The 71,889-nt window shown below is 45.8% G+C and overlaps 1 protein-coding gene across 1 annotated transcript; it reads right to left on the bottom strand.

The window, feature by feature from the left end:
- Window positions 1-12,541: 12,541 nt before the first annotated feature.
- On the bottom strand, window positions 12,542-18,757 carry LOC149439011 (CARD- and ANK-domain containing inflammasome adapter protein-like). Its single transcript, XM_089659592.1, has one exon. The coding sequence runs from the start codon at window positions 18,591-18,593 to the stop codon at window positions 16,281-16,283; it is 2,313 nt and encodes a 770-aa protein (XP_089515718.1). The 5' UTR covers window positions 18,594-18,757; the 3' UTR covers window positions 12,542-16,280.
- Window positions 18,758-71,889: the final 53,132 nt, after the last annotated feature.

The following is a 71,889-nucleotide window of genomic DNA, read 5'->3' as shown; positions in this document are numbered from 1 at the left end:
CTTTTTAGAAGTCCTGCATCCTATGCAAAGGGGATGTGATTAGTCCACAATGTCCTTCACCTCTTCATGCCTGCTCCCCCCCCAGAGTCACGGGAACACTTTCTATGATAACCAACTTGCAGGTGGAATTCCACCAGACTATATAGAGAACCCTCACTGGCAGGGGTAGGACTGCCACTTCCTCACTGTCTATGGCAGTGTTTCCCAACCAATGTGCCGTGGCACCCTGAGGTGCTATTTGGGTTTCTCAAGGTTGCCATGAGTACAAGTTTTCCCTGGATGAGAGTTGGATGGGTGTATTCTTCTTGAACTTTGGTGTGCTTTGTGTATTTCTTCCAGATCCGTGCAGTATTATTATTATACAGTATTTATAAAGCGCCAACAGTTCGCTCAGCGCTGTACATTACATTGGGAGACAATACAAGCGACAGTACAATAACAATACAATGTGATACACAAGGGGTTCGAGGGCCCTGCTCCTTAGAGCTTACAATCTAGGAGGGAGGGGATAGTGGTACAGGAGGAAAAGCTGTAGGGGATGGAGTGGTAGGAAGAGTGGAGGAGGTCGGGAATTAGCAGGGGGTGGGGTAGGCTTCCCTGAAGAGATGGGTTTTCAGGGTGCGCCTAAAGGAGAGGAGAGTAGGTGATAGTCTGATGGATTGGGGTAGGGAGTTCCAGAGGATGGGTGATGCCATGGAGAAGTCCTGGAGGTGGGCATGGGAGGAAGAGACCAGGGAACTAGAGAGAAGGAGGTCTTGTGAGGAGCGGAGTCTGCGTGTTGGGCGGTACTTGGATATTAGGTCAGTGATGTAGTTTGGGGCAGAATTATGGACAGCTTTGTACGTCAATGTTAGGAATTTAAATTTGATCTGTTGAGCAATCGGAAGCCAGTGAAGGGATTGGCAGAGGGGGGTGGAGGACACTAAGTGGAGGCCAGTGGAGGGATTGGCAGAGAGGGGTGGAGGACACTAAGTGGAGGGCAGTGGAGGGATTGGCAGAGGGGGGTGGAGGACACTAAGTGGAGGCCAGTGGAGGGATTGGCAGAGGGGGGTGGCGGAGATGGAGCAGTTGGAAAGGTGAACGAGTCTGGCAGCCGTATTCAGGATGGACTGAAGCGGGGATAGCCAGCGGCGAGGCAGGCCAGTGAGGAGGGAGTTGCAGTAGTCGAGTCGTGATATGATGAGGGAGTGGATGAGCTGTTTAGTGGTTTCTGGGGTTAGGAACGTGCGGATTTTGGCGATGTTGCAGAGGTGGAGTCTGCATGAGTTTGTTAAAGATTGGACTTGGGGCTGGAAGGATAGGTTGGAGTCCAGAATCCAGTAATCCAGTGTGAGACGTCCTGTAATAAAGACTGGTCACTGCTGCTCTCTCTCCTTGTGCAGGGGGACTGGTCTTGTCTCCGCCCCCTCCTCTAGTTTTCTGCAGACAGTTTGTAGTGGGTGGAGCTTGGTGGGCCCCTCCCACAGCTCTTTTATCCTTGTGCAGGGTGACTGGTCTTGTATCTGCTCCCTCTCATAGGTTTCTGTAGTGGGTGGAGCCTGCTGGGTCCCTCCCACATCTCTGCTCTCTGCACTGGCTATGTACAGCACAGTGATGATGTCACTGCTACATTTATAAGGTAATATCTGGGCTTGTAAAGGCATTTGGTGCACACAAAGTGGATTTAAATATTTTGTGGCTATTGAGGGATTATTTAAATAAATGTTTTTGTGCACATGGTTCAGCTTAACCCCTCGCCCTCCAAAGGATTTACCCCCCCCCCCTTCCTGACCAGGCCATCTTTTGCGCGCTGCGTTGCTTTAACTGACAATTGAGCGGTCATGCAACGCTGCACCCAAATTAAATTTATGTACTTTTTTTTTTACCACAGATTGAGCTTGGTGGTATTTGATTGCCTGTGCATTTTTTATTTTTTTTGCGCTATAATCAAAAAAATACTGACGATTTTAAGAAAAAAAACAATATTTTTGACTTTTTGCTATTAAACGCGTCCAGTAAAAAAATTTAAAAAAATCAAATTTCGTCATAAATTTAGGACAATATGTATTCTGCTGTGTCTTTGCTAAAAAAAAAATAAATCCCAATACGTGTAAATTAATTGATTTACGTGAAAATTATAGCATTTACAAATGGTGGTATATATACTGGAAATATTTTTTTTACATTTTTTTTTACTAGTAATGGCGGCGATCAGCGAATTATAGCGGGACTGCAGTGGGCATTCTGACACTGGAGGGAACTGACTAACTGTCACTGACAACCTCAGTGACACCAATACAGTGGTCAGTTCTAATACAATGCACAGACACTGTACTAATGGCACTGGGCAGGAAGGGGTTAGCATCAGGAGCGATCAAAGGGTTAACTGTGTGCTGTGTATTTTACTGTGTACTATGTCTGTGTGATTCACTATAAGCACACTGCTTTGTATTGGTCTGCTATGCAGAGTCATACAAAGCAGTGTGCAGGAGCTGACAGGGGAGAGATCTGTATTGTTTACTTACAGTTCTCTCCTTCTGTTGGTAATGCTTGGCAATCGCTGGATGCCAGCGAGCAATCACCAACCGGGACCCAGTGATTGACAGCTGAGGCCGCGAACGGTGGCGCAGGTAGGGCACGCTCACGGCTCACACGTGCCCCTTACCTGGAACTGCAAAATCACATATATATACGTGATTTTGCTCTCCTGTGCCACCCTGTAGCAGTATTCCTGCTATAGGGTTGACAGGAAGCCATTAAAAAATGTATGGGCAGCACAGTGGCTAAATGGTTAGCACTTCCACCTGGCAGTACTGGGGTTGTTGGTTCAAATCCCAACCACAGCACCACCTGCCTGGAGTTTGCATGTTCTCCCTGTGCCTGTGTGGGTTTCCTCCTCTCCAAAGACATGCTCGTAGGGTAATTGGCTCCTGCCTATTGTCCCTAGTATGTGTATGTATGAATGTGTTAGGGACCTTAGATTGTACGCCCCTTGAGGGTTAGGGACCTTAGATTGTACGCCCCTTGAGGGTTAGGGACCGATGTGAATGTACAATATATATGTAAAGTGCTGCGTAAATTGATTGCGCTGTATAAGTACCTGAAATAAATAAAATGTGTGCAAAAAAATGGCTCTGGCAATGAAAGAGTTAAGCCTGAACTGCTGCTGCACACAATGCTCAGGCTACACATGAGACGGGATTGCGCACTCTTGTTTTGTGTTGCCACGCAACCTTTATTTACTTCTAAAAAAAGGAGAAAAAAACATTTTTGGAACTTCTTTGCTGACATTTTCAATTTTGTTTTCATAACTTTGGATTTCTTTTTGTTTTATTTTATTAACTCCACTTCTTTCCTGCATTCAATGATGACATTTCATTACCTAATGTTGAACTGTTGCTGTAAAAATATATTTTATTACAGCAAGAAAAATAAAGAACGTGAGGCTGCGTTGGGTCGTTTTTTTTTTTAAAAATCCTTTTTTACTTCTTAATGGAACATATTTATAGATTGTTCTGATGGTCCAAGAAAGTTTATAACCAGATCACATAAAGGACGGGTGGGATTAAAGGCCCAGCTGCTGAACATATGGGGCGTCCATTGGCAGCACTTTTACTGCCTCGCTCCTGGCACACTGACTGAGCTGTCACCAGGATTCCTCGGTCTCTCTTCGTGATTGATAGCCAGTGGGACCAGCTCCTGATTGCGTTAACCTCTTCCTGCCGCCATAACGCCATATATATGGCCGATTGGAGAGGAGCGCCCGATGTCCAAACAAAGTCTCACTTGATGACTCCTATAGTCTGTTGAAGATAAAGTAGAGACAACGCGTTTCAGGGGAATGGCCTCCCCCTTCTTCAGGGCTGTATTTCTTGGAGAATGGTTAGACTCTTGGAGGGTTAAATATATTATTTATTGTATATGTTAAAAAAATCTGAAGAATATATTTAAAAAATATATACTTTTAAAAATATATTTTTTTAAAATATATTCTTTACATTTTTTTAATATATAAAAAAGCCATTTTAACATATATTTTTACATTTATTTGTAAATGCATTCAAAAAATGTAGATTTGTATTTTTAAAGACATACAGTGTATCTGAAATGTATTTTTAAAAATATTTTTCATATAATTTGTAATAAAACAAATTTCAACATGAGATATATATAGATAGATAGATAGAAAGAGAGAGAGAGATTATGGCCAAAATTGTAGTTTTTCATATATATGTCAATATATTTGGGAAGCATATTTTAACCCCTCGCCTACAGGGCACTTATACCCCCTTCCTGCCCAGGCCAATTTCCAGCTTTCAGTGCTGTTGCACTTTGAATGACAATTGCGCGGTCATGCAACACTGTACCCATATGAACTTTTTATCATTTTTTTGTGACAAATAGAGCTTTATTTTGGTGGTATTTAATCACCTCTGGGATTTTATTTTTTCTTAAACCAAAAACCACTGAAAATTTAGAAAAAGTTTTTTCTTAGTTTTTGTTATAAAATTTTGTAAATAAGTGATTTTTCTCCTTCACCGATGTGCGCTAATGAGGCTGCAGTGGTGGGCTCTGATAGGTGGCACTGATGGACATTGACAGGCATCACTGATGGGCACTGAAAGGCAGCACTGATATATGGTACTGTTTGGCGGCACTGACTGGCACTGATAGGCGGCACTGACTGGCACTGATAGGCGGCACTGACTGGCACTGATAGGCGGCACTGACTGGCACTGATAGGTGGCACTGACTGGCACTGATGGGTGACACTGAAAGGCAGCTCAGATGGGCACTGATATGTGGCATTGATGTGCGCTGGTAGGCACTGATATGTGGCATTGATGGGCACTGGTAGGCACTGATATGTGGCATTGATGTGGCACTGATGGGCACTGACACAAGGCACTGATGGACACTGACAGGTGGCACTGCTGGGGCTACACTGATCATCAGGGCACACTGATCATCAGTGCTCTGATGATCAGTGTACATGTCCCCTCCGAGGAATGCCGATTACCGTCTCTCCTCTCCTCTCCTCTGTCAGCATGACAGCTCGAGAGGAGAGAAATGCCGATAACCGCCATTTCCCTGTTTACATGTGATCAGCTGTGATTGGACACAGCTGATCACATGATCGAGCTGACATCTTCGGCTCTTTCTGTGGTTCGGTGATCCTCTGTGTCCGATGGACACAGCACACCGCCGATTGCCGCGCCACGTGCTCCGGGAGCCGCGCACGCGCAGTTAGAATGGGAGGACGTCATATGATGCCCTCCTAGAACGAGAGAACCACCTTGCGTCCGTCGTATTACTATATGGCGGGCGGGAGGTGGTTAAATATATTTCAGATATATTTTTCTTCCATGTGGGTTTGATGGACATTATCGTTGCAGATTTCATGTTGCTTAAAGGAGAAGCTGTGTCACTCCTTTTAAATTGTGGCCACGCCCGACCACGCCTCTCCTATAGTTTAATACAGGAATGCCCAGCTGCAGATGTGAGCGTATCCTCAGTACTCCTCTCAAGATCCCTCAGTTCTGATGCAAGCAGTGGGCTGACTCTGAGGCCGGGTTCACATATATGCGATGCGGTAGATCGCATGCGACTCGCACAGGAACCGCACCGCATTCCTGTGCGAATCACATGCGATTTGTGTGCGATGCGATTGGAGCCGTACATTTTGTATGGCTCTAATCGCACCGCACCAAACAGGCGCAAGACCCTTTTCTGGGTCCGCACTAGAATCGGATTGCATGGGTATTCACACCTATACGATCCGATTCTACACATTGCACCGCCTTTTTACGGACCGCTTTCGGGGTGTTGTTAATGTAACATACACACCCGCACCAGTTCGCATGAAAGGGGTGCGATCATGACACGGTATGGAATGCGCACAGAAATCACTGCAAATTCCACACCGCATCAGTGTGAACCCAGCCTTAGGAGAAGTTATGCAATGGCCTTGATGGGTGGATGTCAGTCTGGAGGTGTTGGCATTCCTAGGCAGGCTGTATTTTCATGAGGACCACCCTATGTAATGTCCACCTGTGATGCTGAGCCTCCATAATTAAAATAACAGAACTCCAATAAGTGAAAGAGGCCAGGGAGAGTCAGTCCAGGGAGGAAAGGTCTAGATGATGCTGGATGTCCTCCAGTTAGGAAATGAGGCAGAGCTCTGTCTGACTTGCTGCAGCTTCTAATGCACATTGTGAGAAGCTCACAGTGTGCGGTGAAATCAGAGGAAGCCATTTCAGTCCAGGAGAGGAGCCGGTACACCTGTGCAAGACTAAAGGGGAGGAGCCAGTACACCTGTGCAAGACTGTAGGGGAGGAGCCGGTACACCTGTGCAAGACTGGAGGGGAGGAGCCGGTACACCTGTGCAAGACTGGAGGGGAGGAGCCGGTACACCTGTGCAAGACTGGAGGGGAGGAGCCGGTACACCTGTGCAAGACTAAAGGGGAGGAGCCGGTACACCTGTGCAAGACTGTAGGGGAGGAGCCGGTACACCTGTGCAAGACTGTAGGGGAGGAGCCGGTACACCTGTGCAAGACTAAAGGGGAGGAGCCAGTACACCTGTGCAAGACTGTAGGGGAGGAGCCGGTACACCTGTGCAAGAATGGAGGGGAGGAGCCGGTACACCTGTGCAAGACTGGAGGGGAGGAGCCGGTACACCTGTGCAAGACTAAAGGGGAGGAGCCGGTACACCTGTGCAAGACTGTAGGGGAGGAGCCGGTACACCTGTGCAAGACTGTAGGGGAAGAGCCGGTACCCCTGTGCAAGACTGTAGGGGAGGAGCCGGTACAACTGTGTAAGACTGGGGGTTGGATTTAGGATTTCTATCCAATACAGACAAAAGATAAAGGGCGCTCAGAAGGCTGTGGGCTGCTTATTTGCTGCTTTGCAATCGCTTGCTTAGTGTGATGCCCAGGTAAAGAAATGCCCGTGTGATCTCTGCTCCGGGGTCTTCTCGCCCTGAGCTCCTTGTATCCATTTTCTGGAAATCCCGATTCCCCGTCCAGCAGATCTGCTCAGACAGGCCAAGCTCTGTGTGTGTGTCTGGTCGGCAGCCAACATCTGGACAGCTCTGTTTTCTGTTGAAATCTATACTTTCCTTTGTGTGCTTCCGGCTGGAAAACTCGAGCCCCGAAAAGAAAAAGTGACATCAGCGCCAGGCCGCGTTCTGGAATTGTTGTTGGACGAGGACACAGCAGCTTTGTCTGGGACCGGTTAATGGTTTCTTTCTCAGGGAAAGTTCAAGCGGCCTGTTCCTCGGCCAATGTGGACATTGGCTCGCCGGGAGAGAGCGGGATCTTTATTGTACCGCGAGGACGGGCGCAAAGTGCAACAAACTCGTGTAACCCCAGGAGGCCATCAGACCAACACATCCAATCCCATGATGTCAGAGTTTTCTTTTTGATTTTTTTCCCAGAGCTTTAGAGTTACATAGTAGGGGTAAGCTTTGCTGCTGATCCATCACTTCTACTCCCAAAGACCAGCAGACATGCTGGTACATGTAGTCCTATAGCTGTAACTTGCAAGGTTCTGCTGGTACCTGTTCTCCCACAAGACTGGTCTTCAAGACTGGTTATCCACCTGCTGTTCAATGAGTTAGCTACACACCTAACCCAACTAAGTCATCTCCCTTTCTATTTAAGTTGGTCTCATTCTTCCACGCATTGCCTGAACAACAGCTAATGTTCTTAGCACCAGGTCCACCAGTGTTTCCTAATGTTCCTGGCCTTCTGAGAAGATTCCGAGTGACTCCAAAATTGTTACTGCCCCTAACTTTCCTAGAGGATTCCTATTGCTCAGGACTTTCTGAGAAGATTTAAATTAGCCCATGTTTCCTAGAATACCTCACTTTTCAGAAAGATTCCTGGTGACCCTGAGTTTACAAGAAGATTCTGGGTGACCTTCAATGTTTCCTAGTGTCCCTGACTCTCCAAGAAAATCTCTAGTGTCCCCGACTTTCCAAAGAGATTCCTAGTGACCTCCAGTGCTTCCAAGTGTCCCAAAATCCTTAAGACAATCACTAGTATCCCCAATTTTCAGACGATTTCAAATGACTCCCAGAGATCTTGTTGCCCTTGACTTTCCAAGAAGCCTCCTAGTATCCGTGACTTTCGAAAAAGATTCTGAATGTGACCTCTAGTGCTTCCCAGTGTCTTTGTTTTCCCAACAAGATTTGTAGTTTCTGTGACTTTCCAAGAAGATTCAAATTACCTCCAGTGCTTTGTAGTATCCCTGACTTGCTGAGAATATGATTAAACCAGTGTTTCCTATTGACTTTCCAAAAAGATTCTCAATGACTCTCCAGTGTTCCCTAGTGACCCTGAGTTTTCGAGAAGATTTTGGGTGACCCTCAATGTTTCCTAGTGTCCCCGACTTTCCCAAGAGATTCCTAGTGACCTCCAGTGCTTCCTAGTGTCCCAAAATCTTTAAGACGATCCCTAGTGTCCCCAATTTTCAGACGATTTCAAGTGACTCCCAGAGATCATGGTGCCTGTGACTTTCCAGGAAGCCTCCTAGTATCCATGACTTTCCAAAAAGATTCTGAATGTGACCTCTGGTGCTTCCCAGTGTCTTTGTTTTCCCAACAAGATTTCTAGGGTCTTTGACTTTCCAAGAAGATTCAAATTACCTCCAGGGCTTTGTAGTGTTCCTGAATTGCTGAGATTATGATTAAACCAGTGTTTCCTACTGAATTTCCCCAAAAATTCTCAATGACTCCCCAGGGTTCCCTAGTGACCCTGAGTTTTCGAGAAGATTTTGGGAGACCCTCAATGTTTCCTAGTGTCCCTGACTCTCCAAGAAAATCTCTAGTGTCCCCGACTTTCCAAAGAGATTCCTAGTGACCTCCAGTGCTTCCTAGTGTCCCAAAGTCTTTAAGACGATCCCTATTGTCCCCAATTTTCAGACTATTTCAAGTGACTCCCAGAGATCATGGTGCCTGTGACTTTCCAAGAAGCCTCCTAGTATCCATGACTTTCCAAAAAGATTCTGAATGTGACCTCTGGTGCTTCCCAGTGTCTTTGTTTTCCCAACAAGATTGGTAGTGTCTGTGACTTTCCAAGAAGATTCAGATTACCTCCAGTGCTTTGTAGTGTCCCTGACTTCCTGAGATTAAACCAGTTTCCTACTGACTTTCCAAAAAGATTCTCAATGACTCCACAGTGTTTCCTAGTGTCCCTGAATTTCCGAGAAGATTTTGAATGACTCCAAATGTTTTCTAGTGTCTAGCGTTCTAAGTTTCCAAGTGACCCTATGATTCCTAGTATCCCTGACTCTCCGAGAACATTCTGAGTGACCTACAGTGCTTCCTAGTGTCTCTGACTTTCTGAGAAGATGACCCCCCCCTACCCACTGTTTCCTAGTGTCTGTGACTATCCATGAAGAGTTTGAGTGACCCACAATTGCTAATGCCTCTGACTTTCTTAGAGGATTCCTATTGTTTGTGACTTTCTGAGGAAATTTAAATTAGCCCCGTTTCCTAGAGTACTTCACTTTCCAAAAGATTCCTAGTGTCCCTGATTTTCTGAGAAGATTCTGGGTGACCCCATGATTCCTAGAGTCTCTGACTTTCCAAGAAGATTTCTAGTGATCATGACTTTACAAAAGATTTTGAGTGACATCCAGTGCTTCCTAGTGTCTATCACTGTCCAAGAAGATTCTTGGTGTCCACAGCTTCCCAAGAAAATTCAATAAACCTCCTGAGCTTTGTAGTGTACCCGACTTTCCAAGATGATTCCTAGTGTCCCTGACTTTCAGACATGACTTTGATTAAGCCTGTGTTTCCTAGTGTCCCTGATTTTACAAGAAGCTTCAGAGTGACCCTCAGTGCTTCCTATTGTCCCAAACTCTCTAAGAAGATTTCAAGTGACCCTACAATTGCTACTGCCCCCGACTTTCTGAGAGAATTTATAGTGTATGTTGTTTTCCTGGGAAGATGCCGATTAACCCAGTATTTCCTGGTGTCACTGACTTTCCAAAAATATTCCTAGTCACCCCCAGTGTTTTCTAGTATCCCCGACCTACTGAGAAGATTCTAGGTGACTCCCAGCATTTCCTAGTGTCACTGACTTTCCAAAAATATTCTTAGTCACCCCCAGTGTTTTCTAGTATCCCCGACCTACTGAGAAGATTCTAGGTGACTCCCAGCATTTCCTAGTGTCACTGACTTTCCGAAAACATTCCTAGTGACCCCCAGTGTTTTCTAGTGTCACTGACTTTCCAAAAACATTCCTAGTGACCCCCAGTGTTTTCTAGCATCCTTGACTTTATGAGAAGATTCTAGGTGACTCCCAGCATTTCCTAGTGTCACTGACTTTCCAAAAACATTCCTAGTGACCCCCAGTGTTTTCTAGTGTCACTGACTTTCCAAAAACATTCCTAGTGACCCCCAGTGTTTTCTAGCATCCTTGACTTTATGAGAAGATTCTGGGTGACCCCCAGTATTTTCTAGTGCCCCTGCCTTTCCAAAATTCTGAATGACCCTACAATTCCTAGGGTCCCCCATTTTCTTAGTAGATTCCAAAGGACCCCCAATGTCTGCTCCTGCTGGCTCCTCCAGGCTGTCATACTGATCAATGCAGCCTCTCCTCCTGAGCTCCAAAGGTTGCAGGTCCTCTGATGTCATCAAGGTGCAGGTCCTCTGATGTCATCAAGGTGCAGGTCCTCTGATATCATCAAGGTGCAGGTCCTCTGATGTCATCAAGGTGCAGGTCCTCTGATGTCATCAAGGTGCAGGTCCTCTGATGTCATCAAGGTGCAGGTCCTCTGATGTCATCAAGGTGCAGGTCCTCTGATGTCATCAAGGTGCAGGTCCTCTGATGTCATCAGGGTGCAGGTCCTCTGATGTCATCAGGGTGCAGGTCCTCTGATATCATCAAGGCCAATAAACTTCCTTACCCTTTAAGAACATAAGGATGACAAGTAACAGTCCACGTCCAAGGAGGGTGGAGGACCAGGTACATAAAAGTGCTTTTTGTGGCCCCCCCTAAACCTAAACAAGCATTTACTTCCTGCAGTGTGGGGGGGGGGGGGGCAGACCCCTTGCAAGAGAGCATTATTTATTTCCCTGGAGATAGGCTTTAGGTAATGAAACAATAAAGTTTTTATCCCCTTCATGACCAGGGCATTTTTTGCTATTCACCACTGTGCTACTTTAGCTGGCAATTGCACGGTCATGCAACACTATACCCTAATTAAATTGATGTAATTTTTTTTACACAAATAGAGCTTTATTTCGGTGTTATTTGATCACCACTGGGTTTTTAATTTTTTTACCATATAAACAAAAAAAAAAAATACAGAAAATGTTGAAAAAGCAAAACGTAGACAGTCCAAAGTATTTAGTAAGAGGCATGGCAAGTTTTTGGAAGTTGTAATTTTTTGTAAAAAATTTTCGGGACATTGAAGAAAATAAATAAAATTTGTGTTTTGTTCACAATTTTATTTTTACATACTGTCACCAGAGCAGTACAGCGTCATCATATGTCTGGTGTGGCGGTGGTCAGGGATACTAACTAATGACAGTATGTAGACAAAAGAAAAATACTAATTTTTTTAATACATTTCTAAAACTTTTTTTTTTTTTTACTATTTTTTTCAAAATGTCCTCGTGGGGACACTGTACTACTCCAGGGGCAATTTGGGATTTTATTTTGTTATACTGTTATTGCTTATACAGTGATGGTCACTGTTAAAAGCAATAGTTTTACCTGTCATGAATGGCTTTCATTCATGAGACGGCTTGCTTACTATTGTGATGCTGTGATTGGCTACAGCTAATCACATGGTACAGGGCGCCAGGTACCATGTGATAGCTGTGGGCCAATCAGTGCATCACAACAGTAAGCAAGCTGTCATGAATGGAAAGCAAGCTGTCATGAATGGTTTGAGAGCTGATTTGGTTGAATAAAATTTCAGTTTTCACCTTTTTTTTATCCTCTCTTATATCTCAATGCTGCTAATCTCCTGCAGCCTCATTGCAACCACTTCCTGTCTACATGCACTGCAGAGCTGCATGATATTCCTCAGGGTGGGTTTCCTGATGGTAACAACAGTGGAATTTGTCTGTGTAATGTTTTAAATTGGCCACTTATCGTCTCCACCAGAAACCCTTGTCACAGTCGGGTGCAGGGGCGGACTGACCATTTGGAAACTCGGGCACTGCCCGAGGGCCCAGGGTCAGTAGGGGGCCCCATGAGATGCCCCTGGTACCTTTATCATAGGCTTTATCGAGTTTGGGCAAGGACACAGGGGCCTTATGATCCCCTATTGCCCGGGGGCCCCATGAGTTGTCAGTCCGCCCCTGGTCGGGTGACAACACATAATTGGGAGACTGGGACAGTGACCCGTGTTGTCACCCCCTTATAGGAAGTGCCTAAACAAGGACCTTTATGGCAGGATTGCAATGTATTATTGTAATGATATTTTACCTTTGAAATGACATGAACGTGTTAAAGCTTATATGAGATTTCAGCGATTAGGTACTTTAAATTAAGATGTGATGCATCACTCTGCTACCTATGAGCTTACATACCACCAAGCAGTCTTTTTGTATGCATTTTCTTTAATTATTCATGAATTGTAAACCGTGCTAAACTGCACAAAGAAACATTAGAAAAGTATTGATTGAAGCAGTGTAGTACCTTCTCATAACCCGTAGGTGTCACTGTGCTCTTTGTCCTATGCAAAGTATGTACTTATTCTATAGACTTTATTAACATCAACAGTGACATCTGCTGGTTGTACAAAAGCACTGCACCACACATGAAACTTGGCACTGCAATAATCAAAGCAAAACAATGACAATAATCGCCATACAGTTGGTTGCACAGGTAAATAAAAATGGGACTTTTGCCAGACACTTAAATGCAGTTGTAATATATATGTATTTGGAATTCTGTTCTTGTGATCCAGGTAACCCTGCCACAAGGCGTAGCCAGTTTTTTGTTAACTGGACATCCACTTTAACCCTATTAAAGCTGCAATTGTTTGAAACACGTACTTGTATCCTTTGTCTTTAAAAGCAAACCTTTTTTTCTGAGTTGTGGATAGAGTGGGGAAGGGTTAGAACTTCTGCTGGGCCTTTACTGCTCTCTGGGGCTCCATTAGAGAGATTTGCCCTCACTTCCTGCCCTCCTGACAACATCTCACCAGGGAGTAAGCCTAGGTTCACACCTGTGTGGGTGGTGCGGCTGCGGATCCGCACGAAAATCCGTGCAACCGCACCACCCGCACAGAGGAATGGGGACCCGCAGGCAGGTGCCATTAGTTCTAATGGCATGTCGCCTGCACTGGAAAACGCAGCTGTACTTGGAACCGAAGTTCCCGTGCGGGGTGTGTTTTCAGAAGAAGTGCAGGGACTTCTTCCCTACGGGGCACAGGAGTCCATTCAAATGAATGGGCTCTCGTGCCTGCGCAAAACGCGGCCCGCACGGCCGCATATATGTGAACCGGGGGTACGTGAGGAGCAATCTTCAACAGCAACACAGACACAATTTTTGCAAAGACAAGAATAATCTCTGTAGATAAAATCGTACATTCATCAAATAGGAAACGCACAAGGTACCGTGTGTTGCAGCACCCCAATGCATGTCCAGTGCACAGCTGCATAGGAAACGCACAAGGTACCGTGTGTTGCAGCACCCCAATGCATGTCCAGTGCACAGCTGCATAGGAAACGCACAAGGTACCGCGTGTTGCAGCACCCCAATGCATGTCCAGTGCACAGCTGCATAGGAAACGCACAAGGTACCGCGCGTTGCAGCACCCCAATGCATGTCCAGTGCACAGCTGCATAGGAAACGCACAAGGTACAGCATGTTGCAGCACCCCAATGCATGTCCAGTGCACAGCTGCATAGGAAACGCACAAGGTACCGCGCGTTGCAGCACCCCAATGCATGTCCAGTGCACAGCTGCATAGGAAACGCACAAGGTACCGCGCGTTGCAGCACCCCAATGCATGTCCAGTGCACAGCTGCATAGGAAACGCACAAGGTACCGCGCGTTGCAGCACCCCAATGCATGTCCAGTGCACAGCTGCATAGGAAACGCACAAGGTACCGCACGTTGCAGCACCCCAATGCATGTACAGTACACAGCTGCATCACAGTGCACCACCACCAAAAATGCAGCAGAACCTAGTTTTTGTGCATTACAGCCCATGAATTTTGAATAGGTGACCCCTCAAGAAGTGAAATTGCATGCGCTGCAGTGCACTGCGTCCTGGTGTCCATGACCATTATACCTTTCCAGGGACTGCAGTATTCGCTCTCGCTGAACTATGGCTACTACTGCTATCCAGCACTGGGGTGTCAGATTCTGTGTTCCCCACCGTGCGCTATGCTTTCCCTTGTTGTCACTGTGTCTGACACCAGCAATGGGCATAGTTCAGCCAGGGGAAAAGCATTTGAGTTGCAAATATTACTCACCTTTTATATACAGGGACACTATAGTTAGCCTCTCTTTCTTTTTGCCTATTAAGGGAAAATTAACAGGTCCTCTTTATTGCCCACCGCCTCTGCTACTAATACCGGCCTTACCCACGTTGGAGGGCTGAGGATCTACTTGTGCACCCACCTGATAGTATTTGGGTCGGGCAATCGACTACTTAGGTGCAAGTCAGTGGAGGTGAAGGTCACATGCCTCACTGTACCTGAAGGTACCGGGTATTTCCAGGGGCTCTGGCTGGGAAATAAAGATCCAGAGGAGCAAAGCCAGGAGCAGGTATTAGTAACAATGGAGGTGGGATATGAAGAGATCCTGTTACTTCATTCTGAATAGGCAAACTGATGGCTATACATTAAAGGAACCTTTCTGAACCAGGGTTTTGAGGAAACTTGAGGTTCCTCCAGAGGTTGAGAAGAGAGCAGTGGCAGGTTGATCTCTTGCTTACACTGACCATCAATGTAAGGGGTTACTCCTACCCTGACCACTAATAAAAGGGGTCACTTGTTCATCAACAACCAGTGTAAGGGCCCATGTCTACACTGACCACCAATGTATAGTTCACCATTATACTGACCACCAATGTAAGGGACATTCTTCTCACTGATCACCAATGTAAGGGACATTCTTCCCACTGACCACCAATGTAAGGGGCATTCTTCCCACTGACCACCAATGTAAGGAGCATTCTTCCCACTGATTACCAATGTAAGGGGCATTCTTCCCACTGACCACCAATGTAAGGGACATTCTTCCCACTGATCATCAATGTAAGGGGCATTCTTCCCACTGATCATCAATGTAAGGGGCATTCTTCCCACTGACCTCCAATATAAGGAGCATTCTTCCCACTGACCCCCAATGTAAGGGACATTCTTCCCACTGATCACCAATGTAAGGGGCATTCTTCCCACTGACCACCAATGTAAGGAGCATTCTTCCCACTGATCACCAATGTAAGCAGTTATTTCTACTCTGACAATACTGTAAGGGTTTACTTCTCGACTGGCCACTTATATTAGGGGTTACATCTACCTTGACCATCAATCTGGAGTTTTTTCTACCCTGACCACCAATGTAAGTTGTTTGTTCTGCACTGACAACCAATGTAAGGAGCATTCTTCCCACTGACTACCAGTGTAAGGAGCATTCTTCCCACTGACCCCCAATGTAAGGGACATTCTTCCCACTGACCCCCAATGTAAGGGACATTCTTCCCACTGACCCCCAATGTAAGGGACATTCTTCCCACTGACCCCCAATGTAAGGGACATTCTTCCCACTGATCACCAATGTAAGGAGCATTCTTCCCACTGATCACCAATGTAAGGGACATTCTTCCCAATGACCACTAATGTAAGGAGCATTCTTCCCACTGATCACCATCACATGTATGTATAACCTATGTTTTTCTAAAATGCTCTATAACGGGAGGGGGACCACTAAGGAAAAGGGCAATAAAAGTCCAGACTGCTATTGTGTGCCATGGGTGGCCTTAAGCCAGGGGTGTAAAACTAGCGGCCCTCCAGCTGTTGCGAAACTACACGTCCCATCATGCCATACCTTTGGGAGTCATGCTTGTAACTGTCAATCTTGCAATTCCTCATGGGACTTGTAGTTTGGAAACAGCTGGAGGGTTGCCAGTTTGCCACCCGTGCCTTAAGCTGACCATACACAATGCAATCAGAGTATACAGTTTCCTTTAGGTCCACCAATAACTATGTAGGACCTGCTGATTGCATGTAGATTGAATGGGTTGATAAAACAGGCCCTGTTAGTAGATCTAAAGGAGATTGGACAATCAGAGTGTATCATGTATGGCCAGCCTTAGGCTCCAACCTATTTAGTAATCAGCATTTTCTTTTTCAGGAAAATCACTATTTCCTGGTGGCTGTCAGTGGTTCCAACTTCTGCTACCTGAAGGGGGGTCTTCTTTAAGCTGTTGGTGGCCTGTAGATTAGCTTTCTGGCCCTGTGTCCAGTTTACCAGGGTCTGCACACATCTCAGGTGCCCAGATCGGCAGGCGCAGTGCAGCGGCGTGTCCCTGTTACCGTCCAGGGGATCTATGACCGCCCCATTGGTTAGCAGCAGGTTGACTAGGTCACTGTGGCCATGTTCAGCAGCAAGGTGCAAGGGTGTTTTCCTCCAGATATTTTTATCTTCTAAACTTTTGTTTTTTGCAGCTTTCAGGAGTGACTTTACAATATCTGTGTTGCCGGAGATGACGGCATAGTGGATAGGCGTGCACCCGTCCATGTCCTTGGCACCATACCTGGCCTTGTTGGTCAACATGGCTTCCACGGCACCAAAATTCCCTGCAGCTGCAGCAACATGGAGTGGGGTCTTCTTGTCTTTGTCTGGGACATTAGGGTCAGCCTTGTTTGTAAGAAGAAGCTCCGTGAGATTGTTGCCTTCTCCCTCTGCAGCATAGTGCAGCGGCGTCCGCGAGTGTTTGTCTTTGGCGTTAACATTGGCTTTGTTTTGCACAAGACTCTCGGCAACATCCAGGTTGTTCCTCTGGCTGGCAATGTGCAAAGGGGTGACTGACTCCTTAGTGGCAGCATTGACGTTCGCTCCTGCTTCGATCAAAATATCGCTCATTTCACGCTTGTTATGAAATGCCGCCACGTGCAAAGGTGTCTGTTCACCGGGACCTGGCAAATCGACCTTCATGCCTTTCTGCAGCAAAAGTTTTGTGGTGGAGACATCTCCTCCTTGGACGGCTAGATGTAATGCAGTGTTCAGGTTTGGTGTCCTTTCGTCCAGTTTTGCCCCTTTCTGTATGAGCGCCCGAACTGACTCCGCTTTCCCAAGTTCCGCTGCCAGGAGAAGCGGCGTGTACTGGATGTCATTTTTGGCATTGATGTCGGTGCCTTTGTCAGCCAAAGCATTTATGATGCCGTAAAGGTTTAGTTTGACGGCTTTAAACATGGCGGAGACCAGGGTGTCAGGGGACAGTCCTTTGGAATATTCCAAGAGGAGGCCAAAAATGTGCTCATTGTTCGTTTTGAACGCTGCGTCAATTATACTGGCGTCGATATTGGCCCCAGCTTCTAGGAGGACTTTCAGTGTTGCCTCGTGACCCCCAGCGACTGCATGGAACAGCGCGGTCTGTTTCTTTTCATCCGTGGCATCAACAGGGGCCCCATTCTTTAAGAGTCTTTGTACCAGTCTGCTATTGTCCTTAGCAGCTGCCATGTGCAAAAAGTTGGTCCTGTTTTTGTAACGCTTCCCCTCTTCTTGGAGAAAAAGCCTGACAACATTCTGATGATTATTCTGCACAGCTAGATGCAAGGGGGTGAGTGAATCGGCATCCTGGGAATAAATATTTGCCCCAGCTTGGAGAAGGACCTTCACCGCTTCCTCATGACCATTCTCAGCTGCTCTGTGAAGTGGTGCCCTGCGTTTGCTGTCCTTTGCGTCCACTTTTGCCCCTTTGAAAATTAGGTATTCGATCACGGGAACGTGGCCGTTAGACGCTGCCACGTGCAATAAAGTTTCTCCAGATGAATTCACAGCATTGATATCAGAATCCTTCAACAGGGACTCTAACAAGGAGAGATCTCCTTTGCTAACTGCATCAAAAACCCCTTCAGAACTTACAACCTTTGGTTTAGGGGCTTCGGAATGTGGCCTCTTCTTTTCCTTCACTTTATCAGCTGGTCTTGGTTTAGCAGCCGGGGTACTTGCTTTTTGTGGCATGCTCTCTTTGCGAGCAACCTTCTCTGGAGGTTCCTTAACCAGGATCTCCTTATAGTCTTTGTCTTTTTCCAACAAATACCCCACCAGCTGTCTCCTGCCATCTCGAATTGATTCGTTCAAATGGTTGACATAACTTTTAACGCTGTTGTATAGGTTGGGCTCAATTTGTTTAAGGCATGGGAAGAAGAAAAGGCGACAAGCCCGCTCACCTTTAGACATGAGGATGTCCAACAGCCTGGAGTTCTTCTCAGTCCTGGTCCGGTAGTAGGACATAATCATTTTTTTATCTGGAGTGAAGACATCATGGTCCACCAGCCAGGAGATGAGGCTGTCAGGATCTCGAATTCCCTCAATAAGTTCATCTTTCATGGTCTTAACCACATCAACAGCGTACGGGTTGGTGAAGGATCCATTGAAAGGGAACGGTGGCAGGTGGACAGCAGTCGTCATCCTTTTAAGTTAGATGTTCCTTGAATCCTCTGCTCTGAAATGTTGAGGAACCTGACGACCTGTACACAATACCGTCCAGAGAAGCGAGTAAAAGATCATGATGGCTCTAAGCTCCTGAAGGATTTCAGAAATAGTATCTCACACACATAACTGCTCCGCAGTCCATTGTTGGGCAGGTTGTGTTTGTTTGTGCCGGGTAGGAAGTAAGTAATGCAGTTTGTCTAGATTAGCAAACTAAATCAACAGCTTGGTTACTGTTGCTGTGATTGCAAAAACTCTATTGAAAGGCTGAGACGGGGACACTTCTGGGTGAGAGGGGAGGACACCGGGACATTGAGACACAAACAGGACAGTATGAATAAGCAGACAAAAGCCAAATGCCTCAGTTGTAGCAAAAAAACAGCATAAAGAAAATGAAATATATGGCAAAATAAAAAGGACAATATAGTAAAAAGTAGGACCCAGCCTAGTAATGGGGAACTGCTAGTCCCAAGACAGGGAGACAGGAGGCTGGTGAAGGCTCTACTGGATTTTTTAAAGTCAATCTTTTTTTTTTTTCTTCCATTTTTGTATTATTATCAACAGTTGTGGTTTTAAGTATATATAATTTTTAATTTTTTTTCAATAAAAACTGGGACTTTACAAAATGTCCTTTGTATCAACAATTTTTTTAAATATAATACAGTTTTCTTTATTTACAACTCCATAAAAATGTACAGAAATGTAATGGAATATTCAGAAAAGAATATTATTATTATTATTATACAGGATTTCTGGCGCCAACAGTTTTCTCAGCGCTTTACAATATAACGGGAGACAATACATGAGACAGTACAGTAACAATACAATACACGAGGGGTTCGAGGGCCCTGCTCCTTGGAGCTTACAATCTAGAAGTTTTCTGGTATCACACACATACAGGGCCGTGGATAAGGGGGTACCAACAGTCCTCCTGTATGGGGCCCAGGCAGATGGGTGAATTGGATGTGGGCAGGGAGGGTGATCGGCATGGCAGGGGAGAGGGCAGTTATTGGAACTGATTCCCTGTATGGCTCTCTCTGCAGCAGCTGAAAGTTGGCTTCTCTCCTCTCGTTTCAGCTGCTGCAAAGAGAGCTATACAGGGGATCAGTTCCAATAATCCCCCCACCGCACCCATCACCCTCCCTGTGCACCATACATTTCCTCCTGTTGCCCAAGCCCCCCTGTGTGCCCCCACAGTGCTGCCGGCTTCCCTCCTTTTGTTGCCACGGCACTAGGACAATAGGATCCTTCAGGATGGAGAGCAGGGGAAGGTTCCAGTAAATATGTCACATTTATCAGCCCTTTCTTTACCCGAATGAACACAATGAGTGATTGGTACCAATCACTCACTGTGTTCATTCATAACTGAAGTATAGTAAACTGTGTTTTTTGACGGGGGCCCTGTCAGGGTGGCTGTATAGGGCCCCGTGGTTTCTAACAGCAGGTTCTGAGGTCACATGGAGAAAGGTGTTCTGGTCAGATGAGGCTGAAATGGAATGATCCGGCCTCAACACTAAACAATATGTCTGGTGGAAATCCAACCCAGCTCCCCATCCAGATCCCACCATTCCTACAGTACAGCATGGAGGGGGGAATATCCTGCTATGGGGGGTTTCTCTGCAGCAGAGACTGGAGCACTTGTCAGGATAGAAGGTAGAATGGATGGGGCAAAATCCCGTCACATTCTGGAGGAACATCTGCTGCCCTCTGCCAGAAAGATGTCAATGGGAAGAAGGTTCACCTTCCAACATGACAATGAGCCAAAGCACAGCGCAACAATGACCCCCCCAGTGGTTGGAGGAGAAGAAGGGGAATGTCCTTGCATGGCCTAGTCAGAGCCCAGACTTCAACCCCATTGAAAATCTGTGGAATGACTGGAAGACTGCAGTCCACAAATGTCCCCATCCAATGTAACCGAACTTCAGCCGTTCTGCAAAGAAGAGCGGGCAAATATTGCAAAGATCTAGATGTGTTAGACATGTGCAGTTCGTTTTGTTCCTAATCGAAAGTCAGACAAATGTTCAGTTATTCGGAGATTTGGACGTATCCGAATTCCAAATTACAATAGTAACCAATTTAAACTAATCTGATAAACAGAAACTAAATTCAAATGAATTCGAATTTGAAAACACATTCGAAACAAATTCAAATTCGAAAACAAATTCGAAAACCAATTTGAAATTGAAAACAAGAAAAGAATAAAACAGAACAGAAAATTAAAGAATAGAAAAAAATAGACTAGAAAGGAATAGAGGAAAAAAGAACAGAAAATAAAAGAATAGAAAATAATAGAATCTATTAGAATAGAATAGAAAATCAAAGCATAGAATAAAAAATAATAGAGTAAAACAAAGAAAAATAGAATAGAATCAATTAGAATAGAATAGAAAATCAAAGCATAGAATAAAAAATAAAGAGTAAAACAGAGCAAATTAGAACAGAAAATAAAAAAATAGAATAGAATCAATTAGAATAGAATAGAAAATCAAAGAATAGAATAGTAAAGATTAGAATAGAGAATCAAAGAATAGAATAGTAAAGATTAGAAAAGAAAATCAAAGAATAGAATAAGATAGTATAGAAAAGCAATAGAATAAAATAGAAAGAATATAACTGCCTTCTGAAATTCAAATTTTGAATAGAATGAATTTGAATTCAAACAGAATACATTAGAATATAAAATAATAGAAAAGAATAGAAACAGATTAGAAAAGACTGATTTACAATTAATTTACAAATAATTGTGAGCTGCTGTATGGTGACGTGATTAACAAAGGCACTGTGAAAGTTTTGCTGAAATAGAAATTTCCAATATGGTCATGCAACTCTTCATATGGCCCCATATACCATCAAAAACACATATGGGTTGTGGATTACGGATTGGAACGTTAGAATTGTTTTCAAATCCATTCGAAATTTCAAATTCGGTTGAATTTGAATAAACAAAGCGAATTCCAAAAAATTAATTAAACAAATTTAACTAATCGAACAAAACGAAATACCGAATCAAACTGAAACAAAACAAATTTTTTCATGTTGCACATGTCTAAGATGTAGTAGATTAGTAGAGACCAGGGGCGGACTGACCATTTGGAAACTCTGGCACTGCCCGAGGGCCCGGGGTCAGTAGGGGGCCCCATGAGATGCCCCTGGTACCTTTTTCATAGGCTTTTTTGAGTGTGGGCAAAGACACAGGGGCCCCATGATCCCCTATTGCCCGGGGGCCCCATGAGTTGTCAGTCCGCCCCTGGTAGAGACAAATCCCAACAGACTAAAGGCTGGAATTAAAGAAAAAGGGGGTTAAAAAAAATACTGACACGGGGGGGTGGGGGGGGATCCTTTTTTCAGCTCAGTGATTCTGTTTTTGTTTTTTTATGACATGTTGGTGTTATTATTATTATTCAGTATTTATATAGCGCCAACAGTTTACGCAGCGCTGTACAACATGAGGGCAGACAGTACAATTACAATACAACTGAATACAGGAGGGATCATAGGGCCCCGGCTCCACAGAGCTTACAATCTAAGAGGTATCTTTCACTTGGATGTTATAAGTTGCACTGAGTAAATACATCTGGATAAAACAAGAACCGTGTCTGTCTTCATTTCAGGCTGCGAAACAACAAAATGCAATTATTTTAACCGCTTCCAGACCGCCCTATAGCAGAAATACTGCTACAGGGCGGCACGGGTGCGCAAAATCACACACACACACACATATATATATATATACATGATTGTGCATTTCCAGCTAGGGGGTGCGTGTAAGTCGTGCGCACGCCCTACCCGCTCCACCATTGCGGGCCGCAGCTGTCTATCACCGTGCCCCGTCCAGTAATTATTCACCGCCGCCCGGTGATTTCCAACAATCACCGAAGGGAAGGAGGACTGTTTTGTTTACTAACAGTCCTCCTCCCTGTCAGCTCGGGCATACTGCACAGCCATCCAGAGCAGTGTGCTTACAGTAAACCCCCCTAGTAAAACACTCCCAGCACACAGTTAACCCTTTGATTGCCCCTCATGTTAACCCCTTCCTACCCAGTGCCATTAGTACAGTGTCAGTGCTTTTTTTTTTAGCACTGATCACTGTATTGGTGTCACTGGGGATGTCAGTGACACCAAGTCAGTTCCCCCCAGTGTCAGAATTTTTTTGTCTTGCGCTCGCCATTTATTCTTTGATTATACAAAGCAGTGTGCTTACAGTGAAGCACACACGGCCTCCATAGTAAAACAGCACACAGTTAACCCTTTGGTCGCCCCAGATGTTAACCCCTTCCTGCCCAGTGCCATTAGTACAGTGTCAGTGCTTTTTTTTTTTAAGCACTGATCACTGTATTGGTGTCACTGGGGATGTCAGTGACACCAAATCAGTCCCCCCCCCAGTGTCAGAATGCCCACCGCAGTCCCCCTATAAATCGCTGATCGCCGCAATTACTAGTAAAAATGAAAAAAAAAATTCCAGTATCTATACCGCCATTTGTAAATGCTATAACTTTCACGTAAACCAATTTATTTACACTTATAGGGATTTTTTTTTAGCAAAGACACGGAGCAGAATACATTTTGGCCTAAATTTATGAAGAAATTTGATTTTTTAAATTTTTTTTTACTGGACATGGTTACATAGCAAAAAGTAAAAAATATAGTTTTTTTCTCAGAATTATCGGTCTTTTTTTGTTTATAGCGCAAAAAATAACGCACAGGCGATCAAATACCACCAAAAGAAAGCTCAATTTGTGGGGAAAAAGAACGTAAACATAATTTGGGTGCAGTGTTGCATGACCGCGCAATTGTCAGTTAAAGCAACGCAGTGCCGTATCGCAAAAAATAGCCTGGTCAGGAAGGGGCGGTAAATCGTCTGGAGGGGGAGGGGTTAAGGAGAGGCGATTATTTTCTATACCTGCTGTATGTAATCATTGGATGGATAATCAATGACCGCAGTTTGCAAACAATTTGCTACAACTGTGTAACTTGATACAATACCTGCTGTTATTACATGGGAATAAATATATTGTATGCACTCCATACTGAATGGGATCTACGCAAATTTACAATCTGATCTCCACCAGAAACGTGATTTTTGTCTTGCAACATTTAAATGTGTAACAATAATGGTGATCGCTGATCTACAACACTTTTTTTTACATTTTTTTATTATTTATTTATTTTATTTTTAAATATTTTTTTTTTTTGCCCTGCCCTAATAAATATTTATTAATTTGTAGGTATCAACCATTTTGCCTAATTAAGTGAAAAACAAAAACAAAAAAAGTTTCACTTTAAATGTATTTATATTGATTCTCCCCACACAGTGTGGTGTATGTTTGCTTACAGCGCCACCTAGCGGAAAAGACTGAATATTGCATCCTATAAAAGAGTTGGGTTGATTTTGTTCCATCATGGGCCTGGTCTGGGGATCTATAAGGGCTCGTTCAGACTAGCAGTTGGGGAGGCATTAAAAACACACGATTTAACAGCATTTTTAGCACCCCCCTTCAAGGCAGCAGATGTGAGCAGGACAGTGGATAAGGGGGTACCACCAGTCCTCCTGTACGGGGCCCAGGCCAGCAGGGGGGCCCAGGCAGCTGGGGAAATTGGATGTGCGTAGGGAGGGTGATTGGCGCGGTGGGTTAACAATTACTGGAACCGATCCCCTGTATGGTTCTCTCTGCAGCAGCTGAAGACTGGCTTCTTCCCCTCCTCTCCCTCCCGCTTGTGTTCAGAGACGGGATCGATTCCAGTAATTTCTCCTCCGTTGCACCCATCATCCTCCCTGTGCACCATACGGTACCCCATGTTTCCCAGGCCCCCCTGTGTGTGCCCCCCCCCCCAGTGCTCCTGGGTTCCCTCCTCTCCCTCCCACCGGTAACTGCAAGCACACAATGGGATCCTTCAGGATGATGTATAATAAAATATATATATATATTTTTTTTTTTTTTAATTGAAATATATTTTGAAATATATTGAATATGACCAAAATTGTAGTATTTCAAATATATTTTCTTCCATATGGGTATATACACTATATTGCCAAAAGTATTGGCCCCGCCCTCCAAATCATGTGATTCAGGTGTTCCAATCCCCTCCATGGACACAGGTGTATACAATCATCCCCTAGACATGCAGACTGCTTCTACAAACATTGGTGAAAGAATGGGTCGCTCTCAGGAGCTCAGTGACTCCAAGCGTGGTCCCGTGATAGGTGGCCACCTGGGCAATAAGTCCATCCGTGACATTTCCTGGCTAAATATTCCACGCTCAACTGTTAGTGGGATTATAACAAAGTGGAAGCAACTGGGAACAACAGCCACTCAGCCACCAAGTGATAGGCCACGTCACATGACAGGGCGGGGTCAGCGCATGCTGAAGCTCACAGTGCGCAGAAGTCGCCAACTGTCTGCAGAGTCAATAGCTAAAGACCTCCAAACTTGGTGTGGCCTTCAGATGAGCCCAACAACAGTGCGTAGAGAGCTTCATGGAATGGGTTTCCATGGCCGAGCAGCTGCATCCAAGCCTTACATTACCAAGTGCAATGCAAAGCGTCGGATGCTGTGGTGTAAAGCACGCCGCCACTGGACTCTAGAGCAGTGGAGGCGTGTTCTCTGGAGTGACCAATCATGCTTCTCTGTCTGGCAATCCGATGGACGTGTCTGGGTTTGGCAGTTGCCAGGAGAACGGTACTTGCCTGACTGCATTGTGCCAAGTGTAAAGTTTGGTGGAGGGGGGATTATGGTGTGGGGTTGTTTTTCAGGGGTTGGGCTTGGCCCCCTAGTTCCAGTGAAGGGAAGTGTTAAGCATACCAAGATATTTTGGACAATTTCATGCTCCCAACTTTGTGGGAAGAGTTTGGGGATGGCCCCTTCCTGTTCCAACATGACTGCGCACCAGTGCACAAAGCAAGGTCCATAAAGACATGGAGGAGCCAGTTTGGGGTGGAGGAACTTGACTGTCCTGCACAGAGTCCTGACCTCAACCCCATAGAACACCTTTGGGATGAATTAGAGCGGAGACTGCGAGCCAGGCCCCCTCCCCCGACATCAGTGCCTGACCTGACAAATGTGCTTCTGGAAGAATGGTCCAAACCTTGTGGACGGCCTTCCCAGAAGAGTTGATTCATTGATATTGAAAATTTGACTGATCATGCCACAAACTGTCTGTTATCTAACCTCCCTGGCGGTATTCCCGAGTGTAGCTCGGGGTAAAGTTTCAGCACCACAAGCGGTAACCCCGAGCTACACTCGGGAATACACTGCAGCGTTGCTCCGGGATCCCTCAATCACTTACCTTGTTCTGCGCTCCCGCGATGTCCCTCCTGCAGTGTCCCCGGCAATGTCCTCCGGCCGCTGCCGGCATCTGTCTTCCGGGTTCCGTTCCCTGCGATGTCGGGACGTACGGGGGACGGAACTGGCGGGAAATTAAAAAATGTGAAAAAGTGACATTCACTAAATACACTAAAATCACATAGTATAACATTCCTGTATCAAACCATTTCACATACATTTTGTCCCGAGTGCTTTGTCCGGCGCCCTGCCTGCAATTTTACTGTTTTTTCTGCCTGGAAACTGAGAAACGTCCATGGCGTCCAAAAAGCGTCCCTTTAGGTCAGACGCGGTTTTAGACCGGCTAGAGAACAGCGATAGTAAATCAGAACCATTTGCAGAATTGAGTGATAATGATTCGTGGGGGAAATTCTTCATCAGACACTGAAAACGATTCTGCGACTTTGCTCAGCGATGTGCGAACTTGGCGCTATATTTCACATTTCAGTGTTTTTGGTTTGATTACATTTTTGAATTAAATGTATTATTATTATATTATTTATTTTTTTGATTATTAAATTATAATTTATGATTTCGTGTTTCAAGTTTTATCCTACCCGGGATGTTTACTAGACTCTTGTTCGGACAGATTTCAGTGAGTTATTCCTAAAAATTACAGGCCTACAATAAACAAACTACATATTTCCATGCAAAAAAATGTACCGCTTTGAGCACAGAAGTACTGACATAATCAGACCGCTAGGGAGGCTACAGATAGTGTTGATATGAAGCCATTTCTATCACGTAGTTGTTTGGCTCCTTTTTAAATCATAATGATAACAGAAATTATCAAATGGTCCGCATCAGAAGTCTCCGCCCCCGGATCAGAAGTCTCCGCCCCCTGGAATGTTCGGCCTTGGTACAGACACACAACGTGACACACACACGGGGTAAAATGGCAATTACAGGTTAATTCCCCACATCTGTGGCTTTTTAAATTGCGATTATTGTCAGTGTATAAATAATCAGTGAGTTTGTTAGCTCTCCAATGGATGCACTGAGCAGGCTAAATACTGAGCCATGGGGAGCGGAAGAGAACTGTCAAAAGACCTGCGTAAAAAGGTAATGGAACTTTATAAAGATGGAAAAGGATATAAAAAGTCATCCAAAGCCTTGAATATGGCAGTCAGTACTGTTCAATCACTCATTAAGAAGTGGAAAATTTTGAGATTTCTTGATACCAAGCCAAGGTCAGGTAGACTAAGAAAGATTGCAGCCACAACTGGCAGAATTGTTCAGGATGCAAAGAAAAATCCACAGGTAACCTGAGGAGAAATACAGGCTGCTCTGGAAAAAGGCGGTGTGGTTGTTTCAAGGAGCACAATATGATACTTGAACAAAAATGAGCTGCATGGTGGAGTTGCCAGAAAGAAGCATTTCCTGTGCCAATTCCACAAAAAAGCCTGGTTAGAATATGCCTGACAACACCCTGACACCCCTCACCGGGCTTTTTCATGGCATTGAGACGATAGGGTTGATTTACTAAAACTGGAGACTGCAGAATCTGGTGCAGCCGTGCATGGTGTACAATCAGCTTCTAACTTCAGCTTGTTCCATTAAAGCGGAGTTCCCCTAAAAAGTGGAAGCTCCGCTTGTTTGCCTCCTCCCCCACTCCACTGCCATATTTGGTACCTTTTGGGGGAGATACCTGGTTTTGACAAGGTACCCGCTCCAACTTTCAGCTCAGTTTGCAGCGGGGAAGTGAGCTGGAAGTTCAGCCCCCCTCTTTCCTCCCGCAGTCTCCTCGGAACCTTCACAAGTCCCAGAAGACTGCTGGACCAATCAGGATGCGCAGCGCAATTCCCGCATGCGCAGTGGGCACCCGGCTATGAAGCCGCAAGCTGTCACAGCCTGGTGCCCACAGTCGAGATTCCGGTGCCGGAGAGAGAAGAAGGAGAGAAGGGACAGCGCGGGAGACCCCGGGAGAGGTAAGTCAGCAGATACAGTTTTTGTAGCTGCTGACTTAATAAACACAAAAACGGCTGGAACTCCACTTTAAAGTGTTCCTAAACCCCCAGCAGTACAATCAGTCTATAGATGCAGTAAAGCATGCTTGTTATACTCACTGTGGAACCTAAGGGGTTAATCCTCTGCATTGTGTAAAAAGGCTGTTTTATCCTGTCTTCTCTGATCCTCCCCTTCTTCTACTGTCACCTATCCATCTGCTGATAGAACACAGCCTTGGGAACAAGCTGCACATGCTCAGTTTGGTGTGTATTGCTAGAGATTTCTTTTTCTCTTGGGAGGGTGCATGTGATCAGCACAGGGCCAATCAGCATTGTCCAGACAGGGGTCCAGGGTTCTGCATCGTCCTAAAGCAGAATGAAAACTTCTCCTACAAGCTTTATCCAGTGCTCTGCTGAATACTGATAGAAGTCACAAAACTGCTCTATACTGCTGAAGAGAAAATTTATTTTATATTTACTTAAAAAATGTTCTGTGTACTGTGGGAGAGCAGATATAATGAATGCGGGGTCCGGGGAGACCATATATAGTGAATGCGGGGTCCGGGGAGACCATATATAGTGAATGCAGGGTCCGGGGAGAGCGGATACAGTGAATGCAGAGTCTGGGGAGAGCGGATATAGTGAATGCAGGGTCCGGGGAGAGCGGATATAGTGAATGCAGGATCCTGGGAGAGCGGATATAGTGAATGTAGGGTCCGGGGAGAGCGGATATAGTGAATGCAGAGTCTGGGGAGAGCGGATATAGTGAATGCGGGGTCCGGGGAAACAAGATATAGTGAATGCAGGGTCCGGGGAGACTGGATATAGTGCATTCAGGGTCCGGGGAGAGCGAATATGGTGAATGCAGGGTCCAGGGAGGTCAGATATAGTGAATGCAGGGTCTGGGGAGACCCTATATAGTGAATGCAGGGTCCGGGGAGACCGAATATAGTGAATTCAGGGTCTGGGGAGAGCGAATATGGTGAATGCAGGGTCCGGGGAGAGCAGATATAGTGAATTAAGGGTCTGGGGAGACTGGTTATAGTGAATGCAGGGTCCGGGGAGACCAGATATGGTGAATGCAGGTTCTGGGGAGACCGTATATAGTGAATGCAGGGTCCAGGGAGACCAGATATGGTGAATGCAGGGTCTGGGGAGACCGTATATAGTGAATGCAGGGTCTAGGGAGACCAGATATAGTGAATGCGGGGTCCGGAGAGACCAGATATAGTGAATGCAGGGTCCGGGGAGAGTGGATATAGTGAATGCAGGGTCTGGGGAGACCAGATATAGTGAATGCGGGGTCCGGGGAGACCAGATATAGTGAATGCAGGGTCTGGGGAGACCGTATATAGTGAATGCAGGGTCTAGGGAGACCAGATATAGTGAATGCGGGGTCCGGAGAGACCAGATATAGTGAATGCAGGGTCCAGGGAGAGTGGATATAGTGAATGCAGGGTCCGGGGAGAGCGGATATAGTGAATGCAGGGTCTGGGGAGACCAGATATAGTGAATTCGGGGTCCAAGGAGACCGGATATAGTGAATTCAGGGTCCGGGGAGATCAGATATAGTGAATGCAGGGTTCGGGGAGAGCGAATATGGTGAATGGGGGGTCCGGGGAGACCAGATATAGTGAATGCAGGGTCCGGGGAGAGCGAATATGGTGATTTGGGGGTCCGGGGAGACCAGATATAGTGAATGCAGGGTCCGGGGAGATCAGATATAGTGAATGCAGGGTCCAGGGAGACCAGATATAATGAATGCAGGGTCCGGGGAGAGCGGATATAGGGGATGCAGGGTCCGGGGAGAGCAGATATAGTGAATGCGGGGTCCGGGGAGACCAGATATAGTGAATGCGGGGTCCGGGGAGATCGGATATAGTGAATGCAGGGTCCGGGGAGACCAGATATAGTGAATGCAGGGTCCGGGGAGATCAGATATAGTGAATGCAGGGTCCAGGGAGACCAGATATAGTGAATGCAGGGTCCGGGGAGAGCGGATATAGGGGATGCAGGGTCCGGGGAGAGCAGATATAGTGAATGCAGGGTCCGGGGAGACCGGATATAGTGAATGCGGGGTCCGGGGAGACCAGATATAGTGAATGCAGGGTGCGGGGAGACCAGATATAGTGAATGCAGGGTCCAGGGTTTAGAAACACTTTAAGCTCTGACCCATAAAACCCGGAAGCTGATTGGTTCCTATGCAGAGCTGCACCAGATTTTGCACTCTCCAGTTTTAGTAAATCAATCCTAGTCACCCAACCTGCTTGAGAAGTAGAATTACTCAGCCCATGTAGTGTTCAGTAGGAGCCATGAGGTGGCACTGTGACCCCACACACAGCTCTCATAGAGTGTCTTGGCTGTACAGTGGGGAACATGTAACCTGGGTGTAGCTGCAGAGAGAAAAGCTGATTTGTTTATTATTACAACCCAGGGAAAAGCATTAAAATTCCCCTCTGTTTCCGCCTTGTTATAAACTTCATGCAAAGTTTCTTCACTAAAACTGTCACCTAAAGGGAAACCCTACTTCAAGGAAAAGGTGCAAGCCCATTAGTTATTTTTTCATTTTCATATATAGAAGTGAATGTAGAAAACTTAAAATGGAACTCCGCTCTCTCCATCAACATTGACTATTTTGAATCCATATGCTCCTAGAATTAGTAAATAGATAGCAATATTCAGGACTTTTCCTTACATGTAACTTAGGGCTCATGTACACGGGGCGTTTGGAAAACTCTTCTGAATGATGGAAAACGTAAGTTAAAAAAAATGTATGTTTAGCTGCGTTTGCATACCGCGTTTAGAAGCGTTTTGTAAAGATAACCTTTAGGAGACCTTCAAAAATGCCCAGAATGCACTGAAAAACAGTAAATAATTAACTATTTCAGACATTTTTAGAGGAATAGAGAGAGCAGAAGCAGAGAGAGCAGTATGTGGTGAGATGACCTATCTTTTCTGATTGTATTCACTATAGATCCCATCAAGAGCATAATGCGGTGCGTTCTGCCATTTATTCCTTAACACAAAACCTGGAACTGACTGCGCTGGTGTACCGGGTCCATATGAATACATGGAAAACGCTTTGCATGCATTTCTGATGATGAAAAAAGGCTCCGGACAGCATCTGGACATGGAACAGTTAAAAAACACTTCGAAATGCAAACGCTTATAAACGCGGTTAGCCGCGTTTACATGCGTTTACAAGCACTTGGTGTTTGAAACGCCGGTAAAATCTACTCCTGAACGCAAGTTTGGTGCGTTCAAAAAAACGACTCTAAACTCAACTGCCTGTAAAGGACGATGTGTACACAGACACATAGGAAAACATTAGGGGCTGCTGAAAAAAATGCAGAAAATCTCCTGAACGTCAGTTTATCAGCTGCAGTGTACAGGGAGCCTTTAGAGCAGTGGTTCTCAACCTGTGGGAAGCGACCCCTTTGGGGGTCGAACGACCCTTTCACAGGGGTCCCCTAAGACCATCAGAAAACACATATTTCCGATGTGTAAAGAGCAGCTACTGTGTAGAAAGCAGCTACTGTGTTGAAAGCAGCTACTCTGTTAAAAACAGCTACTGTGTTGAAAGCAGCTACTGTGTTGAAAGCAGCAGTATTGGAGGTAAAACGACACTCATGAATTATAATTACTGGTTAAATAATTTTATGGTTGGGGGTCACCACAACATGAGGAACTGTATTAAAGGGTCACGGCATCAGGAAGGTTGAGAACCACTGCATTAGAGGATAATTATAACAAATACAGTTATCCTTTAAAGCCCAACTTACTATTTGGGCCTCTATACAGTCTCTAATGATGTGAAACACCCACAATGTCTATAGTGGCCACAGACCATGTGATCTAGGTTGAAAAAAAGGGAAAAAACCTGCACTACACCCCAGACAATAAAATATGTGAATAAATGTGTGGAAAAAAAAATTATATATATATATATATATATTCTGAAACAATAGTGAACCAATTAGTGAACTGCTGCTACTCTTTCCCTGAACACCAAAAAATACAAAACAGTCTGTTCTCCAATCCCAGAGTACGCCATTGTTGGAGAAACGCGCGTCGGGTGGAGCTTTCTGTGACGTCACCTCATTCCGGCTGATGGTCTGACACCGCGGGAATTTTAAATGTTTACACCGCCTTTATGCACCTTATCTATGTAAGTACAATACTTTAATACATTTTTTTGCTGGTTTATCGGGTCGCACTATGAAGTTTTCTTCTTCTGTTTTAAATCTTTCCTTGCCTGATGTGGAGAGCCGTCTGATGTGATGGATTCGTTCAAGTGAACCTGCAGTTGTCCATTCATCTCCTATTCATCTCCTTGATACGGCTAACTAGGGTGTCAGTGTGGGATCTGAACACCATCTGCTCCTTCGATCTCTTGATTGGAGATCAAAGTGTCTGGTAAGAGGCTGATTTTTTTTTCTTTTGTGTCAAGCATTTGTGGACACCTATGCACTTTCGGTTGGAGGATTTCTCTAGCACACAGCACTGTGTTACTGGATTTTGGGACCTTTAATTATTTAATATATGAACGTGAACTTATATAATTTCAATTAATTTATGCACATTTTTTATGCAGCAGAATTTATTTGATTTATTATTGTTCATTACTTTTTTAGTGTACAGCGCACTCATTTTTTATATATTTTATATTATTATTATATTATTATACAGTATTTATATAGCGCCAAAGGGTTTGCTCAGCACTGTACAGTAGCAAGGGGGACAGAACATGAGACAAGACAGTAACTATACAATACACGAGGGGTTGGAGGGCCCTGCTCTTTGGAGCTTACAATCTAGGAGGGAGGGGAAGGTGGTACAGGAGGATTAAGGTTGCCTGGGAATTGAGTCATATACTGGTGTTTGGTAGCAGCCATTGTTTATTATGGGCAAAAATGGACATTTTTCTTTTTTTTTTGCTTTTTTTACTTATAACAGGACACAGTACAGGAGATGACCAGAGACTGCGGACATACAACGGCAGCGGGAATACTGGGCCGGCTCCATATGACGCACAGACATTTCCCCCCCAAGTGTGTCTTATGGAGCAAAATATACAGTAAATGCAGGACACCATGTTGGGTCAGATCTGTGTACAATGTAAAGAGAGAGGAGGGAGGAGAGATAAGGAGGGGGGAGAGAGGAGGGGGGAGAGAGAGGGGGGAGGGGGAGAGAAAAAGAGAGAGGGGGGGAGAGAGGAGGGTGGAGAGAGAGAGGAGGGGAGAGAGAGGGCGGGAGGGGGGAGAGAGAGGAGGTGGAATGAGAGGAGGGGGAGAGAGGAGGGGGAGAGAGGAGGGGGAGGGGAGAGAGAGAGGAGGGGGAGATAGAGAGAGAGGAGGGGGAGATAGGGAGAGAGGAGGGGGAGATAGAGAGAGAGGAGGGGGAGAGAGAGGAGGGGGGGAGAGAGGAGGAGGGGGAGAGAGAGAGGAGGGGGAGAGAGAGGAGGGGGGGAGAGAGAGAGGGGAGGGGGAGATAGGGAGAGAGGAGGGGGAGATAGAGAGAGAGGAGGAGGAGATAGGGAGAGAGGAGGGGGAGATAGAGAGAGAGGAGGGGGAGATAGGGAGAGAGGAGGGGGAGATAGAGAGAGAGGAGGGGGAGAGAGAGGAGGGGGAGAGAGAGGAGGGGGGGAGAGAGGAGGAGGGGGGGGAGAGAGGAGGAGGGGGAGAGAGAGGAGGGGGGGAGAGAGAGAGGAGGGGGAGAGAGAGAGAGGGGAGGGGGGAGAGAGAGGAGGGGGAGATAGAGGAGGGGGAGAGAGAGGAAAGGGGGAGAGAGCGGAGGGGGAGAGAGAGGAGGGGGGGGAGAGAGGAGGGGGGAGAGAGAGAGGGAGGAGATCGATCCTCTATTGCACTTATCTAGGGTCCGTGGCTGTGATACCTGACATGCAGCGATGGAGTCTCCTCTCTTGCTCCCCCTCTTCATGGTCAGCTCTAGGCTCCGCCCTCCTGCACTGATCAGAATAGATGGCCGGTTGGCTGCAGAGAGGTCAGGTGAGTGGTGCGGGTTCATAAGCCGAGCCCACCTTCCCCTGTTCTAGAATTGCTGATCCCGCCCTCCTGCCTCCCGCCCGAGCTCTCCCGACCTGCCAAACCCTAGTCCCTTGCCTTGCGGCAGATACGCCCCTGCCCGGCGGGCCGGATAAATGTCCTTGGGGGGCCGCATGTGGCCCACGGGCCCTAGTTTGAGGACCCCTGACTTATAAGAATATTGTGATTCAGTAATACAAGTATATGGCCTATGAGCACATGTGGGGTCAGAATTACAGCAATAGGTTCACTGTAAAGGGTTTTAAAAAAAAAGTGAGACATAATATAAACCAAAACCAGAGGTAACATTTATAAGAAAAAAAAAGAATCCTTCAAACAAAATGAAAAACGATGCAAAACTCACCTTTAGCCCGGGTTCACACTGATGCGGTGCGTAATTCTCAGCGTTTCTTTGCGAATTCCGCACCGCATCAGAATCGCTCCCCGTTCATGTGAACCGCTGCGGCTGTGTATGTTAACAACGCCCCAAAAGCGGTCCGCAAAACCTGGTGCGATTTACAGGATCGGAGGGCATAGGTGTGAATGTGATCCGATTCTAGTTCGGACCAAAAAAAGGTCCTGCATCTTTTTGGTGCTGATACGATGCAATTTGAGGCATACACAATGTATGGCTCAAATCACACTGCACGGAATTCGCATGTGATTTGTACAGGAATGCGGTGCGGTTCCTGTGTAAATCACGTGTGATATGCTGCACTGCACATGTATGAACCCGGGCTCAGTCTGGATCTGCCCCTTCAGTACTTTTTCCATGGCTGGATGTCCTCAGTGCTCTGGTTGATTGCCAGTCAATGTTATTAACATTAGTTCCTGGACAATGAATAGAAAAGCAGCACAGTCATGAGTGCAACTATTTGTCACTCTGCTCTCTCCTCCTATCAACATGCCCTGTGTGCTGCTTTTTCCTCCTCTGGTCTGAGCTCTGCTGTACAGGGACTGCACGAGGCTGATACCAGGTCAAATTCAGGTATTTCTTGTACTTAAATATACTATATTTATTCATGATTACAGAGTTGCAAGAATTTTATATCTCCCTGAAGTGATTTTGCAGGACTTGGGGGCACCATATTAAAACTGCACCCCAGGCAGGTTGCTGGTGCTTGCTCTGAAGTGTAACATTTTTATTGCCTTTACTGACAAACATGAATTCAGAGCCAACACTTCTCTGCGTGAACATGTTTCTCATGCCACAATGTGAGAAGTCCAGGAAAGGCGCAGTGCAGGCGTGTAGTGAGATATCTGCGGTGTGTGGTTACATGGCTGGAACTGTCCCGGGTTCAGGTCTGAATTCACAGAATGACCCCAGAGAGAGAAAACTGAAAACCACCAAGAACATCAAAGATGACTGAGCCGAGATAGAGATAAGGGGGGGGGGGGGTAACTGGGACAGACAATGCCTGGGGTTCACCACCTACTGTACTACTGTACCTACTGTACTGTAACTTCACTGTATTCTACTGTTACTTCTGGAGAGAGAGAGAGAGATAGATAGATAGATAGATAGATAGATAGATAGATAGATAGATAGATAGATAGATAGATAGATGGATGGATGGATGGATGGATGGATGGATGGATAGATGGATAGATAGGAAGATAGATAGATAATAGATAGATAGATAGATAGATAGATAGATAGATAGATAGATAGATGGATAGATGGATAGATGGATAGATGGATAGAAGGATGGATGGATGGATGGATGGATGGATGGATGGATAGATAGATAGATAGATAGATAGATAGATAGATAGATAGATAGATAGATAGATAGATGGATAGATGGATAGATGGATAGATGGATAGATGGATAGAAGGATGGATGGATGGATGGATGGATGGATGGATGGATGGATAGATAGATAGATAGATAGATAGATAGATAGATAGATAGATAGATAGAGTCATGGCCAAAAATAAAATACTGGCCATGTTGCAGTTACAAATGTTTCGGCATTCTCGGTTTATTTCTTTTGTTTCTATTGGTATGACACAAAAAAGTGGAAAATCAAAAAGCCAAATCTGACCAATTCCATGGAAAACCCCAACAATGGACTGGACAAAATTATCAGCACCTTCTCAAATTTGTAAGAAATAATTGCATTTCAAGTTTGTGATGCTCCTGTCATTTGTCAGTAAACTCACCTGTATCAATTAACAGATCTTAATGTTCCTGTGTCCACTGTGCGCAACATTGTCAAGACGTTTACAGCCCATGGCACTGTAGCTAGTCTCCTTGGATGTGGACGAAAGAGAAAAATTGATCAAAGATTGCAATGAAGGATTGTTGGAATGGTGGATAAAGAACCTCGATCAACTTCCAGACAAATTCAAGCCGACCTTCAGGTACAGGGTACACCTGTGTCCACTCGCACTATATGTCACCATCTGAATGAAAAGGGACGCTATGGTAGGAGACCCAGGAGGACCCCACTGATGACACAGAAACATAAAAAAGCCAGATTGGAGTTTTGCCAAAACTTACCTGAGGAAGCCAAAATCCTTTTGGGAGAATGTTCTGTGGACAGACGAAACACAGCTTTTTGGTAAAGCCCATCATTCTACTGTTTTCAGAAAAAGCAATGAAGTCTTTAATGAAACAATCACAGTCCCTCCAGTCACACATGGTGGGGGGTCACTGATGTTTTGGGGTTGCTTTGCTGCTTCAGGCACAGGATGTCTGGACCATGTGCATGGCATTATGAAATCTGAAGGCTACCAAGGAATTCTAGGTTGCAATGTAGGGCTCGGTGTCAGAAAGTTGGGTCTCCATCAGAGGTCATGGGTCTTCCAGCAGGACAATGACCCAAAGCACACGTCAAAAAGCCCCCAGAAATGGTTTCAGACAAAGCGCTGGAGAGGAATGAACTGGCCAGCAATGAGTCCAGATCTCAATCCCATAGAGCTCCTGTGGAGAGATCTCAGAACAGCAGTTGGGGAAAGGAACCCTTCCAATCTGAGAGATCTGGAGCAGTTGGTGGAAGAAGAGCGCTCCAAAATTCCAGTAGAGAGGTGGAAGAAACTCATTGATGGTTACAGGAAGCCATTGATTGCAGTTATTGTTTCCAAGGGGTGTGCTACCAAATATTACATGAAGGGTGCCAATAATTTTGTCCAGTCCATTTTGTGGGTTTTGCGTGGAACGTGTCAGATTTGGCTTTTTGTTTCTCCACTTTTTTGTGTCCTACCAATACATACAAAAGAAAGAAACATGAGAATGCTGAAACATTTGTAATTGCAACAATTTTCTGGGCAAAGTGGATGACAAGGGTCTCTTCCACACAATTGCGGCCGGTAGTTGTGGGGGTCTGTGAACAGGGGGCTTATCAGAATCTGGAGGCCCTCTTTAACAAAGGGGCCCCCAGATACCACCCCCCCATGTGAATGAGTATGGGGTGCATGGTACCGCTACCCATTAACAAAAAAAAGTGTAGTGTAAAAATGATAGAAGACAGTCTTTTATTAAAAACAAAAATAAAAATATGTCCCCCTGAAGTAGATCCAATGTCAACACAATGCTGCCACCACCGCCATCCTGAAAAAAAAAAATAAACACTCCATTCTCGTCGCTGGCTTCTGCTGTCTGACAGCTGCGCTGGAATCACAGTTCTTAAATAGCGTGATGACGTCACAAATTTCCTACAATGTAAATCCAACATCAATCACGTCATCCATCAATGTAGATCCATCATCAGTCCCAATGATTTATGTCTGACTGACACAAGCACTGCGACCCACACCAGGGACGTAGATAAAGTGGGGGGTCAGGGGGAACTGAACCCCCCCCCCCCAGAGGAAGGTTTCCAACCATCCCTGCAGCCCTCAAAAATTCCATTTGCCCGCGAATGGAAGTAAGGTGGGGGCGGTGAGCAGTTACGGGACTAAAGGTTTGTGGGAGGGACGGCGGTGGGGGCAGTGACAAGCAGCGATCTCCTGTATGGCTTTCAATAAAGCAGCTGGAAGCCGTGAGAGGGAGAGGAGGAGAAACGGCTTCCAGCAACTTTATTGAAAAACATACAGGAGATTGTCACCGCCCCCACCATTTCACAGAACATACCTGATGGTTCAGTTTTCTTTCTGGCCCCACCACCGCTGTGTTCTTCTCACTGCCCAGCCCCTCCCTCCATCCTCCGCACCAATAGGAGAAGAGGAGAGAGAGGCTGGATCTATTCTGTGCCCACCCATACTCCAATCTGTGCAGCTTCAGAGGAGGTGTGGGCGGGAAAATGAACACAGCAGCCGACAGTCACAGCTCTGATGCATTTGAATGAGTCATGGTGAGTCCGACCTCCCTTCCTTCCACCCACCCATCCCATCATTCCTTCCACCCACCCCTACCTTCATTCCTTCCACCCATCCATCCCTTCATTCCTTCCACCCCTCCCTTCATTCCTTCCACCCACCCCTCCCTTCATTCCTTCCACCCATCCATCCCTTTATTCCTTCCACCCACCCCTCCCTTCATTCCTTCCACCCATCCCTCCCTTCATTCCTTCCACCCACCCCTCCCTCCATTCCTTCCACCCACCCTTCCCTTCATTCCTTCCGCCCATCCATCCCTTCATTCCTTCCACCCCTCCCTTCATTCCTTCTACCCACCCCTCTCTTCTTTCCTTCCACCCATCCCTCCCTTCATTCCTTCCACCCCTCCATTCATTCCTTCCACCCACCCCTCCCTTCATTCCTTCCACCCATCCATCCCTTCATTCCTTCCACCCCTCCCTTCATTCCTTCCACCCACCCCTCCCTTCATTCCTTCCACCCACCCCTCCCTTCTTTCTTTCCACCCACCCCTCTCTTCTTTCCTTCCACCCACCCCTCCCATCATTCCTTCCACCCACCCCTGCCTTCATTCCTTCCACCCATCCATCCCTTCATTCCTTCCACCCCTCCCTTCATTCCTTCCACCCACCCCTCCCCTTCATTCCTTCCACCCATCCATCCCTTCATTCCTTCCACCCCTCCCTTCATTCCTTCCACCCACCCCTCCCTTCTTTCTTTCCACCCACCCCTCCCTTTATTCCTTCCACCCATCCATCCCTTCATTCCTTCCACCCCTCCCTTCATTCCGTCCACCCACCCCTCCCTTCTTTCCTTCTACCCCTCCCTTCTTTCCTTCCACCCACCCCTCCCTTCCTTCCTTCCATGCATCCATCCACCCCTTTCTTCATTCCATCCACCCCACCCTTCCTTCCACCCACCCCTCTCTTCCTTCCTTCCCTCCTTCCTTCCTTCCTTCCTTCCACACACCCTTCCCTCCCTTCCACCCACACCTTCCTTCCTTTCTTCCTTCCACCTAACCTTCCTTCCTTCCATCCACCCCTTCCTTCCATCCACCCCATCCTTTCTTCCTTCCACCTAACCTTCCTTCCTGCCACCCACCCCTTCCTTCCTTCAAGGGGGAGAAATTAGTGGTGGTGGTGGGGAGTGGTAAAAATGCAGCTCAGCTGCGAGCTGAAAAACATCCTCTGTGATAGAAATAAGGGATGACAGGTCTTCTTTATGGAGAGGTCTGTGGTATTTAAAACCCCAAATCTCTAATCTACCTTTAAAGACAGCATTTTTTTTTAATTAAAAAAATTGTTTACTTCCGCCTTGGACTGGAAGAGACGCCATAACATCACTCTGGTCCTCCAAGATCATGGAGGTGATCAGAGATGGTCTGGTCTCTGATCACCTCTATGGCCAGCCACGCTAACCCTTGGATCATTTTCTGGACTCGCTGGTAAGCCCAAGAAACACTGGTTAGCAGCGGGAAGGGGGGGGGGGATGAAAGCAATCCAGCATCTAATTATCCACTCAGATCTCTTTCATGTAAAAGAGAATTGCTGGCTGGAAAAAAATACCGGGGTTATGGCTGATAACTTCAGCTATGACCCCGGTAAACCACTTACAAACCGCAACATATATATATATACGTATTTAGTCTGCAAGTGGATATGGCCAACGGGATGTCTGTCGTCCAGAATCTGTCATATAGTGTCGGTAGTAAGGCCAGCAAATCGATCAAATCTCTCCATTTAGTTTGCCTGTTTGGTTCCCCCTCCCCTAGTCTGAGCTCAGCTGTACAAGGACTGGGCTTCATTTACACTTGTGTGACTTCAAAATCATGCGATTTTCATAGCGACTTCACAGTGTGACTTTACGTGGCTTTGGTGTGACTTTGGATAAGTGCGACTTTGGCTTTAACCAAGGGCGATTGTTTGTACAAAGTCACACACCCAACCCTTCCTTCCACCCACCCTTCCTTCCTTCCTTCCACCCACCCCTCTCTTCCTTCCTTCCATCCACCCACCCTTCCTTCTTTCCACCCACCCCTCTCTTTGTTCCTTCCACCCACCCACCCTTCCTTCCTCCCACACACCCCTCCCTTCCTTCCTTACTTACACTTGTGTGACTTTGAAATCGTGCAACTTTCATAGCGACTTCACAGTGTGACTTTACGTGGCTTTGGTGTGACTTTGGATAAGTGCGACTTTGGCTTTAACCAAGGGTGATTGTTTGTACTCTAAAAAGTCACACATCCCACCCTTCCTTCCACCCACCCTTCCTTCCTTCCACCCACCCCTCTCTTCCTTCCTTCCACCCACCCCTCTCTTTCTTCCTTCCTTCCATCCAGCCACCCTTCTTTTCTTCCACTCACCCCTCTCTTCCTTCCTTCCACCCACCCCTCTCTTCCTTCCTTCCACCCACCCCTCTCTTCCTTCCTTCCTTCCTTCCATCCACCCACCCTTCTTTTCTTCCACTCACCCCTCTCTTCCTTCCTTCCACCCACCCCTCTCTTCCTTCCATCCACCCACCCTTCTTTCCTTCCACTCACCCCTCTCTTCCTTCCTTCCTTCCTTCCACCCACCCCTCTCTTTCTTCCTTCCACCCTTCCTTCCACCCACCCCTTCCTTCCTTCCACACACCCCTCCCTTCCTTCCTTCCACCCACCCCTCTCTTCCTTCCTTCCACCCACCCCTCTCTTTCTTCCTTCCTTCCATCCACCCACCCTTCTTTCCTTCCACTCACCCCTCTCTTCCTTCCTTCCACCCACCCCTCTCTTTCTTCCTTCCACCCTTCCTTCCACCCACCCCTCTCTTCCTTCCTTCCTTCCATCCACCCACCCTTCTTTCCTTCCACTTACCCCTCTCTTCCTTCCTTCCACCCACCCCTTCCTTCCTTCCACACACCCCTCCCTTCCTTCCTTACTTACACTTGTGTGACTTCAAAATCGTGCAACTTTCATAGCGACTTCACAGTGTGACTTTACGTGGCTTTGGTGTGACTTTGGATAAGTACGACTTTGGCTTTGACCAAGGGTGATTGTTTGTACTCTAAAAAGTCACACATCCCACCCTTCCTTCCACCCACCAAAGTCATTCACCCCACGCTTTCTTCCACCCACCCTTCCTTCCGCACTTCCCCTCTCTTCCTGGTGGGTGGAAGGAAGGAAGGGTGGGTGGATGGAAGGTAGGAAGAGAGGAGTGGGTGGGTGGAAGGAAGGGTGGGGTGGATGACTTTGGTGGGTGGAAGGAAGGGTGGGGTGGATGAATTTGGTGGGTGGAAGTAGGGGCGGACTGACCATTTGGAAACTAGGGTACTGCCCGAGGGCCCAGGTCAGTAGGGGGCCCCATGAGATGCTCCAGGTACCTTTTTCATAGGCTTTTTTGAGTTTGGGCAAGGACACAGGGGCCCCATGATCCGCTATTGCCCAGGGGCCCCATGAGTTGTCAGTCTGCCCCTGGGTGGAAGGAAGGGTGGGGTGTGTGACTTTGTACAAAGTCACACACAAGTCGCATGTATATCATTCAGGTGCGACTTTCATGTGACTATGGGGGGTTACATTGAAGTCTATGGCCCTCAAGTCGCATGAAAGTTGGACCAAAGTAGTGCAAGGAACTTCAAGGACTTCAAGTTGCACAGGTATGAATGGTACTCATTGGGAAACATGGGGTGCGACTTGTCATGAGACTTTGGACCCCAAAGTCGCATGACAAGTCGCACAAGTGAGAATGGGCTCTAAGAGACTGATACCAGGTCAAATGTATCTATCCACTCACATGACAAAAAACACATTTAATGATGTATCACTTTGTATTAACTCGTGTCAGTTAGTTACATTGTATATAGGTGACTTGAATGACTTTCCTGGCCCAGCCGTTGTCTTCCTGGAAGTCTATGGGCTCCCTATGATTTATGTGGGTGTCCATTGTCCTTTCACTTGGTGAGTGTGGGGAATATCCTATGTTTACTCAGAGACACAGGGCAGTCACAAGACTGATAGAACTTCACCTTTTTTTTTCCAGGAGGTGATGTGAAATAACATCGGGGAAACAGAAAGCAGATCTCAGAGCCGGCATTACCTGACCAATCAGTGTGCATGAAACAGAAAATGATAATAAAGTTCAGCTACGCCCAGCAAATGCCATTTAGTTTACTTTGTCTGAATAGAAAAAAATGGTGTGATCCATCCAGTCTGCCTGTTGTTTGTTTCTTTTTGTGTGTGTGTGTGTTTGTTTGTTTGTTTTTGTTTCTGTTTTTTTGGGGTTTTTTTGGGATGGGGTAGGTTTTTTTTTACTTTTTTGTCTGAGTATAGATCTATGTTTGTCCCAAGCATGTTTGAAGCTATTTACTGTTGCCTGGCTCCCTACCTCTGCTGGAAGTCTATTCCAAGCATCCACTACTCTTTCAGTAAAATAGTTCTTTCTGAGATTAGTTTTGATCTCCTCCAGTTAGTTGGAGGTCCTGTCCCCTCCAGGTTCTTGGTTTTGGTTTTGTGTAGAAAATCCCACCCTCCTGAACCCTATTCACCCCCTTAATGTATTTAACGGTTTCAGTCGTGCCCCCCCTTCCCCTTTTTTCCTCCAGACTCGACATGTTAAGTTCCTGAAGTCACTTTTGATAGGATTTATCCCCCCAGACCTTTTACCATTTTTGTTCCCCATCTGGACTCATTCTGTCTTATCAATATCATTTTGTAGGTGAGATCTCCAGAACTGGACACAGTATTCTAAATGAGGTGTAACTACAGATCTATATGGAGGAATCGGGACCTCCTTCCTCCTGCCGGTGACCCCTCTAGTGATATAAAGATCTATATAGAGGAATCCGGACCTCCTTCCTCCTGCTGGTGACCCCTCTAGTGATATAAAGATCTATATAGAGGAATCAGGACCTCCTTCCTCCTGCTGGTGACCCCTCTAGTGATATAAAGATCTATATAGAGGAATCCGGACCTCCTTCCTCCTGATGGTGACCCCTCTAGTGATATAAAGATCTATATAGAGGAATCCGGACCTCCTTCCTCCTGCTGGTGACCCCTCTAGTGATATAAAGATCTATATAGAGGAATCAGGACCTCCTTTCTCCTGCCGGTGACCCCTCTAGTGATATAAAGATCTATATGGAGGAATTGGGACCTCCTTCCTCCTGCTGGTGACCCCTCTAGCGATATAAGGATCTATATAGAGGAATCAGGACCTCCTTCCTCCTGCCGGTGACCCCTCTAGCGATATAAAGATCTATATAGAGGAATCAGGACCTCCTTCCTCCTGCCGGTGACCCCTCTAGCGATATAAAGATCTATATAGAGGAATCAGGACCTCCTTCCTCCTGATGGTGACCCCTCTAGTGATATAAAGATCTATATGGAGGAATCAGGACCTCCTTCCTCCTGCCGGTGACCCCTCCAGTGATATAAAGATCTATATGGAGGAATCAGGACCTCCTTCCTCCTGCCGGTGATCCCTCCAGTGATATAAAGATCTATATGGAGGAATCGGGACCTCCTTCCTCCTGCCGGTGATCCCTCCAGTGATATAAAGATCTATATGGAGGAATCGGGACCTCCTTCCTCCTGCCGGTGACCCCTCCAGTGATATAAAGATCTATATGGAGGAATCGGGACCTCCTTCCTCCAGCCGGTGACACCTCTAGTGATATAAAGATCTATATGGAGGAATCGGGACCTCCTTCCTCCAGCCGGTGACACCTCTAGTGATATAAAGATCTATATGGAGGAATCGGGACCTCCTTCCTCCAGCCGGTGACACCTCTAGTGATATAAAGATCTATATGGAGGAATCAGGACCTCCTTCCTCCTGCCGGTGACCCCTCCAGTGATATAAAGATCTATATGGAGGAATCGGGACCTCCTTCCTCCTGCCGGTGACACCTCCAATGATATAAAGATCTATATAGAGGGATGAGGACCTTCTTTCTCCTTTATTTATTCTATGTCGCATCCCGGTGCTTCTGATCTTCTGCAGCCACCTCCGTCATCTTGCTCTCCAGCAATGGTTGCATGACATTTCTCAAGGTGGCTTTCCTGAAGGTGACAACACTGATGAGTTTAGGTTCAGTCCGAACTTGAGTTTGGCCATACCCAGAAGGCAGCTGTCATTCCTGGTCCAATCAGTTGCTGGCGAGACATTGTGGCCATATTGGTTCAGTGCAGGGGCGGACTGACCATTTGGAAACTAGGGCACTGCCCGAGGGCCCGGGGTCAGTAGGGGGCCCCATGAGATGCCCCTGGTACCATTTTCATAGGCTTTTTTGAGCTGGGCAAGAAAACAGGGGCCCCATTATCCCCTATTGCCCAGGGCCCCATGAGTTGTCAGTCCACCCCTGGTTCAGTGAGCATCCCCGTCCCTTTGTGTATGTGTAGCTGCGAGGCTGCATTGTTTTTGGCATGTGTTTTGTTTTGAATGCCGCTCTGTGCGTTGTCATACCTTCTTAGACCCAGTCTGTCCAGACAGTATGGCGACCTGCTGACTTGGCCCCATCCACAGGCAGGTTAACTCTTCAGTAAGATGCACAAGTTGAATCCAGCAATTTTACTTCACCTAATTGCAGTGCAGAGGATATTTATTAATTACAGGTACTTATATTAATTTAGGCAGCACTTTACATATACAGGATATTGTACATTCACATCAGTCCCTGCCTTCAAGGGGCGTACAATCTAAGGTCCCTTACTCACATTCATACATACACATACTATGGACAATACAGTCAGGAGCCAATTAACCTACAGAGTGCATCAAGAAACCCACCCAGGCAGAACAGGCAAACTCCATGCAGGTGGTGCCATGATTGGGATTTGAACCTACAGCCCTAGTGCTCCTAGGCAAGTGCTAAGAAGACAATTACTTTCCTAAGCCCTGTCTCTGTTAAGTACTAACACTGACTGAGGGAATATGGAAGAAATGTTTTTTTCTGCATTTGCGGTTTTTAGCTGTTTTTTTAACCCCCATTTTTGTTTGGTCCAAAAAACCTCCAAAAATGCCCGTTTGCAGCGTTTTACCACGTTTTGATGCATTAGAGCATTCTTACAGCTAAAGAAAACTCCTCTAGACACCCACTAGTTCTGGGTTTTTTTTTCCAGCCAAAAAACGTCCCAGCCAAAAAACATTGATTCCAGTTTATGTGTCCATGGACACATAGGATAGGATAACATGCCGGGGATGGACACACAGGATAACATGCCGGGGATGGACACACAGGATAACATGCCGGGGATGGACACACAGGATAACATGCCGGGGATGGACACACAGGATAGCATGCCGGGGATGGACACATAGGATAACATGCCGGGGATGGACACACAGGATAACACGCCGGGGATGGACACACAGGATAACACGCCGGGGATGGACACACAGGATAACACGCCGGAGATGGACACGTAGGATAACATGCCGGGGATGGACACACAGGATAACATGCCGGGGATGGACACACAGGATAACATGCCGGGGATGGACACACAGGATAACACGCCGGGGATGGACACGTAGGATAACATGCTGGGGATGGACACACAGGATAACATGCCGGGGATGGACACACAGGATAACATGCCAGGGATGGACACACAGGATAACATGCCGGGGATGGACACACAGGATAACATGCCGGGGATGGACACACAGGATAACATGCCGGGGATGGACACATAGGATAACATGCCGGGGATGGACACACAGGATAACACGCCGGGGATGGACACATAGGATAACATGCCGGGGATGGACACACAGGATAACATGCCGGGGATGGACACACAGGATAGCATGCCGGGGATGGACACATAGGATAACACGCCGGGGATGGACACACAGGATAGCACGCCGGGGATGGACACATAGGATAACACGCCGGGGATGGACACACAGGATAACACGCCGGGGATGGACACATAGGATAACACGCCGGGGATGGACACATAGGAGAACACGCCGGGGATGGACACATAGGAGAACATGCCAGCGATGGACACATAGGATAACATGCCGGGGATGGACACATAGGATAACGTGCCGGGGATGGACACACAGGAGGACGTGTCGGGGATGGACACATAGGATCACGTGCCGGGGACGGACACACAGGATAACGTGCCAGGGACGGACACACGGGATAACACGCCGGGGACGGACACACGGGATAATATGCCGGGGACGGACACACGGGATAACATGCCGGGGACGGACACACGGGATAACATGCCGGGGATGGACACGTAGGATAACATGCCGGGGATGGACACGTAGGATAACATGCCGGGGATGGACACGTAGGATAACATGCTGGGGATGGACACGTAGGATAACATGCCGGGGATGGACACACATAGGATAACATGCCGGGGATGGACACATAGGATAACATGCTGGGGATGGACACATAGGATAACATGCCGGGGATGGACACACATAGGATAACATGCCGGGGATGGACACATAGGATAACATGCCGGGGATGGACACATAGGATAACATGCCGGGGATGGACACATAGGATAACATGCCGGGGATGGACACACATAGGATAACATGCCGGGGATGGACACACAGGATAACATGCCGGGGATGGACACGTAGGATAACATGCTGGGGATGGACACATAGGATAACATGCCGGGGATGGACACATAGGATAACATGCCGGGGATGGACACACAGGATAACATGATGGGGATGGACACACATGATAACATGCCGGGGATGGACACACAGGATAACATGACGGGGATGGACACACAGGATAACATGACGGGGATGGACACACAGGAGAACATGCCGGAGATGGACACACAGGATAACATGTCGGGGATGGATACACAGGAGAACATGCCGGGGATGGACACATAGGATAACATGCCGGGGATGGACACATAGGATAACATGCCGGGGATGGACACATAGGATAACATGCCGGGGATGGACACATAGGATAACATGCCGGGGATGGACACGTAGGATAACATGCCGGGGATGGACACGTAGGATAACATGCCGGGGATGGACACATGGGATAACATGCCGGGGATGGACACATGGGATAACATGTTGGGGGGTTTACTGACTGTAGGAAAAAACGACAAAAGCCAAAAACAGCCGCTGTAAAAATGTCCCGTGTGCAGGAGAACTAAAGGAAAAGTAGTGGTAAAAAAAAAGCACTTGAAGGTTAAATTAATCTTTTTTTGGTCTAAGACCCCCGTCACACTGGATGCAGCTTGGCATGCAATTTGCATGCCATGCGACTTAGAAATCACATGTCAAGTTGCACCCTGTTCTCTGCAATCACAGCGGTCATATCGGCACGGTTCCAACTTGGTCAGAGCCGCACCGATTTCTTAAGTAGCGCATGCACTACTTACGGTGCGATTTGCATAGAAATCTGTGTCAGATGTCTTGCAAATAGCACCTCAAATCGGCATGATATCCCTCAAACGGGTGGAACTGGGGGGGAATTGTCCTTTAAGGGGGCGTGGCAGAGGGTGTGTCCTATGTCTCCATATACGGACAGCACAGTGGCTAAATGGTTACTTCCGCCTGGCAGTACTCGGGTCGTTGGTTCGAATCCCAACCACGGCACCACCTGCCTGGAATTTGCATGTTCTCCCTGTGTCTGTGTGGGTTTCCTCCGGGTACTCCGGTTTCCTCCCACACTCCAAATATATGCTGGTAGGTGTATTGGCCCCTGTCTAAATTGTCCCTAGTATGTGTATGTATGAATGTGAGTTAGGGACCTTAGATTGTACGCTCCTTGAGGGTTAGGGACTGATGTGAATGTACAATATATATATATAAAGTGCTGCGTAAATTGACGGCGATATATAAGGACCTGAAATAAATAAATAAATACATACATTTGTTAATAGGTGTCCCTTGTTCCAATTGCAAACAGTTGGTAGCAGGGGCGGACTGACAACTCATGGGGACCCCGGGCAATAGGGGATCATGGGGCCCCTGTGTCCTTGCCCAAACTCAAAAAAGCCTATGAAAAAGGTACCAGGGGCATCTCATGGGGCCCCCTACTGACCCCGGGCCCTCGGGCAGTGCCCGAGTTTCCAAATGGTCAGTCCACCCCTGGTTGGTAGGTATGTACAATGATTGGATACTTCCTCCCAATAGCCAGGAACTGATCTATAATTTTCAGTGCAGGGGAGACCAGTGGTGTATTTAGGTTTCGTGCTGCCCTAGGCAACACAAAAATTGCCCCCCCCCCACGGAGACACCCTGACACCGACCAACACCCCACGGAAAGAGCCTGACATTGACCAACAACACCCCGGCCCCCCCCCCCCCCCCCGCAACCCACCCTCACCCAAGAGAGCCTTTCACTACCACTGCCCCCCATACACTGGCAACCCCTCCCACACTGGCAAGAGATAAGACACTCACCTTCACAGCTCCGGACATCCCCGGGAACAAGAGTCAGGCTCTGCATACACCATCAAGCAGCCCGCAGCCTCTCTCAGATCCCACCTGGTCCCCATGCTACGTCTGTCCTTCTTCCTTTCCTTCTTTCAGGGGACAGCGCTGTCCCCCTGAAAAATGCCTCCCTAGGCAAATGCCTTGTTTGCCTTGTGGTAAATACACCCCTGGGGGAGACTACAACCTCCAAAAAAAAAAGAAAATCGCACCAAATCAGACCAATTTCATTGCGGTTTTAATAGCCGGAGGTATCGCATTTTTTTTTTTACCAGTTTGCGTTTAGACGTCTCGCAGGAAATGTCTATTTTTATCGGGAGAGGAATTGCAACATATATGAATTATCAAAATAAATAGGACTTCCTTTTTCATTGGCGGCGTTGCGCAACATCACCCGATGCATGCAGAGCATACGTCTAAATGCAAAGCTGGCGCTGGCATATGATTGGAGCGCTGAGTGTACCGCGGTTTCCGAGTGGAAACAGTTTTGTGGGAATCGAAGGAAAATGGAAGAAATATAAACCAATTCCAGTTCATTATTTCCCTGACGTTTCCAAATGATACAACTGCTGTCACGTGTCACAGGGAAGGGATGTTCACATCTGATATTGAAGCTCAATGGATAGAGTTTCAGCTCCAGAAGGTTTTACCATCCCCCCTTCATGGTCTGGTCTTTTTTTCTATTCATCACTGCGCTACTTTAACTGGTAATTACGTGGTCATGAAAACACTGTACCCAGATTAAATTGATTTTTTTTCACACAAATAGAGCTTGCTTTTGATGTAGTTGATAACCACTGTGGTTTTTTTTTAATTTTCAATTACATAAATGGAAAAAAAGAAAAATTTAAAACTCGATATTTTTCTACTTTTTGTTCCTTTAAAAAAAAAATAATTCAATGTCTTCCTAAATTCAGGACAAAATGTTGGTTTGTGTGAAAGTTCTGTTGCCTACAGATGATGGGATATATACTGGGATTTATGCAGCTATGACACTACTGTAATGGGCGGTGATCAGCAACTCAAAGTGGGACTGTGATAGTGTGGCGGGAAAACCGGCGCCAACAAACACTGGCTGGGAGGGACACTAAAGCAGGCCATACATGGTTCGGATTCCAAATGATTTTTTGATCGAAAACATCGTTCGTTCTGTAATCTGATGGTGCCACCAATGATTTTGAAAATCGGTCGTTTTTCACAAATTTTCCAGCATTCCCGATAAAAGAAATGAGGAGGAACCACGAAAATTGGCCGGTGCCATTGCCCCACTAACAGAGCGAAAATCAGCCGATTATTCTTATGTCCGATTTTCAAATGAAAAATCGTTCAGAAATCGACCCACGTATGGCTGGCCTTAGGGGTAGATTTATTAAAGCTGGAGCACTCAGAATCTGGTGCAGCTGTGCATGGCAGCCAATCAGCTTGTAACTCCAGCTTGTTCAATTAAGTTTTGACAATAACTCCCGGTTCACATCTATGCGGTCGTGCGGGCCGCGTTTTGCGTGGGCACGAGAGCCCATTCATTCGAATGGACTCCTGTGCCCGTGACACGCAGGGAAGAAGTCCCTGCACTTCTTCTGAAAACGCAGCCAAGGTTCCCAATACGGTTGCGTTTCCCAGTGCGGGCGGCGTGCCATTAGAGTGAATGTGTTTCTACTTTCAGGTCGCAGCAAGTCCCACCAAACGTCAGTGTGCACCAGGGCGCACACTACATTTTCTGCATTCCAGATGCGATTCTGCATGTGCATTTGACATTCATTTTTGATGCGTTCCTGTGCGTTTCTTTCCACTTTTTTTTCTTCATCTTGAATAGGGACATGTGTGTACAGCTGATTTTTATTATGCGTTTTGATGCGTTTCAGAGCATTCCGATGCATTTGTATGTGTTTTGCTGCATTTCAGATGCGTTCCATGCAAAAAAAAATGCACCACTACTTTTTCTTGCACCAGTGTTAACTAGGGCCATTGGAATCCATGTTAACAGCTATCCATGCGTTTTGTAAGCAGATTAACCCCCCCCCCCCTCCTCCGGTCACATCAAGCCTTACTTCGAAATTGTGCAACTTATGCAGGCCATAGATGGGTCGAAAATCTGCCGATTTTTTTTGGACGGAAAAAAAATCGGCCAGTTTTCGTACCGTTAGTGGGTTAATTGGTCGGCCGTTTTTCAGGGTTTTGGCACATTTTTTTTATCGGTAAAGTTGGGAAAAAATCAGCCGATTTTCCCCGCAATGATGGGCAAATCGGCCAATCATTTTACCGATAAAAAATCTGCGCATGAGCCGTGACCTGCAAGAAGAAAAAGAAGAAGAAAAAGAAGAAGAAGAAAAGAAGAAGAAGAAAGAAGAAGAAAAAGAAGAATTCCAGTCCGCTATTATATTTTATTTGTAAAGTCTTGGGGTGGCAACAATGTATCTATTTGTATTCGGATAAAAACATCTGTATCCGAAATGGATACAAATGGATACATTGTTGCAACCGCAAGACTTTCATGTAAAATATAATAGCAGAGCTCTCTGCAAGGGACAGAAGTAATTAAATGCTGACCGTAGACGGGATGAAAATCAGGCGATTTTTTTTTTTTACTGTTGGTGGTAACGTCGGCCTATTGAACGACCAATTTTTCGTTTTTTTTTTTAAACGGCCGGTTTTTGACCCGTCTATGGCCTGCATTACAGTCGTGCAATTTCAAGGTTGAGTGAGATGCCGATTTCAGGTGCGATTTGCAAGGCATCTGACACAGTTGTCTATGCAAATCACACCAAAAGTAGTGCATGTACTACTTTAGAAATCGGTGCGGCTCCGACCAAGTCGTAAGCCGATTTGACCGCTGTAATTGCGCACAATAGGGTGTGACTTGTCATACGATTTGCAAGTCGCATGGCATGCCAAGTCGCACCCGGGGTGTAAGAACACACTGGACTGGCATGTGCTGTGAAGCGGCCCTTGAGATGAATTCTTGTCTTACGAAGGTGTTGGGTTCCCGTTAGAAGAATCTTCACCTATGCTTGGCCCTGCCCCCACTGAACGGACCCGGGGCCACATTTCGCCATGACGCTGCGGAATTCCCTCCAGGTCCTTCATGTTCCCCCTTTACTGTTCCAGCCAAGAATTTCTGATGAAGAATTCTAACTATGAGAGCAAAATAACACGTAGTACTGGAGGGACAGGAACTCCTACCAGAGGAGGAAATCCAGCTTCCCGGATCAGCTTCCTGCCATTCACATCTAAACAGCCGCCGTGGCCCAGTGTGAGCCCCGGAATGGTCAGTACATGACGCTGCGACCTTACCGCGCCGCAATCCACGCCCATATCTGCAGCTGTAGTAAACTATAGGAGGGGAGTGGCCAGCATTTAGGGCCGGTTCTATAGAAACGCAGTCCAGATGCGTTTTTGCATGCACATTTTTGATGCGTTTTTGACGTGTTCCAGTGCGTTCTTTTTATGAATTCCAGTTAATTTTTCCCCCTCTCCTTTTCTTCAATTTAAATAGCGACATGTGCTTTCCAGTGCATTTTTGGTGCGTTCCGGTGCATTTTTTGATGTGTTTTACTGCGTTCCAGTACAGTTCTGTGAGGGAAAAATGCAGCCTGCTCTACTTTTTTTCCTGCAACCGGAACGCACTAGACCTGCAAGCACTGATGTGAACTATGACATTGACCACCATATCACCTACTTTCTGTGCGTTTTGGATGCAGAAAACAAAGCAACTGAAACACATGTATAAACTGGCCCTTAAGCCCGGGTTCACATATATGCGGTGCGGTACATCGCATGTGATTCGCCCAGGAACTGCACCACATTCCTGTGCCAATCACATGCGATTTATGTGCGGTGCAATTTGAGCCATACATTTTGTATGGCTCAAATCGCACCGCATTTGCACCAAAAAGGTGCAGGACCCTTTTTTGGTCCGCAATAGAATCAAATCGCATGGGTATTCACACCCATGCGATCCGATTCTGCACATCGCACCACATTTTGTGAACTGATTTCGGGTTGTCATTAACTTAAAATACACACCCGCAGCGGTTCATGTGACAGGATTCTGATACGGTGCAGAAATCGCACAGAAACCGGTGCAAAATCCACACCGCATCACTGTGAACCCAGGCTAAGTCTGCACCAGATTCGGCTCGCATGGGTGTTCACACTTATGCAATCCGATTCTGCACATCATACCGCGTTTTGCAAACTGATTTTGGGGTGTCAACTTAAAATACACACCCGCAGCGATTCGTATGAACGGTATGCGATTATGATGCAATGCGAATATCACACAGAAACCGGTGCAAATTCCGCACCGCATTAGTGTGAACCCGGGCTTAAATTGCAACGGACAGAAATCGCACGTGATTTGCACAGGAATGGGGTGCGGTTCCTGTGTGAATCACATGCGACGTTTCGCACCGCATCAGTGTAAACCTGGGCTGTTGCTGCAAAACACAGGAGTGTCCCAAGCAGCCTTCACTTTACTGCGCTCACGTACTGCCAGTCGCCAGCGCGGTGATCTATTTTTCAGCAGATCCCCCATTTCCCAGAACAACAGACTTGCAGAGGAAAAGAAGAAAACTTGTTGCATTGTATCAGGATGCGAGCTGATCCTTGGGTAGTCGTCGCTGCCGCTTAATATCCCGTTAATGAACGCAGCCCGTTCCAGCGATTATCTGCGCGGTTTACGCCCGCGGTGCCTTCCCCATCTGTTGTTTCTGCCCGTACTGCGACAAAGAGCCCACTGTGTCCCCTCTCACCAGCAATCCACCTGTTTAGCGGCCTCTGAGACCCCATTGTACTGCGGTCAGGGAAGGCGGGGTGGAAGAAACTTTCCTTAAACAAGAATAAAAACTTGCAGGTTTGCTTGGAATATTTGTGGAACTTTACCACCCCCCCCTTCCCTGGTGCATTCCTGTAGACGTCTGGCAATATTTCCCCGGAGTGTTTCATTCTGATTAGCTGCGTCTTGTAATGGTTGCAGACGCACATGTGTGCGCCTCGGTAATGTGACCTGTCAGCAGCCCAGTGTCTAATAAAGGGCGCTCAGTCACCAGGGTCTGCGGGACAGACTGCAAGGGAAATCACGTATGGTCTGGCGGCACAGCGAGAAATGTGAAAAGGATCACATCATTGGTCCTCCGGCCGTGCAATAGAAAATTTGAAATGTAAACTTGTACAAAAAAATAGACACACGGGTGGGTGCGTTCACAAAGCGGCATATGAGCAACGCATTTTTGCCAGGGAATATTCATAGTTCCATAGTTAGTCTGGCTGAAAAAAGACAAAAGTCCATCCAATTCAACCAAAAAGAAGTTATAATCCTACACCTAGAGTTGATCCAGAGGAAGGCAAAATATTCATGGTATATATAACATTTATTAGCTGCCCCCCCCCCCCCCATATTTTTGTTTTCCGCCATTTGAAATGGGACTTCCTGTTCTTAAACAGAAAATTCTGGTTTCGACAATCACCACCATCATCTAAGTCTACATCGATTCCTATGGAGAACCACCATCATCTAAGTCTACAACGATTCTTATGGAGAACCACCATCATCTAAGTCTACATGGATTTCTATGGAGAACCACCATCATCTAAGTCTACATTGATTCCTATGAAGAACCACCATCATCTAAGTCTACATCGATTCCTATGGAGAACCACCATCGTCTAAGTCTACATCGATTCCTATGGAGAACCACCATCGTCTAAGTCTACAACGATTCTTATGGAGAACCACCATCATCTAAGTCTACATGGATTCCTATGGAGAACCACCATCATCTAAGTCTACATCAATTCCTATGAACAACCACCATCATCTAAGTCTACATCAATTCCTATGAAGGACCACCATCATCTAAGTCTACATCAATTCCTATGAAGGATCACCATCATCTAAGTCTACATCAATTCCTATGAAGGATCACCATCATCTAAGTCTACATTGATTCCTATGGAGAACCACCATCATCTAAGTCTACATCAATTCCTATGAACAACCACCATCATCTAAGTCTACATTGATTTCTATGGAGAACCACCATCGTCTAAGTCTACATGGATTCCTGTGGAGAACCACCATCATCTAAGTCTACAGCAATTCCTATGAAGAACCACCATCAACTAAGTCTACATCAATTCCTTCAGAGAACCACCATCATCTAAATCTACATCGATTCCTACGGAGAACCACCATCATCTAAGTCTACATCGATTCCTATGGAGAACAACCATCATCTAAGTCTACATCGATTCCCATGGAGAACCACCATCATCTAGGTCTACATCAATTCCTATAAAGAACCACCATCATCTAAGTCTACATCGATTCCTACGGAAAATCACCATCATCTAAGTCTACATCGATTCCTATGGAGAACAACCATCATCTAAGTCTTCATTGATTCCTATGGAGAACCACCATCATCTAAGTCTACATCGATTCCTATGGAGAACCACCATCATCTAAGTCTACATCATTTCCTTCGGAGAACCACCATCATCTAAATCTACATCGATTCCTACAGAAAACCACCATCATCTAAGTCTACATCGATTCCTATGGAGAACAACCATCATCTAGGTCTACATTGATTCCCACGGAGAACCACCATCATCTAAATCTACATCAATTCCTAAGGAGAATCACCATCATCTAAGTCTCCTAGATTGTAAGCTCCAAGGAGCAGGGTCCTCCTATCCTTTTTGTATTGAACTGTATTGTTGCTGTATTGTCTCCCTTTCTATTGTAAAGCGCTGAGCAAACTGTTGGCACTATATAAATCCCATATAATAATAAGTCTACATCTTTTCCTATGGAGAACCACCATCATCTAAGTCTACATAAATTCCTATGAAGAACCACCATCATCTAAGTCTACATCGGTTCCTATGGAGAACCACCATCATCTAAGTCTACATCGATTCCTATGGAGAACCACCATCATCTAAGTCTACATCGATTCCTATGGAGAACCACCATCATCTAAGTCTACATCAATTCCTATGGAGAACCACCATCATCTAAGTCTTCATCGATTCCTGTGGAGAGCCACCATCATCTAAGTCTACATCAATTCCTATGGAGAACCACCATCATCTAAGTCTACATCGATTCCTAAGGAGAACCACCATCATCTAAGTCAACATCGATTCCTAAGGAGAACCACCATCATCTAAGTCTACATCGATTCCTATGGAGAACCACTATCATCTAAGTCTACATCAATTCCTATGAAGAACCACCATCATCTAAGTCTACATCGATTCCTATGGAGAACCACCATCGTCTAAGTATACATCGGTTCCTATGGAGAACCACCATCATCTAAGTCTACATCAATTCCTAAGGAGAACCACCATCATCTAAGTCAACATCGATTCCTAAGGAGAACCACCATCATCTAAGTCTACATCGATTCCTATGGAGAACCACCATCTAAGTCTACATCGATTCCTAAGGAGAATCACCATCATCTAAGTCTCCTAGATTGTAAGCTCCAAGGAGCAGGGTCCTCCTATCCTTTTTGTATTGAACTGTATTGTTGCTGTATTGTCTCCCTTTATATTGTAAAGCGCTGAGCAAACTGTTGGCACTATATAAATCCCATATAATAATAAGTCTTCATCGTTTCCTATGGAGAACCACCATCATCTAAGTCTACATCAATTCCTATGAAGAACCACCATCATCTAAGTCTACATCGATTCCTATGGAGAACCACCATCGTCTAAGTATACATCGGTTCCTATGGAGAACCACTATCATCTAAGTCTACATCGATTCCTAAGGAGAACCACCATCATATAAGTCAACATCGATTCCTAAGGAGAACCACCATCATCTAAGTCTACATCGATTCCTATGGAGAACCACCATCATCTAAGTCTACATCGATTCCTAAGGAGAACCACCATCATATAAGTCAACATCGATTCCTAAGGAGAACCACCATCATCTAAGTCTACATCGATTCCTATGGAGAACCACCATCATCTAAGTCTACATCGATTCCTATGGAGAACCACCATCATCTAAGTCTACATCAATTCCTATGGAGAACCACCATCATCTAAGTCTTCATCGATTCCTATGGAGAACCACCATCATCTAAGTCTACATCGATTCCTATGGAGAACCACCATCATCTAAGTCTACATCGATTCCTAAGGAGAACCACCATCATCTAGGTCAACATCAATTCCTAAGGAGAACCACCATCATCTAAGTCTACATCGATTCCTATGGAGAACCACTATCATCTAAGTCTACATCAATTCCTATGAAGAACCACCATCATCTAAGTCTACATCGATTCCTATGGAGAACCACCATCGTCTAAGTATACATCGGTTCCTATGGAGAACAACCATCATCTAAGTCTACATCAATTCCTAAGGAGAACCACCATCATCTAAGTCAACATCGATTCCTAAGGAGAACCACCATCATCTAAGTCTACATCGATTCCTATGGAGAACCACCATCTAAGTCTACATCGATTCCTAAGGAGAATCACCATCATCTAAGTCTCCTAGATTGTAAGCTCCAAGGAGCAGGGTCCTCCTATCCTTTTTGTATTGAACTGTATTGTTGCTGTATTGTCTCCCTTTATATTGTAAAGCGCTGAGCAAACTGTTGGCACTATATAAATCCCATATAATAATAAGTCTACATCGTTTCCTATGGAGAACCACCATCATCTAAGTCTACATCGATTCCTATGGAGAACCACCATGGTCTAAGTATACATTGGTCCCTATGGAGAACCACCATCATTTAAGTCTACATCGATTCCTATGGAGAACCACCATCATCTAAGTCTACATCGATTCCTATGGAAAACCACCATCGTCTAAGTCTAGTCTAAGTCTACATGGATTCCTATGGAAAACCACCATCGTCTAAGTCTACATCAATTCCTATGGAGAACCACCATCGTCTAAGTCTACATGGATTCCTATGGAGAACCACCATCGTCTAAGTCTACATCAATTCTTATGAAGAACCACCATCATCTAAGTCTACATGGATTCCTATGGAGAACCACCATCGTCTAAGTCTACATCGGTTCCTATGGAGAACCACCATCATCTAAGTCTACATCAATTCCTATGGAGAACCACCATCATCTAAGTCAACATCGATTCCTAAGGAGAACCACCATCATCTAAGTCTACATCGATTCCTATGGAGAACCACCATCATCTAAGTCAACATCAATTCCTATGGAGAACCACCATCATCTAAGTCTACATCGATTCCTATGGAGAACCACCATCATCTAAGTCTACATCGATTCCTATGGAGAACCACCATCATCTAAGTCTAAATCGATTCCTATGGAGAACCACCATCATCTAAGTATACATCAATTTGGTTCCATTTTTTTTTTACATTTTCCAACTAGTTCAGCTATTCATGGGATGCAATAGAGGACCTTTTACGTTGGTGTCCAGCCAAAACCTTTTCATAGTTTTGGATAGAAGAGGAAATGTAATGTAGACCTGAAAAGCAGTAAAAACTCCACAGCACGGGTTCTCAACATTTTTTTTAGACCATGGCTGAGCCATTTGCTTGCAAGGGTTGTATTCTGACCACTACTGTAAGTGGCATACTTCTCACTGACCACCAAAGTAAGGGGCATTTTTTCCCAATGACCTCCAAAGAGATGGTTTTTGCAAGGGTTCCCCGAGACCTGAAATTGTCTCAAGGGCTCTTTTTGAGGGTAAAGAGGTTGAGAAAGACAACTAAAAGCTACAACCTCAGTCAGTATATTTTTTTTCTCTGTGTTCCTTTCTTGGGACTGTTTGTCCTGGTGGCCATTGTCACCAAGACAGAAGGGAAGGGAAATCTAAGATTGTACAAAGAATTCTCTCAGTGGAGTGACCTGTTCTCCTCACTTCAGGAGAGAATTTGTTTCGCTTGTGTCTATGAGATGGAAAAGGGAAAGAGATAACACAGAAGAAACAGAAAGAATAGAAATGACAAAACCAAACCTAGAAACCCGTTTTTGGACTCCTCTTCGGTCCCTTTCCCAGACAGCTGCTGCCAATTTCGCACTACAGGGTAGGAAACCTCCTTCCCAACCCCCAGCCAAGGGGGGGGGGCAGTCGGATCGATTCCCTGTATTAGATTGTTACATTGATACATTAATAACCTGCAATGCCTAATTGATTGCAATGTCTGTCTCCACAGAGTGGGGAGGAGGCTCAAAAGGTTCTGACGTTGGGTATTTTGCTGCAGGGGTGACACCTCCTGCACTGTGCAAGGCCAGGGGGGTCCAACTGACAGCTTGTTCCTGCAAGTTCCACCGGGAGAGTGCAACGACCCCCTGTAATCCGCAGTGACAGCAGAGCTCCAATGATTACACAGGGCGGTCCTCCCTCTCCCACTGTCATTTTCAGGACTGAGCTGTTAGTGTGACAATGGTAGGCATATGGGGTTCCAAATGACATTAGTAACACATCCAAAATAAAAAAACAAAATTCAGATGAAATGCAAATTTTAATACAATAAGAATAGAATAGAACATAAGAGAATAGAATAGATCAGAATAGAAAAGAATAGAATAGACAGTAAAAGAATAGCATTGCCTAGAAAAGAATAGAAAATAATAGAATAGAATGCAATAGAATACAATATAAAATAATAGAATCGAATACAAGAATAGAATATAAAAGAATAGACTATAAAATAATAGAATAGAACACAAAAAGCAAGCAAACAAATAGAATAAAATAGAAAGAATATAACTGAAATTCTAATTTTTTTATAGAATAAATCTGAATTTGAATAGAATAGATTAGAATAGAAAATAATAGAACAGAATATAAAAAAAAAACAGAAAAGAATAGAATAGAATAAAAAAAAAAACCAATAGAATAAAATATAAAGAATATAACAGTCTTACAAAATTCGAATTTTGAATAGAATGGGCTAGAATAGAATAGAATAGAAAAAGAATAGAATAGAAAATAGAATAGAAAATAGAATAAAAAAAACTATAGAATAGAATAAAATATAAAGAATATAACAGTCTTACAAATTTTGAATTTTGAATAGAATGGGCTAGATTAGAATATAATAGAAAAAGAATAGAATAGATAAAAAATAAAAAAACTATAGAATAGAATAAAATAAAAAGAATATAACTCTCTTCTGAAATTCAAATTTCAAATAGAATACATTTAAATTTGATTAGAATAAAAAATAAAAAAATAGAATAAAATAAAGTATAATATAATAAACAATAGAATAGAATAAAATAGAAAGAATATAATCGTCTTCCAAAATTCGAATTTCAAATTGAATAAATTTGAATTGGAATAGATTAGAATAGAACAAACAATAGAATAGAATAAAACAGACTATAACCTTCTTCTGAAATTCAAATTTTAAACAGAACAATTTTGAATTTGAACAGATTAGAAAAGAAGAGAATAGAATAGACAGTAAAATAGAACAGAACAGAATAAAATATAATATAACCATCTTCCAAAATATGAACTTCGAATAGAATAAATTAGGGGGTCAAAGACAAGTCTCTCCCTAGCTACATGGAGAAACGCAGGATCTGGCGGATGAGTTCTGCCCTCCTCTCTGCTGCCGATTGCTGAGACAAGGTGGGGGTGTAGACAAGAAGGTTGCTGCAGCTGCAGGAGGGGTGCGAGGGTCACTGGAAATGGCCTGGTGGGCCCGATTCTGCTTGGGGGCCTTGTGTTTGACACATGTGCTCTAGAAGAAGCTTCTAGAGTTTAGGGAGGGAGAATTCAAATACCCAGCCGGAATATAGATCAGGGCCTAGCCAATCCCTGTGGAGGTGTGCCCAGATGGTGGCTGGGAAGCTGATAAATAGTCTGGAGCCCTGAAGAGATTGTCTTTCCCCAACAAAGGAGAGTTCCCAGCCTCAGCCCCTGAGGCAGCATATGGACTGGGTTGCTGTTCTGTGAGGTCTCAGTAGGTGAAGGGCCGGGACCTGGAAGTCACTGCACGAGCCTCTCCCCAGAATACATGGAGAAGTGCAGGATCTGGCGGATGAATTCTGTCATCCTCTCTGCTGCCAATTGCTAAGATTGGGTGGTGGTGGTGGGGGGGGGGGGTCAGAGACGAGCCTCTCCCCAGGCTACATGGAGAAGTGCAGGATCTAGCGGAGGAGTTTTGTCCTCCTCTCTGCTTCCAATTGCTGAGACGGGGTGGGGGGTCAAAGACAAGTCCCCAGCAACATGGCGAAGTGCAGGATCTGGTGGATGAATTATGTCATCCTCTCTGCTGCCAATTGCTGAGATTGGGTGGTGGTGGTGGTGGTGGTGGTGGTGGTGGTGGTGGGGGGGGGGGGTGAACAGAGACGAGCCTCTCCCCAGGCTACATGGAGAAGTGCAGGATCTGGCGGATTAATTCTGTCATCCTCTCTGCTTCCAATTGCTGAGATTGGGTCGTGGTGGGGGGGGAGGGGGGGGGTGATCAGAGACAAGCCTCTCCCCAGGCTACATGGAGAAGTGCAGGATCTGGCGGATTAATTCTGTCATCCTCTCTGCTTCCAATTGCTGAGATTGGGTCGTGGTGGGGGGGGAGGGGGGGTGATCAGAGACGAGCCTCTCCCCAGGCTACATGGAGAAGTGCAGGATCTGGTGGAGGAGTTTTGTCTTCCTCTCTGCTTCCAATTGCTGGGACGGGGGGGAATCAAAGACAAGCCTCTCCCGAGCAACATAGAGAAGTGCAGGATCTGGTGGATGAATTCTGTCCTCCTCTCTGCTACCAATTGCTGAGATTGGGTGGTGGGGGGGGGGGGTCAGAGACAAGCCTCTCCCCAGGTTACAAGGATAAGCGCAGGATCTGGCGGAGGAGTTTTGTCCTCCTTTCTACTTCCAATTGCTGAGACGGGGGGGAGTCAAAGACAAGTCCCCAGCAACACAGAGAAGTGCAGGATCTGGCGGATGAGTTTTGTCATCCTCTCTGCTGGCGTGCAGACCCGGGACTCAGAACAGGGATGGTGGGAGCCCCTCATAACAGGCACAACAGGTGTACAGACCCAGGACTCAGCACAGGGATGGTGGGAGCCCCTCATAACAGGCACAGCAGGTGTACAGACCCGGGACTCAGCACAGGGATGGTGGGAGCCCCTCATAACAGGCACAGCAGGTGTACAGACCCGGGACTCAGCACAGGGATGGTGGGAGCCCCTCATAACAGGCACAGCAGGTGTACAGACCCGGGAACGCGTGGAACTTTTTGTTAGTGGGTTCAGATACACTTTACCACAGAATCCACCAGATACCAGAAGATTGGGAGGACTGGCCCTTTAAAGGAAGTAAATGCGTGTTGCTTCACCTCTCAGAATGCATACAAAAAGAAAAAAAAGAAGATTTAAAGCCGGTTTTATGCCACAACTTGCACCAGGATTCTGAAGGCCGCGTAAATGAGGCCGAACACGAGGATCAACACGCCGTGTTTACTCTCCCTCTCCGCAGGAAGTGACTTTGTTTAATAAATGGCTTTTAGACATGTATATATTTATCTAAGTCCAAGTGATCCTCACATGAACCTCAATTATCTTCCACTCTGTTGACATTTACGAGGTTGATGAATTCCGTGTTTGGTTGGCTTGGCGCTCACACTTTCATTAGAGTGTTGTTGCAGGTGGACGTCTCTCTGCTGCTCCTTTCTTTACTCTCATTGTGCGCTCACTATCCTAATTAACCCCTCGGCTGCCGGAGGTGTGCTTAGAAAAGCCCTGGTATTCAAAGGGTTAACGCCAGATCACGCCATCAGAGACAGCCACGGGCTTTCAGCTAAAAGTGTTCTGGACGACTCTGAAGGTTTGCACCACGAGCATGACACCCCTCCGCCCCACCTCCGCCGGCACCCGCAGGACCCTAGGGGAACAGGAGAACATCAAGGACAGGAGGAGATCCATTCCCCAATCTCCTCTGCAAATGATGAATCTGGAAGTGATGTGTATGATCATGCCCCAACTACTGCAGCCGGGTTAGCAGCTAATCAAGCACAATCTGCACTTGATTAGCTGCTGTAGAGGGCAAGGGAGACACCGGGGGTCTAAGAGTTGTACATTCCTCTAACAGTCTCATGGAATGTGTCTCCAGTGTATGACAAGGACCTGAAGCAAGTCCCTACTACCGTAGCATGTCTGCAGTCTCTGACCACCGCTTATAGCATTCCTATAGTCTCTGACCACCTCTTATAGCAATCTCAAAGTCTCTGACCACCTCTTATAGCATTCCTATAGTCTCTGACCACCTCTTATAGCAATCTCAAAGTCTCTGACCACCTCTTATAGCATTCCTATAGTCTCTGACCACCTCTTATAGCATTCTCATTGTCTCTGACCACCTCTTGTAGCATTCTCATAGTCTCTGACCACCTCTTATAGCATTCCTATAGTCTCTGACCACCTCTTATAGCATTCTCATAGTCTCTGACCACCTCTTATAGCATTCCTATAGTCTCTGACCACCTTTTATAGCATTCCTATAGTCTCTGACCACCTCTTATAGCATTCTCATAGTCTCTGACCACCTCTTATAGCATTCCTATAATCTCTGGCCATCTCTTATAGCATTTGCATAGTCTCTGAGCACCTCTTATAGCATTCCTATAATCTCTGGCCATCTCTTGTAGCATTCTCATAGTCTCTGACCACCTCTTCTCACATTCCCATAGTCTCGGACCATCTTTTGTAGGTTTCCTGTAGCTATCTCTTTAGGCATCCCCATAGTCTTTGACCATCTCCTGTAGCATTCCTGTAGCATCTGACTGTCTTTTATAGCAATCCCATAGTCTCTGACCATCTCTGGTTCAATCATTTTTTATTATTGCTGCAACAAAACAATACAACAAAGTCCAATTTACCCACACAGGGGAGACAGACAATCCGGTCAAACATACAGGTGAAACTCGAAAAATTAGAATATGGTGCAAAAGTTCATTTATTTCAGTGCAGCAACTTAAAAGGTGAAACTAATATATGAGACTCATTACATGCAAAGCAAGATAGTTCAAGCCGTGATTTGTCATCATTGTGATGATTATGGCTTACAGCTCATGAAAACCCCAAATCCACAATCTCAGAAAATGAGAATATTCCATGCAATCAATAAAACACGGATTGTACATAGAACAATATTGGACCTCTGAAAAGTAGAAGCATGCATATGTACTCAGTACTTGGTTTGGGCCCCTTTTGCAGCAATTACTGCCTCAATGCGGCGTGGCATGGAAGCTATCAGCCTGTGGCACTGCTGAGGTGTTATGGAAGACCAGGATGCTTCAATAGCGGCCTTCAGCTCTTCTGCATTGTTCGGTCTCATGTCTCTCATCTTTCTCTTGGCAGTGCCCCATAGATTCTCTATGGGGTTCAGGTCAGGCGAGTTTGCTGGACAATCAAGCACAGTAATCCCACGGTCATTGAACCAGGTTTTGGTGCTTTTCACAGTGTGGGCGGTGCCAAGTCCTGCTGGAAAATGAAGTCAGAATCCCCATAAAGCTCGCCTGCGGAAGGAAGCATGAAGTGCTCCAAAATCTCCTGGTAGACGGCTGCGTTGACCCTGGACTTAATGAAGCACAGTGGACCAACACCAGCAGATGACATGGCTCCCCAAATCAACACAGACTGTGGAAACTTCACACTGGACTTCAAGCATCTTCCAATGTGTCCCTCTCCATTCTTCCTCCATACTCGGGGTCCTTGGGCCTCTCCATTCTTCCTCCATACTCGGGGTCCTTGGGCCTCTCCATTCTTCCTCCATACTCGAGGTCCTTGTGCCTCTCCATTCTTCCTCCATACTCGGGGTCCTTGTGCCTCTCCATTCTTCCTCCATACTCGGGGTCCTTGGGCCTCTCCATTCTTCCTCCATACTCGGGGTCCTTGGGCCTCTCCATTCTTCCTCCATACTCGGGGTCCTTGGGCCTCTCCATTCTTCCTCCATACTCGGGGTCCTTGTGCCTCCATTCTTCATCCATACTCGGGGTCCTTGTGCCTCTCCATTCTTCCTCCATACTCGGGGTCCTTGGGCCTCTCCATTCTCCCTCCATACTCGGGGTCCTTGGGCCTCTCCATTCTCCCTCCATACTCGGGGTCCTTGTGCCTCTCCATTCTCCCTCCATACTCTGGGTCCTTGTGCCTCTCCATTCTTTCTCCATACTCAGGGTCCTTGGGCCTCTCTATTCTTCCTCCATACTCGGGGTCCTTGGGCCTCTCCATTCTTCCTCCATACTCGGGGTCCTTGGTTTCCAAATGAGATGCAAAAGTTGCTCTCATCAGAAAAGAGGACTTTGGACCACTGAGCAACAGACCAGGTCTGTTTTTCTTTAGCCCAGGTAAGATGCTTCTGACGTTGTTTGTTGTTCAGGAGCGGCTTGACAAGAGGAGTACGACATTTGAAGCCCATGTCCAGGATCCGTCTGTGTGTGGTGGATCTTGATGCACTGACTCCAGCCTCAGTCCACTCCTTGTGAAAGTCCCCAACACTTTTGAATGGCCTTTTCCTGACAATCCTCTCCAGGCTGCGGTCATCCCTGCTGCTTGTGCACCTTTTTCTTCCACACTTTTCCCTTCCACATAACTTTCTATTAATGTGCTTTGATACAGCACTTTGGGAACATCCAACGTCTTTTGCAATTACCTTTTGAGGCTTTCCCTCCTTATGGAGGGTGTCAGTGATGGTGTCAGGTCAGCAGTCTTTCCCATGATTGTGATTCCTACTGAACCAGACTGAGAGACCATTTAAAGGCTCAGGAACCCTTTGCAGGTGTTATGGCTGAATGAGCTGATTAGAGTGGGACACTTTGAGCCGAGAATATTCCACCTTTTCACAATATTCTCATTTTCTGAGATTGTGGATTTGGGGTTTTCATGAGCTGTAAGCCATAATCATCACAATGATGACAAATCACGGCTTGAACTATCTTGCTTTGCATGGAATGAGTCTCATATATTAGTTTCACTTTTAAGTTGCTGCACTGAAATAAAGGAACTTTTGCACCGTATTCTAATTTTTCAAGTTTCACCTGTACATGGGAAAAGAAATGTGCAACAATCATTTCAACAAGGTGAAAGCCAAAGAACGCCCACATGGGTGAGACCGTTGGTCTGTATATACTTTCTGGGCCCCCGGGCCTCTGACCATCCCTAGTATTTATTTATTTCAGGTACTTATATAGCGCCATCAATGTATACAGCACTTTACATATATATTGTACATTGACATCAGTCCCTAACCCTCAAGGGGTGTACAATCTAAGGTCCCTAACTTACATTCATACATACACATACTAGGGCCAATTTAGAGAGGAGCCAATTCACCTACCAGCATGTCTTTGGAGTGTGCGAGGAAACCGGAGTACCCTAATGAAACCCATGCAGGCACAGGGAGAACATGCAAACTCCAGGCAGGAGGTGCCATGGTTGGGATTCAAGTCAACCACCCTAGTACTGTCAGGCGGAAGTGCTAACCACTTAGCAACTGCTATGGAGTTTGTATAATCTTGGACCATCTCTTGTAGCATTCCCTAAGTCTCTGACCATCTTTTTAACCATTCTTGCAGTCTCATACCAAGTCATGTAGCATTCCCATAGTCTTCTTCTGTAGCATCCTGTAGTCTCCAAACATCTCTTGTAGCACTCCCATCATCTTAGACCATCTCCTATAGCATGCCCATAGCCTCGGACAATCATGTAGCATGCCCATAGTCTCAGACAATCATGTGTAGCATCCCCATAGTCTCGGACAATCATGTAGCATGCCCATAGTCTCGGACAATCATGTAGCATGCCCATAGTCTCAGACAATCATGTGTAGCATCCCCATAGTCTCGGACAATCATGTGTAGCATCCCCATAGTCTCGGACAATCATGTAGCATGCCCATAGTCTCAGACAATCATGTGTAGCATCCCCATAGTCTCAGACAATCGTGTAGCATTCCCATAGTCTCGGACAATCATGTGTAGCATGCCTATAGTCTCAGACAATCATGTGTAGCATTCCCATAGTCTCAGACAATCATGTGTAGCATGCCCATAGTCTCGGACAATCGTGTAGCATGCCCGTAGTCTCGGACAACCATGTGTAGCATGCCCATAGTCTCGGACAACCATGTGTAGCATGCCCATAGTCTCAGACAATCATGTGTAGCATGCCCATAGTCTCAGACAATCGTGTAGCATTCCCATAGTCTCGGACAATCATGTGTAGCATGCCTATAGTCTCAGACAATCATGTGTAGCATTCCCATAGTCTCAGACAATCATGTGTAGCATGCCCATAGTCTCGGACAATCGTGTAGCATGCCCGTAGTCTCGGACAACCATGTGTAGCATGCCCATAGTCTCGGACAACCATGTGTAGCATGCCCATAGCCTCGGACAATCATGCGTAGCATGCCCATAGCCTCGGACAATCATGCGTAGCATGCCCATAGTCTCGGACAATCATGAGTAGCATGCCCGTAGTCTCAGACAATCATGTGTAGCATGCCCATAGTCTCAGACAATCATGTGTAGCATGCCCATAGTCTCGGACAATCATGTGTAGCATGCCCATAGTCTCGGGCAATCATGTGTAGCATGCCTATAGTCTCAGACAATCGTGTAGCATTCCCATAGTCTCAGACAATCATGTGTAGCATGCCCATAGTCTCGGACAATCGTGTAGCATGCCCATAGTCTCGGACAATCGTGTACCATGCCCATAGTCTCGGACAATCGTGTAGCATGCCCATAGTCTCAGACAATCATGTGTAGCATTCCCATAGTCTCGGACAATCGTGTAGCATGCCCATAGTCTCAGACAATCATGTGTAGCATCCCCATAGTCTCGGACAATCATGTGTAGCATGCCCATAGTCTCGGACAATCGTGTAGCATGCCCATAGTCTTGGGCAATCATGTGTAGCATGCCCATAGTCTCAGACAATCGTGTAGCATTCCCATAGTCTCAGACAATCATGTGTAGCATGCCCATAGTCTCGGACAATCGTGTAGCATGCCCATAGTCTTGGACAATCATGTGTAGCATGCCCATAGTCTCGGACAATCGTGTAGCATGCCCATAGTCTCGGACAATCGTGTAGCATGCCCATAGTCTTGGACAATCATGTGTAGCATGCCCATAGTCTCGGACAATCGTGTAGCATGCCCATAGTCTCGGACAATTATGTGTAGCATGCCCGTAGTCTCGGACAACCATGTGTAGCATGCCCATAGTCTCGGACAACCATGTGTAGCATGCCCGTAGTCTCGGACAATCATGTGTAGCATGCCCATAGTCTCGGACAATCATGTGTAGCATGCCCATAGTCTCGGACAATCATGTGTAGCATGCCCATAGTCTCAGACAATCATGTGTAGCATGCCCATAGTCTCGGACAATCATGTGTAGCATGCCCATAGTCTCGGGCAATCATGTGTAGCATGCCCATAGTCTCGGACAATCATGTGTAGCATGCCCATAGTCTCAGACAATCGTGTAGCATTCCCATAGTCTCGGACAACCATGTGTAGCATGCCTATAGTCTCAGACAATCGTGTAGCATTCCCATAGTCTCAGACAATCATGTGTAGCATGCCCATAGTCTCGGACAATCGTGTAGCATGCCCATAGTCTCGGACAATCGTGTAGCATGCCCATAGTCTCGGACAATCATGTGTAGCATGCCCATAGTCTCAGACAATCGTGTAGCATTCCCATAGTCTCAGACAATCATGTGTAGCATGCCCATAGTCTCGGACAATCGTGTAGCATGCCCATAGTCTCGGACAATCATGTGTACCATGCCCATAGTCTCGGACAATCGTGTAGCATGCCCATAGTCTCGGACAATCATGTGTAGCATGCCCATAGTCTCGGACAATCGTGTAGCATTCCCATAGTCTCGGACAATCATGTAGCATTCCCATAGTCTCGGACAATCATGTGTAGCATGCCCATAGTCTCGGACAATCATGTGTAGCATTCCCATAGTCTCGGACAATCGTGTAGCATTCCCATAGTCTCGGACAATTGTGTAGCATGCCCATAGTCTCGGACAATTGTGTAGCATTCCCATAGTCTCGGACAATCGTGTAGCATGCCCATTGTTTCTGTCCATCTCCTGCATTATGTCAGCTTTCCGTAGCCTTACCTTCACTAAATATTATGAGTGGCCAATATGAGGTCCGGGGCTGCACATGAAAGAAAGTTGACCACCACCATTCTAACCAATCCCTACTCTATCCAATACCTCACTCTTTTGGGAAAACTCTCAATTCCGCTCATCAGAGCAGGACAGATGTACATTGGTCTGTACTGTTTCCTCTACATTCACACATCTTCTGTAGGATATTCAGAAAAACCAGCGAACCTCATTCACTGCCATTCATCCTTCATTTTCTCACATTTAGAAACCCAAAACCAAAGATGTAATATATTGCAACTTACCAATCATTAGACATGGTTGCTGCATTAGTTTTCTTTATACTCCTCTCCTCTCCCCTCTCCTTCATCCCTTTCTCCCTCCCCTCTCTTTCATCCCTTTCTCTCTCTCCTCTCCTTCATCTCTTTCTCTTCTCCTTCATTCCCTACTCTCCCTCATCTCCTCCTCTTCATCCCTTTCTCTCTCTCCTCTCCTTCATCCCTTTCTCTCTCTCCTCTCCTTCATCCCTTTCTCTCTCTCCTCTCTTTCATCCCTTTCTCTCTCTCCTCTCTTTCATCCCTTTCTCTCTCTTCTTTGCTTCATCCCTTTCTCTCTCTCCTCTCCTTCATCCCTTTCTCTCTCTCCTTTATCTCTTTCTCTTCTCCTTCATTCCCTACTCTCTCTCATCTCCTCTCCTTCATCCCTTTCTCTCTCTCCTCTCCTTCTCTCTCTCCTCTCCTTCATCCCTTTCTCTCTCTCCTTTCCTTCATCCCTTTCTCTCTCTCCTCTCCTTCATCCCTTTCTCTCTCTCCTCTCCTTCATCCCTTTCTCTCTCTCCTCTCTTTCATCCCTTTCTCTCTCTCCTCTCCTTCATCTCTTTCTCTTCTCCTTCATCCCTTTCTCTCTCTCCTCTCCTTCATCCCTTTCTCTCTCTCCTCTCCTTCATCCCTTTCTCTCTCTCCTCTCCTCTCCTTCCTTTCTCTCTCTCCTCAATCTCACCCTTTATCCTCCATCACTCTTTTTATCTCCTCCATCTCCATATCTCTTTTTCTGTTTCTCCCCCGCTGTACATCTCTTTCTCTCAATCCCAATCATTAGATATGGCAGCTGCATTCATTTTCTTATTTGGTCTTTTCTTCCCTCTGTTTCACCTGGTGATCTGGCCAGTAACACACCTCCTGTGTTAGAGCTTCCCCAATCTGAATGAAGGAGCACAGGGGGCACATCAGACAGCAGCATTGTCAGTCTGGGGGGAGGGGTTGTTAGATGTACTAGCAGATTTAAATACACTAGCAAATTAAAACCAAATTGCAGTTAACACTTTATAAGCACTTCTGCAGTGAACTGAGCCAGAAGTGAGAGCGGGTACCTGTCATAACCAGATATCCGCTCCCCCCCAAAAGGTGCCAATTATGGCAGTGGAGGGGGGGGGGGAGGCAAACAAGCGGAGCTTCCGCTTTTGAGTGGAACTTCGCTGTAAATAGAAGCTGATTATTGTAAGCACCGCTGTTGTTAGTAAATGGTTTGTCTCAAGCCTCTCAATTCTACATCTGCAAGACAGCCTTATTCTGTTGAAAAACGACAGACTGAGGCTGGCCATACACTATACAATTTTCTTACAATTTCTGCCAGTTTCCTTTAGATTTACCTTCATCTATGTAGTGCAAGAGCCTGTCTAATTGGATACAAATGAAAGTGTTAATTAGGTTTGACCTCATATTATATGGTTTTGGGTAAATCTAAAGCAAAAGTTAGCCTTATGCAGGCCATAGACGGATCGAAAACCGGTCATTTAAAAAAAAACAAACTAAAAATCGTTCATTCGATTGGCCGACGTTACCACCAATGGTAAAAAAACGGTCGATTTTCTTCCCGTCTACGGACGGCATTTAACCCCGTAATTACTTCTGTCCCTTGCAGAGAGCTCCGCTATTATATTTGACATGAAAGTCTTGCGGTTGCAACAATGTATCCATTTGTATCCATTGTATCTATATGTATCCTTTGTATCCATTTGTATCTATTTGTATCCATTGTATCTATTTGTATCCATTTGTATCCATTGTATCTATTTGTATACATTGTATCTATTTGTATCCTTTGTATCCATTTGTATCTATTTGTATCCATTGTATCCATTTGTATCCATTGTATCTATTTGTATCCATTTGTATCTATTTGTATCCATTGTATCTATTTGTATCCTTTGTATCCATTTGTATCTATTTGTATCCATTGTATCTATTTGTATCCATTTGTATCCATTGTATCTATTTGTATCCATTGTATCTATTTGTTTCCATTTGTATCCATTGTATCTATTTGTATCCATTGTATCTATTTGTTTCCATTTGTATCCATTGTATCTATTTGTATCCATTTCATATACAGATGTTTTTATTCGGATACAAATAGATACATTGTTGCAACCGCAAGACTTTTCATATAAAATATAATAGCGGACTGGAATTCTTATTCTTCTTTTTCTTCCTCTTGCAGGTCACGACTCGCAGATTTTTTATCGGTAAGACGATTGGCTGATTTGCCCATCATTGCCGTCAAAATTGGCCGCAAATTTTCCAACATGCCCGATAAAAAAAATGTGCAAAAAACCCGAAAAACAACTGACCAATTAATCCACTAACTGTGCAAAAATCGGCCGATTTTTTTTCCGGCCGGAAAATTGTCTGATTTTCGACCCGTCTATGGCCGGCATTAGGCTGGCCATACCTTATACAATTTTCTTGAGATTTTTGTTTTAGAGTAACCAAAAACCATATAATAGGAGGTCAAACCTAACAACACTTTCAGCTGTATCCAATTAGCCCGGCTCTTGCACTACACAGTTGAAGGTAAATCTAAAGGAAATTGGGCAGAACAGAACAGAAAATTGTATAGTGTATGGCCGGTCTTACTGGCTGGATCATCAGGTAAAAAAAAAAGGAAAGGGAGCTTAAAAAAGAAAACTAATGCAGACATCACATCTAAGAACTGGTAAGCTGAAATATAATAAATGTTTGCTTTTGGGTTTAGCGGCGCTTTTAAAAATGTGGCTGGTCTGCTGGTGGTGAAAAAAATCAAGTCACGATTTCACTGATTGCACAGATTTTTC

This window comes from Staurois parvus, unplaced genomic scaffold, assembly GCF_062004578.1.
Source record: "Staurois parvus isolate SC_StPar_1 unplaced genomic scaffold, SC_StPar_1.0 ptg001167l, whole genome shotgun sequence".
Taxonomy (NCBI): Eukaryota; Metazoa; Chordata; class Amphibia; order Anura; family Ranidae; genus Staurois; species Staurois parvus.
Note: the sequence above shows the minus strand (reverse complement) of the source record. Positions and strands in the feature narration are given on the sequence as shown.

Excerpts from the sequence above, each read along its gene's own strand:
- LOC149439011 (XM_089659592.1), bottom strand. The coding sequence starts at position 18,593 with ATGACGACTGCTGTCCACCTGCCACCGTTCCCTTTCAATGGATCCTTC.